At 47.1% G+C, this 71,830-nt stretch overlaps 1 protein-coding gene across 2 annotated transcripts; it reads left to right on the forward strand.

Annotated features, from left to right (window-relative positions):
- Window positions 1-18,316: 18,316 nt before the first annotated feature.
- SYT4 (synaptotagmin 4) lies at window positions 18,317-50,259 on the forward strand. 2 transcript variants are annotated; one of them, XM_060236219.1, is made up of 4 exons: window positions 18,317-18,421; window positions 26,565-27,379; window positions 43,511-43,631; window positions 49,851-50,259. In XM_060236219.1, the coding sequence occupies exons 1-4, from the start codon at window positions 18,388-18,390 to the stop codon at window positions 50,156-50,158; spliced, it is 1,278 nt and encodes a 425-aa protein (XP_060092202.1). In that variant the 5' UTR covers window positions 18,317-18,387; the 3' UTR covers window positions 50,159-50,259. The 2 variants fall into 2 exon arrangements, with proteins under 2 accessions (XP_060092202.1, XP_060092204.1); XM_060236221.1 differs by having other exon boundaries at window positions 43,514-43,631.
- The last annotated feature ends 21,571 nt before the right edge of the window (window positions 50,260-71,830 follow it).

The following is a 71,830-nucleotide window of genomic DNA, read 5'->3' on the forward strand; positions in this document are numbered from 1 at the left end:
AGAGGCCACTGGGTTAGCTGTGCATTCCCTGCATTGTGCTTGGGATCCCTTCCAGTTCTGGGTTTCTACATTTCAAATACTATCTGTGTTCTGCTAACATCCTGCTTTTTACCTATTTCTTTATGAAAGCCAGTTTGGTGTAGTGGTTAAGCCCGCAGGCTCTAATCTGGAGAGCCGGGTTTGATTCCTCTCATCCTCCACATTGCAACTGCTCGTGTAACCTCGGGCCAGTTGCAGGTTCTCTCAGAGCTCTCAAGAGCAGTTCTGTCAGAGCTCTCTCAGCCCCAACTACCTCACAGGGTGTCTGTTGTGGGGAGAGAAAGAGAAGGAGATTGTCAGCTGCTCTGAGGCTCCGAGTGAAGGTTGGTGTATAAATTCTATTTCTTTCTCTTCCTCCTCCTTCTCATCTTCCTCTTCCTCCTCTTTCTCCTCCTCCTCCTCTTCTTCCCTCCTTCTTCTTTTTCTCCTCCTTCTCTTCCCCACCCCAAAGATCTCAGGACAGCATGCATGTGCCTCCCCCCCCTCCCTTTTGTCTTCACGATAACCCTATGAAATAGGTTCAGCTGAGAGAATTTATGCACCGAGATCAGCCAGGGAGTATCCATAGGGGCAGGAGATTTGACTCAAACATCCCTAGTCTGCAACATACTTCTTCACTCTTGTGTGGGCAGAAACAGGAGTTTGCAAGGTTTCGACATGCAGTGAAAGCTTATTAAGTGCAATTGAATGGTTTATTGTTATTTTTTCATATTCCTGCATATGTCCTATTCAAGATGTTATTCTCAGTTGTGGGAAAGAGAGAGAGAGAGAGAGAAAGAAAGAGAGAAAACAGAGACAGACAGAGACAGAAACAGAGTGAGAGATAGACAGAGAGGGAGAGAAACAGAAAGAGACAGACTGAGATAGACAGAGAGAGAAAGAGAAACAGAGAAACAGAGAGAGAGCAGAGAGAGAGAAAGAGAGACAGACAGACAGAGACAGAGACAGAAACAGAGAGAGAGACAGAGAGAGAGAGAAACAGAGACAGACAGAAAGACAGACAGAGAGAGACAGAGACAGAAAGAGAGAGATAGACAGAGAGGGAGAGAGAGAGAAACAGAGAAAGAGACAGAAAGAGACAGAGACAGAAACAGAGAGAGATAGAGAGACAGAGAGGGAGAGAGACAGAGAGAGAAACAGAGAGAGACAGACGGAGACAGAGACAGAAACAGAGAGGGAGACAGAGAGGAGAGAGACAGAGAGAGCGAAACAGAGACAGACAGAGAGAGACAGAGACAGAAAGAGAAACAGAGAAACAGAGAGAGAAAGAGAGACAGACAGGCAGAGACAGAGACAGAAACAGAGAGAGAGACAGAGAGGGAGAGAGAGAGAGAGAGAAACAGAGACAGACAGAAAGACAGAGAGAGACAGAGACAGAAAGGAGAGAGAGAGATAGAGAGGGAGAGAGAGAGAAACAGAGAAAGACACAGAGAGAAAGAGAAACAGAGAAGAGACAGAGAGACAGAGACAGAAACAGAGAGAGAAACAGAGAGAGACAGACGGAGATAGACAGCGAGAGAAAGAGAAACAGAGACAGAGAAACAGAGAGAGAGAGAGAGAGAGAATACTAAATAAATGCAATTTTCATGTCACATTTTTCTCATGGCTAAACTCTAGGCATCAAGACAGATACTTTAAGCTACACCTTGGCAATTCTTCACAGCTTCATACAGCAGACTCTCCTCTATGCGTCCACGCGTCTGCTTCTGTGTATCATTCATGGACCACTGGCGCATCAAAAATGTACGCTAGATGGAGCCCTGTATGACGTATCTGTCCAGGGCTTTCCACTGCATCTGAATCCATCCGGCTTTGTACTCGCACAGCATGGCAGTCAGAGGCCAAGGGAGAGGAGAGAAACAGCAGACCCTAAGGCAAGGATGCGCTTCCTATGAGGAAATGAACGGCACTGGTTTTTTTTTATTTATATTAGAGTTGTCGCTTTTTGTAATCGGTCAATGATTAGCCCATTCAAACCAGAATGCTGTTTCCTCATTTAAAATGCTTAATAATAATAAAAAAACCCAAAACAATTTAGGCATTATAAATTGAGAGCAAGGGGTTTTTTTTTTGTTTGAGCAGGAACGCAGTTACAGCTAGCCGGGTGTCAGTGGGTGTGGCCTGATATGCAAATGAGTTCCTGCTGGGCTCTTTCTACCAAAAAACCCTGTGTGAATCAATGGTGATGTCAGGGGGTGTGGCCTCATACGCAAATGAGTTCCTGCTGGGCTTTTTCTACCAAAAAAAGAGCCCTGTTGAGAGCCAACGTGACGTAGCAGACGGACGGTTGGATTGGAATAACCCAAGATCATATCCTTCACATATATAAATTAACCGTCAGCGTAGTTGTAACCAACGTTCCCTCTAAACTGCAGAGTCTTGCGAGCAAAATTCTACTTTGTGCGCCACTGCATTAAGTTGTGAGTCCTGGCGTAAAAGTTGTGAGCTACCGCATCAATGAGCGTGCTCTGGGGTCATCCTTCCTGAGCTGAGGCAAAAAATGTGTGAGCTGGAGGCTAAAAATCTGTGAGCTAGCTCACGCTGACTCAGCTTAGGAGTCATCATCATCTCCTCCTCATCTTTCTCTTTCATGATGTCTCCATGATGGAGAGCCAGTTTGGTGTAGTGGTTAAGTGTGAGGACTCTTATCTGGGAGAACCGGGTTTGATTCCCCACTCCTCCACTTGCACCTGCTGAATGGCCTTGGGTCAGGTACAGCTCTCTTATTCCGGGAGAACCTGGTTTGATTCCCCACTCCTCCACTTGCACCTGCTGGCATGGCCTTGGGTCAGCCATAGCTCTGGCAGAGGTTGTCCTTGAAAGGGCAGCTGCTGTGAGAGCCCTCTCCAGCTCCACCCACCTCACAGGTGTCTGTTGTGGGGGAGGAAGGGAAAGGAGATTGTGAGCCGCTCTGAGACTCTTCGGAGTGGAGGGCGGGATATAAATCCAATATCTTCATCTACCTCACAGGGTGTCTGTTGTGGGGGAGGAAGGGAAAGGAGATTGTGAGCCGCTCTGAGACTCTTTGGAGTGGAGGGCGGGATATAAATCCAATATCTTCATGTACCTCACAGGGTGTCTGTTGTGGGGGAGGAAGGGAAAGGAGATTGTGAGCCACTCTGAGACTCTTCGGAGTGGAGGCGGGATATAAATCCAATATCTTCATGTACCTCACAGGGTGTCTGTTGTGGGGGAGGAAGGGAAAGGAGATTGTGAGCCGCTCTGAGACTCTTTGGAGTGGGAGGGCGGGATATAAATCCAATATCTTCATGTACCTCACAGGGTGTCTGTTGTGGGGGAGGAAGGGAAAGGAGATTGTGAGCCACTCTGAGACTCTTCGGAGTGGAGGGCGGGATATAAATCCAATATCTTCATGTACCTCACAGGGTGTCTGTTGTGGGGGAGGAAGGAAAGGAGATTGTGAGCCGCTCTGAGACTCTTTGGAGTGGAGGGCGGGATATAAATCCAATATCTTCATGTACCTCACAGGGTGTCTGTTGTGGGGAGGAAGGGAAAGGAGATTGTGAGCCACTCTGAGACTCTTCGGAGTGGAGGGCGGGATATAAAGCCAATATCTTCATTCAAGATCTTTCATATCACCTGCTTCCTGATGCTTTATTTCTAACTGGAAACTCCAGGGACTGAACCGGGGACCCTTCTGCACTTAAAGCAGGTGTCCTACCCACTGAGCCATTCTGAAGCCACCTTCATTCCAAAGCCTCAGCAGTATGACTAAGTCACTTTTCCTCTACCTCCATGGAAAAAAAAATTAGGACGTAGTTCAGGCCTGTTCCCAGTCGTGAGATGAATTCCGCATTGTGCCTTGCATATTAATGGTGCTATATAAATGATTAATACGGTGATTATCATTATAGACTTCATGGGAGAGTGAATAAAGAGGATGGATTCATGTTTCCAAGAAGGGGGGGGGGATATGCCCAGTGATTTCACAATTGTTCTGCAAAATTGAATTGCGGCAACAGTTCGAGATGCACCGATGGAAGCCGTCGAATGCACGAGGCAGCTCAACGGAACGTAAGACAAGCCATGCTGAAACGAAGGCTGCCAAGACCCCTGTCCGAAAAACCCAAATTGCACGGCGGTGATATGGACAGGTGACCAGACTTTTTTTTTTAATACTTTTTAATAATTTTTAAAAATACGTCTGCATGCCTTTTTAATATAAAACCCGCTTCAGACTTAATCAATGGCTTTGACCCAAACGTTCACAGTGGCGACCGGGGAAATGCATTTGAATCCTAATAAACAGAGCCCATAGTGATAAGAACATAAGAACATAAGAGAAGCCATGTTAGATCAGGCCAAGGCCCATCCAGTCCAACATTCTGTGTCACACAGCGGCCAAATATATATATATATATATATATATATATATACACACACACATACACACTGTGGCTAATAGCCACTGATGGACCTCTGCTCCATATTTTTATCTAACCCCCTCTTGAAGGTGGCCGTGCTTGTGGCCGCCACCACCTCCTGTGGCAGTGAATTCCACATGTTAATCACCCTTTGGGTGAAGAAGTACTTCCTTTTATCCGTTTTAACCTGTCTGCTCAGCAATTTCATCGAATGCCCACGAGTTCTTGTATTGTGAGAAAGGGAGAAAAGTACTTCTTTCTCTACTTTCTCCATCCCATGCATTATCTTGTAAACCTCTATCATGTCACCCCTCAGTCGAACGTTTCTCCAAGCTAAAGAGCCCCAAGCGTTTCAACCTTTCTTCATAGGGAAGGTGTTCCAGCCCTTTAATCATTCTAGTTGCCCTTTTCTGAATTTTCTCAGTGATTAACTGATACAGCACACGCAAAACTAGTTAATAATATAATAGACGCGTTCCGTGTTCCCACTTCGTCGGCGTTACGATATCTTCCCCTTGCGCCGTATGTTACGAGGCAGTAAGCTGGTTCCTTTTATTAGAAGCATAGCAAAGCCTTCCGCTCCATCGCTGGCCGCAATACTCTTCGTACAAATGGGATACGAGCACTAAGGCTTCATCAAGGAACCACCTTGAAAACATAAATAACAATACTAATACAGGTTGTTTATGAACTCATTGTCAAGCATGCGGGTTCAATGACGAGTCGAAGTTGATACAAAGACTACGCTTATTCATAGACCAATACTTTCTGCGTAACAGGCTCTTGAGAGTAATGCTGCAAATACATCGACGCAATACTTTTAAGGCTTGCTTCAAAAGGGTTCCAAAGGGTGGGGGCGCGGGGTAGCTCTCACACATAAACTATCGTAAATGTCTACATTCTCTTAGTGTTATCGGGACTCCGTCCTTGCTTTCCCCAGATGTGTCGCACTCCCTACCAGGAATGTATGGGGAGGTGCTGATTACTTCTTCTCAAGTTAGTTTCAGTTCTCACTACTTCTACTTTTCAGGCAATAAAGCAAGAAGGGGGAAATAACAAAGCTAGCAAAGCTTGGTCCTCCATGATACTTCACAGACCAGTGTTAGGCGGGACCCTATAACAATCAATCATCCATGGAATTTCACCATGCTTGACACTAATATGACGTATTTCAAGGAACCAGGGTTGAAACCAAAGCTTTCTCTCCAAACCATTTAGCTATTGCAGGGAGCAAACACTCTTAAAAACTCACCCATTGTTGCAATACATATTTTTCTTTATACATGGAACAAGCCACTTATATATCTGGTTCCAAACCTTCACTTCTGCATATGGCATAATGCTTTCCTGCCCGGGTGGTTTGCAACCCACTGGCCCACAGTGGGCCAGCGAGGGGAACCTCCCCCAATGTCATCAACATGATGATGTCCCCCACAAGTGACGTCATCACACTGGCAACGTCTCACACCAGCCGCTCTAGGCATCTCCAAGAAAACTATGGTTTTTCCCAGACGCTCTAGCAATTTGGGAATGCTAGAGCATCCGGGAAACCATAGAGTTTTCCTGGAAAGGCCTAGAGTGGCCGGCGCACAACGTCGCTGGCACGATGACATCACTCACAGGTGACATCATCGCGCGTTGGGTGCAAAGCATGCATGAAACAAATCCCCCACCAGAGGCTGGGGGAGACTTGGCAACCCTAGCTGGAACAGGCCAGTGGCCCATCCAGTCCAACACTCTGTGCCACACAGTAGCCAGAACCAAGGCGTCATCTGGAGGTCCACCAGCAAAGCCAAAATACCGGAAGCCCTCCCACTTTGCCTCCCAATCACCAATGGTCATCTTGTCCAACACTGGCACACAGTGGCAAAAAAAAACCCCAGGTGCCATCAGGAGGTCCACCAGTGGGGCCAGGACACTAGAAGCCCTCTCTCTCTTCCCTCCTCCCCAAACACCAAAAATACAGAGCATCACTGCCCCAGACAGAGTTCCACCTATTTGTTGTTGTTCAGTCACACAGTCGAGTCCGACTCTTTGCGACCCCATGGACAAAGTCATGCCAGGTCCTCCTGTCTTCCACCATCCTCCGAAGTCTGCTCAAATTCGTGTTTGTTACATCAGTAACACTGTCCAGCCATCTCTTCTTTTGCCGTCCCCTTCTTCTTTTGCCTTCTATCTTTCCTAGCATCAGGATCCTCTCCAGGGAGTGCTCCCTTCTCATTTCTGTTCTGATAGTTGCTCCTTGACCCTTATACAGGTTTCTCAGGAGACATGTGAGGTGGTCTGGTATTCCCATCTCTTTAAGGACTTGCCACAGTTTGTTATGATCCACACAATCAAAGGCTTTAGCATAGTCAATGAAGCAGAAATCGACGTTTTTCTGATACTCCCGTGCTTCCTCCATAATCCATCGAATGCTGGCAATTTGATCTCTAGTTCCTCTACCTCTCTGAAACCCAGCTTGAACTTCTGGTAGTTCCCGAATGACATACTGCTGAAGCCTAGCTTTTAGGATCTTTAACATGACCTTGCTGGCTTGTGAAATGAGTGCAATGGTGTGATAGTTTGAACATTCCTTGGCATTACCCTCCTTTGGGATTGGAATATAAACTGATCTTTTCCAATCCTGTGGCCACTGTTGTGTTTTCCAAATTTGTTGACATAATGTGTGCATCACTTTTAGGACTTTGAATAGCTCAACTGGGATACCATCATCTCCACTCGCTTTGTTGTTAGTAATGCTTTCTAAAGCCCATTTGACTTCACTCTCCAGGATGTCTGGCTCAAGGTCATCGATTTCACTGTCATGGTTGTCAAGGACACTGAGATCCTTCTTGTATAATTCTTCTGTGTATTCTTGCTACCTCTTCCTGATCTCTTCTGCTTCTGTTAGGTCCCTACCATTTTTGTCTTTTATCTTGGCCAGATTTGCACAAAATGTTTCCTTGATTTCTCCAATTTTCTTGAAGAGATCTCTTGTCCTTCCATTCTATTATTTTCCTCTATTGCTTTGCATTGTTCCTTCAGGAAGGCCTCCTTATCTCTCCTTACTGTTCTCTGGAAATCTGCATTCAGTTGGGTGAATCTTTCCTTTTCACCTTTGCCTTTCGCTTTCCTTCTTTCCTCAGCTATTTGTAAAGCCTCATCAGACAGCCACTTTGCTTTCTTGCATTTCTTTTTCTTTGAGATAGTGCTGATTGCTGCCTTCTGTACAATATCACGAACCTCCATCCATAGTGCTTCAGGCACTCTGTCTATCAACTCTAGTTCCTTAAACCTATTCTTCATCTCCACTGTATATTCATAAGGGATGTGATCAAGGTCAAACCTGAATGGCCTAATGACTCCCCCAGTTTAAGCCTGAATTTTGCGATGAGTAGCTCATGATCTGAGCCGCGGTCAGCTCCAGGTCTTGTTTTTGCTGACTGTAAGGAGCTTCTCCATCTTTGACTGCAGAGTATATAATCAATCTGATTTCTGTGTTGCCCATCAGGTGATGTCCACATGTAGAGTCGCCTTTTAGATTGTTAGAAGAGAGTGTTCGCTATGACCAGCTTGTTCTCTTGACAAAACTCAACCTTTGCCCGGCTTCATTTTGTTCTCCAAGACCAAACTTGTCAGTTGTTCCGGTCACCTTTTGACTTCCTACTTTGGCATTCCAGTCCCCTATGATGAGGAGGACATCTTTTTTTGGTGTTAATTCTAGAAGGTGTTGTAGATCTTCATAGAACTGGTCCACCAGACTTTTCTGCATCAGTGGTTGGGGCATAGACTTGGATTACTGTGATATTGAATGGTTTGCCTTGGATACGGACTGAGATCATTCTGTCATTGTTGAGATTGTATCCCATTACTGCCTTCCTCACTCTCTTGTTAACTATAAAGGCCACACCATTTCTTCTACGGGATCCAAGGACACCCAGCAGCTGCATGTGGAGGAGTGGGGAATCAAACCTGGTTCTCCAGAGTAGAGGTCCCCACTCTTAACCACTGCACCAAACTGGCTGTCAACTTCCCCGTCCACTTTCCTGAGCAGCTGGCTGCTCAAAGTCAAGACCTAATGCTTAATTTTGGCCTGTTCCACTCAGCTCATTTGTAGGGTTGCCAATCCCCAGGTGGGGGCAGGGGATCCTCCGGTTTGGAGGCCCTCCCCCCACTTCAGGGTCATCAGAAAGCAGTCGGGTGGGAGGGAAATGTCTGCTGGGCACTCCATTAATTCCTGTGGAGATCAATTCCCATAGGGTATAATGGAGAATTGATCCATGGGTATCTGGGGCTATGGGGGGGGGGCTGTTTTTTTTAGGTAGAGGCATTAGATTTGCAGCATAGCATCCAGTGCCTCTCCTCAAAAGAATTTCCAAGTTTCAAAAAGTTTGGACCAGGGGGTCCAATTCTATGAGCCCCAAAAGAAAGTCCCTCTATAGTTCATTATTTCTAATGGAGGAAAGGCATGAAAAAGAAGAAGAAGAAGAAGAAGAAGACAACTGCAGATTTATATCCTGCCCTTTTCTCTGAATCAGAGACTCAGAGCAGCTTACAGTCTCCTATATCTTCTCCCCCCGCAACAGACACCCTGTGAGGTGGGTGGGGCTGAGAGGGCTCCCCCATCAGCTGCCCTTTCAAGGACAACTCTGAGAGAGCTAGGGCTGACCCAAGGCCATTCCAGCAGGTGCAAGTGGAGGAGTGGGGAATCAAACCCGATTCTCCCAGATAAGAGTCCATGCATTTAACCACTGCACCAAAATGGCTCCTTTAAATGTGAAGGCAAGAACTTCCTTTGAAGTTCAATTGTGCTTGTCACCATTCTCCCGGCTCCACCCCCAAAGTCTACTGGCTCCACCCCCAATGCCTCCTGGCTCCACCCCCAAAATCTCCTGACTCCACCCCCAAAATCCCCAGATATTTCTTGAATTAGACTTGGCCACCCTACTCCTTCGTCTTAATCACAACACACTTTGCCTCCCTTTTCTTCGGAGCCAACAGCAACAATCTGCCTCTCCTCTTCCCCATGCATGTTTGAATTCACCCTTTCCAATTCTCACACGAGCGATCCTTTGAAAACTACGCAGGAGCACGCTTGGCTGCGAAATGCCAGCCGTTGTCTTGCCTCTTCCCCCGAGAAACCACACGGGGAGAAGAACACCTTCAAGAGTCGCTAATTGACAGTGCCCTCCTGCTCCATAACTCTAATAGGCACCAGCTGATCTCCTCCACTGCAAACGACTAAAAATGCATCAACCAGCCTGGGAGAGCATCTATATTATCCCTCGTGCCGGGTGCCAGCAACATAAAGCTGATGTTCTTTGGATGGGTGGATCAATACGGCTCGATGCAATAGCAGAACATATTGCTCATTGATGCACCGGTTTTTTTTGTTGCGTTAACATTTGGCTACAGTTGTAGCTTAATAATCCTTCACGAGCCTCCATTTGTTTAACCTTTTTTTGTTTTTGTTTCGCTTTATGGGGTTTTTTCCCCCCTCCTTTGCTTTTTTTGCTTCTGAACCGTCGTTTTGATCATGGAGAGCTAACTGTGTTTTGTCTGGCTCGGAGCCCAAAACTAAATGTAATTACGTCCCATGAGCTCACTGATATGGAGAAGTCTGACTTTCAGATGTCAGTGTGTGTGTGTGTGGGGGGGGGGGATGGGATGGGATGGAAACCAGACAGATGGAATGAAGAAAAACAAAATGAAAAAAAGGGAAAGAGAGAAAATGGGATCAATTCAGGTCCCTCCTTTTGGTCTCATTTCTAGTTTATTTAGTGGCTTAGCGGAGTGAGAAAACCAAATGAACTGTGATCCAGGATATCCTTGCTTCAAATCTTGCCTCTCCACAGGTTAACTAGCTTAACTTGAGGGAAGACATGCTCTCCCAGCATCTACCCTTTCCCCATCTATAGTTTTTTGTTGTTGTTCAGTTGCACAGTCGAGCCCGACTCTTTGCGACCCCATGGACCAAGTCACACCAGCCCCTCCTGTCTTCCACATAAGAACATAAGAGAAGCCATGTTGGATCAGGCCAGTGGCCCATCCAGTCCAACACTCTGTGTCACATAAGAACATAAGAGAAGCCCTGTTGGATCAGGCCAGTGGCCCATCCAGTCCAACGCTCTGTGTCACATAAGAACATAAGAGAAGCCCTGTTGGATCAGGCCAGAGGCCCATCCAGTCCAACACTCTGTGTCACATAAGAACATAAGAGAAGCCATGTTGGATCAGGCCAATGGCCCATCCAGTCCAACACTCTGTGTCACATAAGAACATAAGAGAAGCCCTGTTGGATCAGGCCAGTGGCCCATCCAGTCCAACACTCTGAGTCACATAAGAACATAAGAGAAGCCCTGTTGGATCAGGCCAGTGGCCCATCCAGTCCAACACTCTGTGTCACATAAGAACATAAGAGAAGCCATGTTGGATCAGGCCAGTGGCCCATCCAGTCCAACACTCTGTGTCACATAAGAACATAAGAGAAGCCATGTTGGGTCAGGCCAATGGCCCATCCAGTCCAACACTCTGTGTCACATAAGAACATAAGAGAAGCCATGTTGGATCAAGCCAATGGCCCATCCAGTCCAACACTCTGTGTCACATAAGAACATAAGAGAAGCCATGTTGGATCAAGCCAATGGCCCATCCAGTCCAACACTCTGTGTCACATAAGAACATAAGAGAAGCCATGTTGGATCAAGCCAATGGCCCATCCAGTCCAATACTCTGTGTCACATAAGAACATAAGAGAAGCCATGTTGGATCAGGCCAGTGGCCCATCCAGTCCAACACTCTGTGTCACATAAGAACATAAGAGAAGCCATGTTGGATCAGGCCAATGGCCCATCCAGTCCAACACTCTGTGTCACACAGTGGCCCCCCAAAATTATATATATATATACACACACACACACTGTGGCTATTAGCCACTGATGGACCTCTGCTCCATATTTTTATCTAAACCTCTCTTGAAGGTGGCTATGCTTGTGGCCGCCACCACCTTCTGTGGCAGTGAATTCCACATTTTAATCACACTTTGGGTAAAGAAGGACTTCCTTTTATTCGTTGTAACCCAACTGCTCAGCAATTTCATCGAATGCCCACGAGTTCTTGTATTGTGAGAAAGGGAGAAAAGGACTTCTTTCTCTACCTTCTCCATCCCATGAATAATCTTGTAAACCTCTATCATGTCACCCCGCAGTCGACGTTTCTCCAAGCTAAAGAGCCCCAAGCATTTTAACCTTTCTTCATAGGGAAAGTGTTCCAAACCTTGAATCATTCTAGTTGCCCTTTTCTGCACTTTTTCCAATGCTATAATATCCTTTTTGAGGTGCGGCGGCCAGAACTGCACACAGTACTCCAAATGAGACCGCATCATCGATTTATACAGGGGCATTATGATACTGGCTGATTTGTTTTCAATTCCCTTCCTAATAATTCCCAGCATGGCGTTGGCCTTTTTTATTGCAATCGCACACTGTCTTGACATTTTCAGTGAATTATCTACCACAACCCCAAGATCTCTCTCTTGGTCAGTCTCTGCCACTATCCATCCTTGTGCCCAAAACCGAACACAATACTCCAGGTGAGGTCTTACCAGAGCAGAATAAAGTGATACCATCACTTCACGTGATCTGGATCAGACCAAAGGCCCAACAATTCCAGCCGGCTGTTCAGTGGCCAACCAGCTGCTTCAGGAAAGCTCTCTCAGCCTCACCCAGCTCACAGGGGGCCTGTTGTGGGGTGAGGGAAGGTAGAGGAGATAGTGACCACTCTGAGACTGAGATTCAGAGTGTAGGGCGGGATATAAATCCATATTATCATTTCCTTCCTCCTCCTCTTCCTCTTCTTCTGTGGATGACTCTGGGTTCTAGTATTATGGGAGAAGGAGAAAAGCTTTCCTTTATCTGCTCTCTCCATATCACAGAGAAGGCATTGCATATGCTTTTCTGGTAAAATGTATAAACTGAGCTTTTCTTTTGATGGCCCCATATAGATCTATGGTGAGGCATCGCTTAGAATCCTTAGAATCCCTTAGAATCCTGTGTCCAGTTCTGGTCACCATATCCCCAAAAGGACATCACAGAACTGGGGAAAGTGCACAGAAGGGAAACCAAGATGATTAGGAAGTTGGAGCACCTTCCCTGTGAGGAAAGGTTGAAGACACTGGAATGTCCCCAAAAGGACATCGCAGAACTGTGGAAAGTGCACAGAAGGGAAACCAAGATGATTAGGAAGCTGGAGCACCTTCCCTGTGAGGAAAGGTTGAAGACACTGGAATGTCCCCAAAAGGACATCGCAGAACTGGGGAAAGTGCACAGAAGGGAAACCAAGATGATTAGGAAGTTGGAGCACCTTCCCTGTGAGGAAAGGTTGAAGACACTGGAATGTTTCACTTTGCAACTAAGGGGATATGATAGAGGTTTATGTAATGATGCACAGGATGGAGAGAGTAGACCAAGAGGACCTTTTCCTCCCTTTCCCCAAGTATTAGAACTTGAGAGCATGCAATGAAGTTGATGGACAGTAGGTTCAGGATGGACAAAAGGAAATGCTACTTTATACAGAGAGTGGTCCAACTGTGGAATTCGTTGGCAGAGGATGTAGTGATGGCCACAGGCGTAGAGAGTTCTAAAAGAGGAATAGACAGATTCACGGAGGATAAGTCTATCGATGGTTAATAGGCCTGGTAATTGGTGACTGAAGGGAACCTCCGCATTCAGAGGCACTGAACCCCAGAGCCAGGAGGCAAAATCAGGGGAAGGTCTCAGCCTCTGTTCCTTGTCGTTGGCTGTCCAGAGGAACTGGCTGGCCACTGTGTGAGACAGGATGTTGGACTAGAAGGACCCCTGGTCTGAGCCAGCCGGGCTCTTCTGATGTTCTTATGAAGGTCTTGACCTCTATGCCCTGCTGTTGACCCTCCAGAGAAACTGATTGGCCATTGTGTGAGACGGGATGCTGGACTAGATGGACCACTGGTCTGATCCAGCAGGGCTCTTCTGATGTTCTTATGAAGGTCTTGACCTCTATGCCCTGTTGTTGACCCTCCAGAGAAACTGATTGGCCATTGTGTGAGACGGGATGCTGGACTAGATGGACCACTGGTCTGATCCAGCAGGGCTCTTCTGATGTTCTTATGAAGGTCTTGACCTCTATGCCCTGTTGTTGACCCTCCAGAGAAACTGATTGGCCATTGTGTGAGACTGGCCATGCTGGACTAGATGGACCACTGGTCTGATCCAGCAGGGCTCTTCAGATGTTCATATGGAGGCTGCGGCCTCTCTGCCCTCTTGTTGCCAGTCCAGAGGAACTGTTTGGTCGTTGTGTGAGGCAGGTTGTTGGACCAGATGGATCATTGATCTGATCCAGCAGGGCTCTTCTTAGGTTCTTAGTAGAGAAAGGCCTTGGCCTCTTTGCCCTGCTGTTGACTTTCCAGAGGAACTAGCTGGCCACTGTGTAAGACAGCATGCAGGACTAGGTGGACTCTTGGTCTGATCCAGTAGGACCCTAATTATGTTCTTATTCTGATCAGGGTATCACTGAGACAGTCAAATGAGCATGTGCAGGCCATTCACTTACCACTGGTAATCCAGTCTCAAAACCAAGGGGCTAGCTTTCAAACAGAAGATGATGATGATGATGATTATATTGGATTAATACCCCACCCTATACTTTGAATCTCAGAGCAGCCACAATCTACCGTATTTTTCGGACCATAAGACGCACTCCCCCCCCCCCAAAAAAAAGTGTGGGGGGGAAGTGTGTGCGTCTTATGGAGCGAAGGTACCTTCCTCGGGGGGTGGGGGGATCCGTTGCCTCCGCCGCTGATCCCAGCGCTTCCCCCGCGCCTGCCTGCCTGGCTCCAGCTTCTTCCAGCAAGTGTTGGGATCGCTCCACGCTGCCCCCACCGCAAACCCAGCACTTCGCGAGCGCCGGCTGCGGAGAGGGCAGCGTGCTTCCTCTGTGCCTGTCTGCCTGGCTCCAGCTCTGATGCTTAAAGCAAGCGCCGGGATCGGAGGGCGGAGGGAGCGATCCTGGCGCTTGCTGTAAGCATCAGAGCTGGAGCCAGGCAGACAGGCACAGAAGAAGCACGCTGCCCTCTCCGCAGCCGGCGTTCGCGAAGCACTGGGTTTGTGGTGGGGGCAGCGTGGAGCGATCCCAGCGCTTGCTGGAAGAAGCTGGAGCCAGGCAGGCAGGAGCGGGGGAAGCGCCGGGATCGAAGGCGGAGGCAGCGGATCGCCCCCCAGGAGGAAGGTGCGTCCTATGGTCCGGAGCGCCTTATGGTCCGAAAAATACGGTACTTTACCTCCCCCCCCACAACAGACACCCTGTAAGGTAGGTGGGGATGAGAGAGCTCTCCCAGAAGCTGCCCTTTCAAGGACAACTCCTACAAGAGCTATGGCTGATGCAAGGCCATTCCAGCAGGTGCAGGTGGAGGAGTGGGGAATCAAACCCAGTTCTCCCGAGAACAAGAGTCCGCACACTTAACCACTACACCAAAAAAGGCAGGACTGTGTGATGCCGCTTTAAATATTCCTTGGCTTTATCCCCAAAGGGGACCCAAAACAGCTTATATTGTTCTCCTGCCCTCCATCTGATGCTCAAAACAGCTTTGGAAAGTTGGGAAAGGAGCCTCTAAGATGCATAATGCAGTAGATAGCAGAGATTGAATGCTTCCATTTATCCATTTTGTATCTGCTAGACCAAGGGTGTCAAATGCATGGGCCGGGGACCAGATCAGGCCGCTGGAGGGCTCCTATCAGGCTCCTGAACAACTGGATGCCATCTGCTTCCTTCTCCCTCTCTTGTTTCCTTCTGGATCACAGCTTGCTTTGCCAGGTTTGCTCAATCACATAAAAGCAACAGAGCAAAGCCTCTATTTTCTCCACTGGCTGACCAGCACGTGATGCAACTTACCTACAAAAGCTCACAATGCTCAGCCATTTCATGTTTTCCTCTGGGTTTTAGGCTCAAAGCATTGACCATGAGATGGTCTATAATGAATGTCAATCAATCAAAAGTAGGTTTTCAACTTACAGATACACACCCAAACAACACCTGAACGGCATACTCGAGATTGCTACAGCACAGACATTGTCTCCAGATTTTGATGCAATGATTCCAAGCAAGAGGTGTCAGTTATCAGAGATGGTTAAATAAAATTTTGCAAGAATGCTAATCTTTTAATTGATTAATGATTCTTTAATTGTGTTTCTCTGTATCCTTTATAAGATTTATGTCTCTGCTATCTGGCATTACATTTTATGACACACTTGGTCCGGCTTGACAGAGCCTCATTTATGTAAGATCTGACCCTCATAACAAATGAGTTTGACACCCCTGTGCTAGACCCAGGGAGCTCAAGATACATCTTTTGTCCTCTTCCATTTTGGCCTGACATCAACATTGTTGAGGCAGGGTTAGTCTGAGGAAGAAGAAGAAGAAGAAGAAGAAGAAGAAGAAGAAGAAGAAGAAGAAGAAGAAGAAGAAGAAGAAGATGATGATGATATTGGATTTATATCCCGCCCTCCACTCCAAATCTCAGAGTCTCTGAGTGGCTCACAATCTCCTTTATCTTTCTCCCCCACAACAGACACCCTGTGAGGTGGGTGTTGCTGAGAGTACTCTCACAGCAGCTGCCCTTTCAAGGATGACTTCTGCAAGAGCTATGATGAACCCAAGGTCATTCCAGCAGCTGCAAGTGGAGGAGTGGGGAATCAAACCCGGTTCTCCCAGATAAGAGTCTGCGTACTGAACCACTATACCTAACTGGCTCTCAAGAGAAAGAGCGTCTGACCCATGGTCTTGCAGCAAACTTCATGGTAGAATCGGAATTTGAATCCGAGTCTTCCAGATCTTAGTCAGACACCTTAACTGCTGCACTGTGCTGATCCTCACTGGGATAGATCTCACAATAAAACATAAGAACATAAGAGAAGCCATGTTGGATCAGGCCAACGGCCCATCCAGTCCAACACTCTGTGTCACATAAGAACATAAGAGAAGCCATGCTGGATCAGGCCAATGGCCCATCCAGTCCAACACTCTGTGTCACATATGAACATAAGAGAAGCCATGTTGGATCAGGCCAATGGCCCATCCAGTCCAACACTCTGTGTCACATATGAACATAAGAGAAGCCATGTTGGATCAGGCCAATGGCCCATCCAGTCCAACACTCTGTGTCACACTGTGGCAAAAAAAAAAGGAGGTTCACAAGTGGGGCTAAAAGTCCTTCCACTTTGCCCCACCCCCAAGCACCAAGAATACAGAGCATCACTGCCTCAGACAGTTCCAATAATATGCTGTGGCTAATAGCCACTGATGGACTTCTGCTCCATATTTTTATCCAAACCCCTCTTGAAGCTGGCTATGCTTGTATCCACCATCGCATCCTATGGCAGTGAATTCCACATGTTATATCACCCTTTGGGTGAAGAAGTACTTCCTTTTATCTGTTCTAACCCTACTGGATGCCTGATGTCCTCTGAATACTTGACCATTTCCATCAGGTTTAAATGCTTCTTGGTGGTTTGGGGTGATCCAGATGTTTACCTGTGCATGCATGTAAGCTAGAGTTGCCATATAGCCACTGGCCACCAGCAGAAGATTGGAGGGTATAGGTTGGGAAACTCCTGGAGATCTGGGGGATGGAGTCTTGAACATATGAACATATGAAGCTGCCTTCTACTGAATCAGACCCTCCTGGGTCCATCAAAGTCAGTATTGTCTTCTCAGACTGGCAGCGGCTCTCCAGGGACTCAAGCTGAGGTTTTTCACACCTATTTGCCTGGACCCTTTTTTGGAGATGCCAGGGATTGAACCTGGGACCTTCTGCTTCCCAAGCAGATGCTCTACCACTGAGCCACCGTCCCTCCCCTTGGGAGTCTTGGGAGAACAAGGACCTTAGTGGGGTGCAGTGCCCTACAGTTCCCCCTCCAAAGCTGCCATTTTCTCCAGGGGGACTGATCTCTGAAGTCTGGAGACTCTGAAGTAATTCCAAGGGATTCCCAGGTTCCGCCTGGAGAGTGGCATCCCTAAACCACATGTCCATACTGCATGCTATTATTTTGAATATTTTCTGTTTACCTCCTGCACCAATTACACTGTGAAATTAAAGATTTTCTCGGGGGGGGGGGGGAAGAGGTAGAAGGAGAGAGACAGAGACCGAGTTAGCTCTACTAGAATCCAGACATATTCTGTTCAAAAAAAAAAAAGGGGGGGGGATACAGATTTTCCAGCCATTCCAAGAAATGCAGCTATTTCTCTTCCCTATGTCCTCAGTGGGGATCCAACCGATTTGGCAACTGAGTCAAAAAAAAAAAGAGACTGAGAAAGAAAAAGAGGGAATAAAGCTCTCCCCCTGCCCTCCTCCCCAGAGCTTCCATCATCTCTCCTTCGAGCATCCTTACAGCCAAGATGAGTCTGACAATAATAACAGCACGCCAGACGGTGTTTTTATAAAACACTGGGAAAATTCCACACACCCCCCACCTGAAATTAGCATTGTTATCTCGGTCCGACCAAGAACGTGAGCTAATCTCTTGCAGCAGAACTGTTACAATAATTGATGGATGTGTGCTAAATTCCCAGGCGTGGGGAGGGGGGGGGGGAAGGGGGGGAGGTGCTGATTTCAGTCCTGTAGCGTCAGGATTGCGTCAATTTGGGTTTCAACCACGTCTTCAGTCTCGGAGCTCTGCTAGTCAGAAGATCCCCAACCACAGGACGAGGGCTCACGAATCGCTGGGCAAGAAGGGAAGGACTAAAGCGACACCCTCCCTCCTCTCTGTCTCCCCCCGCCCCGCTCCTTTCCACTCAACCTCCTCCTCTTTCTAAAAGCCTCCCCGATCTTTCGAGCTTGTGTTTTTATCACGTTGGAAAACAAGATTCCCTTGGCTGGGTTTTCTCTCTCTGTCTCTCTGAGAGATAAGGAAGAGCGTTTTCAGCACCTTGGAGAGCGCCCGAAACAACCAACATGGCTCCGATCACAGCAAGCAGAGAAGAATTTGGTAAGCATCTCCTTAAATTCCTAATGTGGAAGGCTTAGCTAATGTCACTCAGGTCTCCCAGAAAGGCATTAACTGTCTCTGTGCCATTCTGTATCTCCGGGGGGTGGAATCCGGCACTGGAATCATGCAGATACTCTGTTCTGACTAGCAGCCCCTTTCAAGCTTCCTTCCTAGCCTGCGTGGGTTTTTACAGAAGTTAAGTTTTAGGATTTTGAGATGTGTTCCTGTCACCCTTGAGACGGCCCCAGCAGAAGAGAAGGGGTGTTATCTGGCAGTCAGGAGGGAGATGTTGTTTGCTGTGGTTTCAGTTTCTGGAAGCTGCGTCGAAGGGGTTGGATGAGTCATCCCGAACTCGTATTCGAAATACTTTCCCGAATATTATTTGTCATGACTGATTCCTCCAAGAGAGAGACGGAGAGGTAGATAGCTATTTACTCAAACAGATTAGTCATTCAGCTGCCCACTCGTCTCTCCAAGGGTCGTCTCGCTACCTATCCACCCGTGTGTCCATCTCTCGCCTGCTGTCAGTGATGCTAGGAACTGTGTGCATGCAAAGTATTTTCCCAGTGTCCCCCCTTCCCCCACTTAGTATCATATTCCTGCAGGAAATCTAAGAATGCTATCCGGCTTTCAAAGGCCATGGATGGATTTTGACCTCCAAGGCAGGCAATTTAAAAAGTTTTCGGGATGAGTATTTTTTCCATCTGTTTAAACCCCAGAAAGGGCGGTCGCCTTTTTAGAGTTGGAGAGTCACCTCCATGGGTGCGATGCTGTTCTTTTCGAGCTCTTCGCAGGGTGGGTCAGTGCCCGGCTTTCATTGGGCTCCTTATGCAACGGGGAGCCGCACTCCTTTGCAGTCAGAGGAGTTTGATTTCAGCAGCTCCGGGTTCCCATCGACGGCAGCGGGGGCCAAACGGACTTTCATTCAAGTCACGGGATGAAGGCGATGGCAGTTCAGAGGGCGCTGGCCCAACGGACTGATTGGACTGGATCCCAGACTGCACCTTTCTGAACTGAGGCTACTGCCCTGTTCTTTTTTTTCAAAAAGAGCCGGTTCTCAACTCAAGCCTGAGTCTGACAGCAATGTCGATTCTGTGAACTCAGGCAGTTCATGAGAAGGAGGGCAGGAAGGGTTCGTTCTAACACACCCAGGGAAATGCTGATCATCACATCGGGGAAAGGATGCAATTTTTCTCCAGGCTAGATCCTGGAGTTGTTGTTGTTGTTGTTGTTTTCTTTTTGCCATCTCCTGAGCATGGAGCAGGGGGCACTGGGTGTGTGTGTACTTGCGAATGTTGTGTATTGTGCAGGGGGTTGGACTAGATGACCCCGGAGGCCCCTTCCATTTGTATGATTCTACCAGCTTTCAACATAGCTTCCGTAACACCTAGCCAATCCATTTAGGCAACAAAGGCAGATTGCAATCCCACTCACAGATACTGCACGGCACATTCTGTTCCAAGTTCTTCCTGTGCCACCCCCCTCGGGTGTTTCCAGTTTCATGTGCGACAGCTTGCTCACCTGATAAAAGGGTCATTGATATCTAGTGGTTGCCTTCTTACCGTCAGCGCCTGCAACCGTAGCTTGTAGCTCCGTTCCTGCTGCCGGAGACCCACACGCATCTGAAAGGAGCACTTGGGGGAAAAAAAACGTGTCAATTGACCGTTAAAATCTGTTCAGCCGAGTTAATGATCCGACCTGGCCTCTTTCCCGAGGCATCTTATGCAACTGCCATTACCTCACTGCCGACAGGGTTTTGTCTCAACTCGCGGCCACATGTTATGCTCGAGAAAACACAGGCAGACACAGTGAGGGACCACAGACACAGAGCGGGCGTGAGATGACTCACTGACCCTGGAGATTCCAGCATCTGATCCTATCAGGATTAGTGAAAGATACTACACACCCAGGTTGTGTGGTAATTGTGAGTGGCTGTGGATGGATGATGGATGGATGGATGGATGGATGGATGGATGGATGGATGGATAGGTAGGTAGGTAGGGAAGATAGATAGACAGACAAGAACCTGCCTTATGCTGAACCAGACCACTGGTCCATTGTCTGCTCAGACTGGCAGCAGCTCTCCAGAGTCTCAGGCAGAAGTCTTCCACATCACCTCCTGCCTGGTCCCTTTAACTGGAGATGCTGGGGATTGTACCTGGGACTTTCTGCATCCCAAGCAGATGCTCTAGTGATGAGCCACTGAGGTCTTTCCCATCATCTCCTGCCTGGTCCTTTTAACTGGAGATGCTGGGGTTTGAACCTGGGACTTTCTGCATCCCAAGCAGATGCTCTAGTGATGAGCCACTGAGGTCTTTCCCATCACCTCCTGCCTGGTCCTTTTAACTGGAGGTGCTGGGGTTTGAACCTGGGAACTTCTGCATGCCAAGCAGATGCTCTAGTGATGAGCCACTGAGGTCTTTTCCATCACCTATTGCCTGGTCCATTTAAACTGGAAATGCCGGGGACTGAACTTGGGATCTTCTGCATGCTAAGCAGATGCCTTAGTGATGAGCCACTGAGGTCTTTCCCATCACCCATTGCCTGGTCCTTTTAACCGGAGATGCTGGGAATGGAACCTGGGACCTTCTGCATGCCAAGCAGATGCTCTAGTGATGAGCCACGGAGGTCTTTCCCATCACCTACCATCTGGTCCTTTTAACTGGAGATGCTGGGGACTGATCCTGGGACCTTCATGCTAAGCAGATGCTCTAGTGATTGATGGCTCTAGCCATTGAGGTCTTTCCCATCACCTTCTGCCTGGTCCCATTAACTGGAGATGCCAGGGATTGAACCTGGGACCTTCTGCATGCCAAGCAGAGCCACAGCCCCTCCTGTGTATAGACAGACAGACAGACAGACATAGCCTTCCAACTCAAAAGCACAGAGGTGGAGCAAAGAAGCCCATCTCATGCCAGACACAGATTACTACAGTAGCGGTGTAGCTACTAGGGAGAGGGTAACGAGATGGGGTTTAACCCTTCAACTGCTTACTTGTGTTTGCTTAGATTTCCCCATCGATTAAACTCCATTTCAATGATAAGGTTTCCGGCTGTGTAACGTGCACAGAAATGGATTTCTCTTCCCTTCTTTGACCTGGAAAGATCTGACGAGTCCAAGAGAACCAGCCTGCATCTCCACTGCACTCCCCCCCTCCAAAAGCCGTTGTTCTTCCTTTCCAGAGAGCTGGGTCCCCCCCCCCCCCCCCCCCAATCTCACCCAGACAGAAGACAGTAATCATTTGTTAGAATGCTGGCTGCAGTTATGTAAAAGACACGATTACTTTCCTGCGCAACCCATGCCATCGCATTAATATTTCATGAGTCTTCCCCCCCCCCCCTCCACGGCACACGCACATTTTGCTCAGAGAATGTAGACTCAAGGCTCGGCTGCTCCAACCCTCAGCTCTGCACTCCGACTCACTTAGCAATGTTACTTATGGGCAGAATCGGATTTCCAATTAGCGGTGCTCGCTTGGCCCCCACCCTGCTCTTGCTCATGAAATGCTAATGACAGCCTCCCTTGTCCCTCTTCCGGCCAGATGTCTTCGCCGCAGTATCTCCGCGCCCTTTGGCTGGTAGGGATGGGGGCCGGTTCCTCTGGGTGGTGGGAAAGAAGGTTGCGGGAAAGAGATTGGGGTTTTGTGCCGCTCTACTGAACAGTTAGGTTCTTCAGCCCAGTGCTGTGTACGTTTGTTGGCTTAGGAGCAAGTCCTACCAACTTCGGAAAGACTGGAGCGCGGGAGAGCGAGTGAGGGATTGCAGTCTGCGATACCTACTGCTTCAGAGAGACTGGAGCAAAATCTTCTTGGCTCCGGTAGTGAGGCAGAGCAAGCAAAAAGCAAAAGAAAAAAAGATGGCTATACTCAGGGCTTTTTTTTTTGTAGCAGGAACTCCTTTGCATATTAGGTCACACACCCTGATGTAGCCCATCCTACTGGAGCTTACAGTAACAGGAATTCCTTTGCATATTAGGCCACACCCCTGATGCAGCCCATCCTCCTGGAGCTTACAGTAGCAGGAACACCTTTGCCTATTAGGCCACACACCCAGATGTAGCCTGTCCTCCTGGAGCTTACAGTAGCAGGAACTCCTTTGCAAATTAGGCCACACTCCCTGATGTAGCCCATCCTCCTGGAGCTTACAGTAGCAGGAACTCCTTTGCATATTAGGCCACAACCCCTGATGTAGCCTATCCTCATGGAGCTTACAGTAACTGGAACTCCTTTGTATATTAGGCCACACCCCCGTATGTAGACCATCCTCCTGGATCTTACAGTAGCAGGAACTCCTTTGTATATTAGCCCACACCCCCTGATGTAGCCCATCCTCCTGGCGCTTAAAGTAACTGGAACTCCTTTGTATATTATGCCACACCCCCGGATGTAGCCCATCCTCCTGGAACTTACAGTAGCAGGAACTCTTTTGAATATTAGGCCACACCCCCTGATGTAGCCCATCCTCCTGGAGCTTACAGTAACTGGAACTCCTTTGTATATTAGGCCACACCCCCGGATGTAGCCCATCTTCCTGGATCTTACAGTAGCAGGAACTCCTTTGAATATTAGGCCACACCCCCTGATGTAGCCCATCCTCCTGGAGCTTACAGTAACTGGAACTCCTTTGTATATTAGGCTACACCCCCAGATGTAGCCCATCCTCCGTGATCTTACAGTAGGAGGAGCTCCTTTGCATATTAGGCCACACCCCCTGATGTAGCCCATCCTCCTGGCACTTACAGTAACTGGAACTCCTTTGTATATTAGGCCACACCCCCGGATGTAGCCCATCCTCCTGGATCTTACAGTAGCAGGAACTCCTTTGCATATTAAGCCACACCCCCTGATGTAGCCCATCCTCCTGGAGCTTACAGTAGCAGGAACTCCTTTGCATATTAGGCCACACACCCTGATGTAACCAATCCTCTAAGAGTTTACAGGGCTGTTAGTACAGGGCCTACTGTAAGTTCCGGTAGGATTGGCTACATCAGAAATGTGTGGCCTAATATGCAAAGGAGTTCCTGCTACAAAAAAAGCCCTGAATATACTTAATTTTCCTTGGTCTGATCTAGGGTTATTTTGTAGAAAAAGAGGTGCTGGAGCTCATTAGCACAACTTGTTTGCTTAGGTCACACACTCCTGACATCACCAGAAGGTGCACTAAATTAGATCAGCTCAGCATCTACCTCAGAATGCTTCTTGAATTATAATTGCCTTAATAAAACTTTATTGCCATCATACTTCTTAAATTCAGTGGTATGATGAAGATTTCCACCTGTCTGCTTTATAGGTTTTTGGTTATTCTCCCATTTTCTCAGTGTGTGGGGGGGAAATATTAGAAAGTTTGTCAAATATCTTAGAGTTCAGCAAAATTCTCACTGCGGGTGGGAACAATGGAGCTGAGAAGCAAGTATTTTTCTGGGAGGGTGGGTAAGAAAGAAAGAAACTTGCCCCATGGTGCAGAGTGGCAAGCTGCAGTACTGTAGTCCAAGTTCTGCTCACCTGAGTTCGATTCTGGCGGAAGCTGATTCAGGTAGCCAGCTCAAGATTGACTCAGCCTTCCATCCTTCTGAGGTCAGAAAAATGAGTCCCCGGCTTGCTGGGGGTAAAGTGAGATGATTGGGGAAGGCAATGGCAAACCACCCCGTAAAAAGTCTACCATGAAAACGTTGTGATGCCATGTCACCCTGGAGTCAGCAACAACTGGTGCTTGCACTGGGGACTACCTTTACCTTTAAGAAAGAAAGACCACAATAAAATTTAGAGGTTCCGGAGCTCCGCTTCTGTGAGCTCCTGCCCAAAATTAGCCTGGGGGCACCAAGGAACCCAGCATTTCTCAAGGAGCTATTGTTTGTTATGAAAGTTAGTAGTCTTATGTCATGGCACAGCTAGGGTTCCCAGATCCAGGTTGGGAAACTTTTGGAGAATTGAGGATCAAGCTTAAGAACATAACATAAGAACATAAGAGAAGCCATGTTGGATCAGGCCAATGGCTGATCCAGTCCAACACTCTTGAGATAAGAACATAAGAGAAGCCATGTTGGATCAGGCCAACGGCCCATCCAGTCCAACACTCTTGAGATAAGAACATAAGAGAAGACATGTTGGATCAGGCCAATGGCCCATCCAGTCCACCACTCTGTGTCACATAAGAACATAAGAGAAGCCATGTTGGATCAGGCCAATGGCCCATCCAGTCCAACACTCTTGAGATAAGAACATAAGAGAAGCCGTGTTGGATCAGGCCAACGGCCCATCCAGTCCAACACTGTTGAGATAAGAACATAAGAGAAGCCATGTTGGATCAGGCCAACGGCTCATCCAGTCCAGCACTCTTGAGATAAGAACATAAGAGAAGTCATGTTAGATCAGGCCAATGGCCCATCCAGTCCACCACTCTGTGTCACATAAGAACATAAGAGAAGCCATGTTGGATCAGGCCAATGGCCCATCCAGTCCAACACTCTTGAGATAAGAACATAAGAGAAGCCATGTTGGATCAGGCCAACGGCCCATCCAGTCCAACACTGTTGAGATAAGAACATAAGAGAAGCCATGTTGGATCAGGCCAACGGCTCATCCAGTCCAGCACTCTTGAGATAAGAACATAAGAGAAGTCATGTTAGATCAGGCCAATGGCCCATCCAGTCCATCACTCTGTGTCACATAAGAACATAAGAGAAGCCATGTTGGATCAGGCCAATGGCCCATCCAGTCCAACACTCTTGAGATAAGAACATAAGAGAAGCCATGTTGGATCAGGCCAACGGCCCATCCAGTCCAACACTGTTGAGATAAGAACATAAGAGAAGCCATGTTGGATCAGGCCAACGGCTCATCCAGTCCAGCACTCTTGAGATAAGAACATAAGAGAAGTCATGTTAGATCAGGCCAATGGCCCATCCAGTCCAACACTCTTGAGATAAGAACATAAGAGAAGCCATGTTGGATCAGGCCAACGGCCTATCCAGTCCAACACTGTTGAGATAAGAACATAAGAGAAGCCATGTTGGATCAGGCCAACAGCTCATCCAGTCCAACACTCTTGAGATAAGAACATAAGAGAAGTCATGTTAGATCAGGCCAATGACCCATCCAGTCCAACACTCTTGAGATAAGAACATAAGAGAAGCCATGTTGGATCAGGCCAATGGCCCATCCAGTCCAACACTCTTGAGATAAGAACATAAGGGAAGCCATGTTGGATCAGGCCAATGGCCCATCCAGTCCAACACTCTTGAGATAAGAACATAAGAGAAGCCATGTTGGATCAGGCCAATGGCCCATCCAGTCCAATGCTTTGTGGCACACAATGCCCCCCCCCCCAAAAGCAAACCCAAGTGCCATCAGGAGGTCCACAAATGGGACTAGAAGCCCTTCCACTGTGCCCCACCCCAAGCACCAAGAATACAGAGCATCACTGCCCCAAACAGAGAGTTCCAACAATATGCTGTGGCTGATAGCCACTGATGGACCTCTGCTCCATAGGTTTATCCAATCACCTCTTGAAGCTGTCTATGCTTGTAGCCACCACCACCTCCTGTGCTTTAGAAAGCTTTAGAAAGTGCAAGACCTTGGTGGGATATCATGCCATGAAGTCCACACTACAAAGCAGCTGTATTCTCCAGGAGAACTGAACTCTGTAGTCTGGAGATGAGCTGTAATTCTGGGGGATCCCCAGGCCGCTCCCAGGGATCATAATGGTATTTCGTTCATTGAAGATAAAGGCAAATCTGTTGACGGATATAAAAGTGGATGGCGTGCATATGAGCAGTTCACATTTTCAATTCCCTTTTATCTACAGACTAAAAAGACAAGTACGAAGGCGGGAAGATGAGCTTGAAGTGTTTTGTGCCGAGCGAATGCATGCATTTTTTATCTACAGCAGTAGAGAATTTGACAAGAACAGTGTCTTTTATTGCAATTACTATACTGCAACTGTGCTCGCCTCAGCCATTAAGCAACAATAAACTATGTTTTTTTAACATTTGTGTTCATACCTGCAGGGGGCACAGGATGTATGTGCATATGGTTGGATAGTGTTTGGGGCGGTTCTTTCTCGTTCACTCTCGCACGTCTCTCGTTAGGCTACTTTGACTTTGATCCGGCATTCATGCGTTTGTTGCCCTTTGCTTTGACTTCCAGATGAAATTCCAACGGTGGTTGGGATCTTCAGTGCCTTTGGGCTGGTCTTCACCGTCTCTCTTTTTGCTTGGATCTGCTGCCAACGCAAATCGTCCAAGTCCAATAAGACCCCTCCGTACAAATTTGTCCATGTGCTGAAGGGGGTTGACATTTATCCTGAGAACCTCAACAGCAAGAAGAAGTTTGGTGCAGATGACAAAAACGAAGTCAAAGGCAAGTTGGTGATGCCAAAGAGCTCTCTTCACCTTGACCTGGAGAAACGTGACCTGAATGGAAACTTCCCCAAAACAATCCCTAAAATCCCAAGTTCCTCTGATCTTGAGAACTTTACTCCAAAGCTCTTTCCAGAAAGGGAGAAAGATTCAGTATCCCCTGATAGCCTGAAGTCCATAACTTCAGTATCTTCTGAGGAGAAACAAGATAAATTAGGGACTCTGTTCTTCTCCATTGAGTACAACTTTGAGAAGAAAGCGTTCATGGTGAACATCAAAGAAGCGTGCGGCTTGCCAGCCATGGACGAGCAGTCAATGACTTCTGATCCGTACATCAAAATGACAATACTCCCTGAGAAGAAACACAAGGTGAAAACGCGTGTGCTGAGGAAAACCTTAGATCCTGCTTTTGATGAAACCTTTACATTCTATGGGATCCCGTATACCCAAGTTCAAGATCTAAGCCTTCACTTTATGATCCTGAGTTTTGACAGGTTTTCCCGAGATGACATCATTGGAGAAGTCCTCTTTCCTCTCTCGGGGATCGAACTATCTGAAGGAAGAATGCTGATGAACAAGGAAATCATCAAAAAGAATGTTAGGGTAACTGATCTCAAATCTTATTTACTGATCTCTGTGTGTGTTTCACCAGCCCAGTATCAAAGAGAAGGCTCAAACTTTTTAAAATATAGTATCTAGCCCCGCAATACATAAATGTTGAAGATATAAGCTATACAATTTCATAGGAACATAAGAGAAGCCATGTTGGATCAGCCCAATGGTCCACCAGTGGGGCTAGAAGCCCTCCCACTGTGCCCCCAAGCACCAAGAATGCAGAGCATCACTGCCCCAGACAGAGTTCCAACAATACACTGTGGCTAATAGCCACTGATGGACCTCTGCTCCATATGCTTATCCAGTCACCTCATTGAAGCTGTCTATGCTTGTAGCCACCATAAGAACATAAGAGAAGCCATGTTGGATCAGGCCAATGGCCCATCCAGTCCAACACTCTGTGTCACACAGTGGCAAGAAGTTTTATACATACACACACACACTGTGGCTAACCACAAATTTTATACATACACACACACTGTGGCTAACCACACACCACCACCTCCTGTCGTAGTGAATGTCATGTGTTAATCACCCTTTGGGTGAAGAAGTGCTTCCTTTGATCAGTTCTAACCCAACTGCTCAGCAATTTCATTGAATGCCGAGGAGCTCTGGTATTGTGAGAAAGGGAGAAAAGTACTTATTTCTCTATCTTCTCTCTCCCACGCATTATCTTGTAAACCTGTAATGTCACCCCTCAGTCAACATTTCTCCAAGCTAAAGAGCCCCAAGTATTTTGATCTTTCTTCATAGGGAAAGTGTTCCAACCCTTTAACAAGGTACTGGACAGTATGCATTATTCATCTATATCAGATTGGGCAGAAAGGTAGTAAAAAAAACATTTTTGGGTTGTCCCAGACTTCATGGGGCAGGACTTCTGGGGAATGGGAGTTTCTTAGTTATGAAGCAAGCACTGCATCTAGGAATACTTTCCCCCCAGTTGCACATAACTAAGGCACTCACAAAAATATCCTCAATCCATTTGAAGATGCCTGATATCAGGTCAATCCACTGACCCATCGAGATAAGTGGCAGCATCACTCCAAGAAAGGCTATTGAAGATACTTTTCACTGGAGATGTCAGGGGTCAAACCTGGGACATCCCATGTGGAAAGCATGTGGTCAGACTCTAAGGCACTTCTTAGATCTCTCTTAATAGGTACAAGCCTGAACCATGTTTGACCCTGGTTTTAACACTGAGTTTCACCCCCCCCCCCCAAATCGTAATTCTTTGGATGGGTATCTTGCAATTTCTTCAAGAAATTCAGTGGAGTCATCCTGTATGTGCCCTTTGAGGAAAGTTAGACAATGAGATAGTGCTTGATCCATGGTCACCTAGAGAGCTTTGTGGCTGAATGAAGATAGGACTCCAGATATGAGCGGTCCAACCCATGCTATTGAATTACTCACCAGTGTTTTTTCAGGAGGTATGGAAACAGGGTGGGTTTTTTTGGGGGGGAGGCAGTGACCCCATTTGCTGCTTTTCCATCTAACAGTCCACAAGGAGATTAGACAGATTCATGGAGGAGAGGTCTATCAGTGACTACGAGCCCTGTTGGTGACTAAAGGAAACTTCAGAGGCAATAAATCTCAAAATACCAGTGCCAGGAGGCAACATCAGGGAAATGCTTCAGCATGTATGCCCTGTTGTTGGACCTCCAGAGGAACTGGTTGGCCAGTATGTGAGATGGGATGCTGGACTAGATGGATCACTGGTCTAATCCAGTAAGGCTCTTCTTATGTTCCGTGAAGGCCTTGGTCTCTCTACCCTGTTGTTGGACCTCCAGAGGAACTGATTGGCCAGTATGTGAAACAGGATGCTGGACTAGTGCAGCCAAGTGCAAAGTAATGCACATTGGGGCCAAGAATCCCAGCTACAAATACAAGTTGATGGGGTGTGAACTGGCAGAGACGGACCAAGAGAGAGATCTTGGGGTCGTGGTAGATAACTCACTGAAAATGTCAAGACAGTGTGCGTTTGCAATAAAAAAGGCCAACGCCATGCTGGGAATTATTAGGAAGGGAATTGAAAACAAATCAGCCAGTATCATAATGCCCCTGTATAAATCGATGGTGCGGTCTCATTTGGAGTACTGTGTGCAGTTCTGGTCGCCGCACCTCAAAAAGGATATTATAGCATTGGAGAAAGTCCAGAGAAGGGCAACTAGAATGATTAAAGGGCTGGAGCACTTTCCCTATGAAGAAAGGTTGAAACGCTTGGGACTCTACTTGGAGAAACGTCGACTGCGGGGTGACATGATAGAGGTTTACAAGATAATGCATGGGATGGAGAAAGTAGAGAAAGAAGTACTTTTCTCCCTTTCTCACAATACAAGAACTCGTGGGCATTCGATGAAATTGCTAAGCAGACAGGTTAAAACGGATAAAAGGAAGTACTTCTTCACCCAAAGAGTGATTAACATGTGGAATTCACTGCCACAGGAGGTGGTGGCGGCCACAAGTATAGCCACCTTCAAGAGGGGTTTAGATAAAAATATGGAGCAGAGGTCCATCAATGGCTATTAGCCACAGTGTATGTGCGTATATAAAATTTTTGGCCACTGTGTGACACATAGTGTTGGACTGGATGGGCCGTTGGCCTGATCCAACATGGCTTCTCTTATGTTCTTATGACTAAATGTACCAGTGGTCTGATCCACCGGGGCTCTTCTGGTTTTCTTATGAAGGCCTCAGCCTCTATGCCCTGCTGTTGGACCTCCAGAGGAACTGGTTGGCCAGTATGTGAGACAGGTTGCTAGACTAGATGAACCACTGTTCTCCTGGACCACTGTTCTGAATCAGCAGGACTCTTCTTATGTTCTCATTGACCAATACAAGTCTTGTGTGGGGTGCTGCAACAGCTGCCTCTCCACAATGACATAGCAAGCCATACATAGTGTTGGCACCTTAGACCAACTAAGCATGGCACATTATGTGCAAGGGCACATAACTGAGCAGGCAGCTTTATGCTGACAATGATGACCATACATTGCCCACTGTGCATACGGTAGCCAAGTCCAATTTAAGAAATATCTGGGGACTTTGGGGGTGGGGCCAGGAGACATTGGGGGTGGAACCATGAGCAAGGTTGGGACAAGCATGATTGAACTCCAAAGGGAGTTGTGGCCATCACATTTAAAGGGACCGCACACCTTTTAAATGCCTTCCTTCCACTAGAAATAATGGATAGGGGCACCTTCTTTTGGGGCTGATAGAATTGGACCCCCTGGTCGAATCTTTTGGAAATTTGGAGGGTGTTTTGAGGAGAGGCATCAGATGCTATGCTATAAATTTGGTGCCTCTGCCTCAAAAACCAGCCCTCCCAAGCTTCAGATACCCGTGGGTCAATTCTCCATTATACCCTAAGAGAATCGGTCTGCATAGGAAATAATGGAGTGTCCAGCAGACATCTCCCCTCCACTGCTTTCTGATGACCCTGAAGTGGGGGAGGGCCTCCAAACCGGGAGGTCCCCTGCCCCCACCTGGGGATTGGCAACCCTAATTGTGCAGCGGCTAGAATGGCGGCAGTACAAGGTGGACCAGGAAATCACTTATTTATGGTGCACTGCAAAAGCATCTAGGTGTATTCTGGGCTTCTTTTTGTAGCAGGAACTCCTTCATTTATTTTTTTTATTTGTTTTAGATCATTTATATTCTGCCCTGTCCAGATAGGATTGCCAATCCCCAGGTGGGGGCAGGGGATCACCTGGTTTGGAGACCCTCCCCCCGCTTCAGGGTCGTCAGAAAGCGGGGGGAGGGGAGGGAAATGTCTGCTGGGGACTCTGTTATTCCCTAGGGAGATTTATTCCCATAGAAAATCATGGAGAATTGATCTGTGGGTATCTGTGGGGCTGTTTTTTGGGATAGAGGCACCGAATTTTCAGTATAGCATCTAGTGCCTCTCCCCAAAATACCCCCCAAGTTTCAAAAAGATTGGATCAAAGGGTCCAATTCTGTGAGCCCCAAAAGAAGGTGCCCCTATCCTTCCTTATTTCCTATGGAAGGAAGGAATTGAAAAGGTGTGCTGTCCCTTTAAATGTGATGGCCCAAACTCCCTTTGGAGTTCAATGATGCTTGTCACAGCTTTGATCTTGGCTCCACCCCTAATGTCTCCTGGCTCCACCCCCAAAGTCCCCAGATATTTCTTGAATTGGACTTGGCAACCCTACCTTTCCCAGAAGTGCTCAGGGCAGATAACAACGTTTTAAAAACAGTAAAACAACAATTAAAACCAATAAAAGTAAACAAATACAGTTTTGCGGCTCCGTTGGGCGCATTGTAATATACTGACAGATTCAAACATCAGATTATATAAATCAGTATCTCAGCAGAGGCAGTTTTGCAGCATAGGACCAGCCAATGGAATAAGACTCCCACTGCCTCAACCAAACGCCCGGTGGAGTAGCTCCGTCTTACAGGCCCTACGGAAAGGTAACAATTCAGTAAGGGCCTGGATCTTTACATATTAGGCCACACACCCCTGATGTAGCCAATCCGCCTGGAGCTTACAGTAGGCCCTGTACGAAGAGCCCTGTAAGGAATTCTAGCAGGACCTCCTTTGCCTATTAGGCCACACACCCCTGATGTAGCCAGTCTTCCTGGAGCTTACAGCAGGCCCTGTTAGAAGAGCCCTGTAAGGAATTCTAGCAGGACCTCCTTTGCCTATTAGGCCACACACCCCTGATGTAGCCAGTCCTCCTGGAGCTTACAGTAGGCCCTGTGAGAAGAGCCCTGTAAGGAATTCTAGCAGGACCTCCTTTGCATATTAGGCCACACCCTTCTGATGTAGCCAATCCTCCTAGAGCTTATAGTAGGCCCTGTACGAAGAGCCCTGTAAGGAATTCTAGCAGGACCTTCTTTGCATGTTAGGCCACACCCCCCTGATGTAGCCAATCCTCCTGGAGCTTCCAGTAGGCCCTGTGAGAAGAGCCCTGTAAGGAATTCTAGCAGGACCTCCTTTGCCCATTAGGCCACACACCCCTGATGTAGCCAGTCCTCCTGGAGCTTACAGCAGGCCCTGTGAGAAGAGCCCTGTAAGGAATTCTAGCAGGACCTCCTTTGCCTATTAGGCCACACCCCCTTGATGTAGCCAATCCTCCTGGAGTTTACAGCAGGCCCTGTACGAAGAGCCCTGTAAGGAATTCTAGCAGGACCTCCTTTGCCCATTAGGCCACACACCCCTGATGTAGCCAGTCCTCCTGGAGCTTACAGCAGGCCCTGTGGGAAGAGCCCTGTAAGGAATTCTAGCAGGACCTCCTTTGCATATTAGGCCACACACCCCTGATGCAGCCAATCCTCCTGGAGCTCGCAGCAGGCCCTGTGAGAAGAGCCCTGTAAGGAATTCTAACAGGACCTCCTTTGCCTATTAGGCCACACCCCCCTGATGTAGCCAGTCCTCCTGGAGCTTCCAGTAGGCCCTGTGAGAAGAGCCCTGTAAGGAATTCTAGCAGGACCTCCTTTGCATATTAGGCCACACACCCCTGATGTAGCCAGTCCTCCTGGAGCTGGCAGCAGGCCCTGTGAGAAGAGCCCTGTAAGGAATTCTAACAGGACCTCCTTTGCCTATTAGGCCACACCCCCCTGATGTAGCCAGTCCTCCTGGAGCTTACCGTAGGCCCTGTGCGAAGAGCCCTGTAAGGAATTCTAGCAGGACCTCCTTTGCATATTAGGCCACACACCCCTGATGTAGCCAATCCTCCTGGAGCTTACAGGAGGCCCTGTACAAAGAGCCCTGTAAACTCTTGGAGGATTTGCTATATTAGGGGGTGTGGCCTAAAGTGCAGAGGAGCTCCTGATAGAAAAAGAGCCCTGGGCCACACACCCCTGATGTAGCCAATCCTCCTGGAGCTGACAGCAGGCCCTGTGAGAAGAGCCCTGTAAGGAATTCTAGCAGGACCTCCTTTGCATATCAGGCCACTCCCTTCTGATGTAGCCAATCCTCCTGGAGCTTCCAGTAGGCCCTTAGAGCCCTGAAAGCTCTTGGGGGATTGTGCGACCTGATATGCAAAGGAGTTCCTGCTACAAAAAAAGCCCTAGGAGCAGCGGTAGAATTCTAGCAGGAGTCCTTTTGCATATTAGGCCACACACCACTGATGTAGCCAATCCTCCAAGAGCTTAGAAGGCTCTTTTTTGTAAGCTTTTGGAGGATTGGCTACATCAGGGGTGTGTGGCCTAATGTACAAAGGAGCTCCTGCTAGAATTCCACCCCAGCCTAGGGGTATCTGTAAGATGTTGAATAGAACACATAGGGTTGCCAAGTCCAATTCAAGAAATATCTGGGGACTTTGGGGTGGAGCCAGGAGACATTAGGGGTGGAGCCAAGATCAAGGCTGTGACAAGCATAATTGAACTCCAAAGGGAGTTCTGGCCATCACATTTAAAGGGACAACACACCTTTTCAATTCCTTCCTTCCATGGGAAATAATGAAGGATAGGGGCACCTTCTTTTGGGGCTCATAGAATTGGACCCCCTGGTCCAATCTTTTTGAAACTTGGGGAGTATTTTGGGGAGAGGTACTAGATGCTATACTGAAAATTTGGTGCCCCTACCCCAAAAAACAGCCCCCCCCAGAGCCCAAGATACTCGCAGATCAATTCTCCATGATTTTCTACGGGAATAAATCTCCATATGGAATAATAGAGTTCCCAGCAGGCATTTCCCTCCCCTCCCCTCGCTTTTGGATGACTCTGAAGCAGGGGGAGGGTGTCCAAACCGGGGTATCCCCTGCCCCCCACCTGGGAATTGGCAACCCTAAGAACACACTAGTCCTACTTGGCCATGCCTGGTATACTAACACAGAAAAAAGCCAGCCTATGTGCTTTTGGAGGTTGGAAACGCCGCTCTGTGGTCAATCTAGAGGATTGTTCTTCCGTTCCACTGTCCACAGTGACCTGGATCCAAGTCCAGTGACACTTTGTAAACCAACAAGATTTAGGTGCTATCAACTTTCGAGAGTCAAACCTCTCTTTGTCGAATACAAGCAGGAATAATTATCCCTGCCTTTACAGAAAACATAAATCTATGAACAGCCTCAACTTTGAGGAAAGCAGCTTCCCTTGTCAACCCAACCCACAAAACTAATTTCTTATTTCTTAGAGAGCCAGTTGGGTGTAGTGGCGAAGTGTGCGGACTCTTATCTGGGAGAACCGGGTGTGAGTCCCCACTCCTCCACTTGCAGCTGCTGGAATGGCCTCGGGTCAGCCGTAGCTCTCTCAAAGAGCTGTTCTTGAAAGGGCAGCTTCTGGAGAGCTCTCTCAGCCATCTCTCCTCCTCTTCTTCATCTTCTTCTTCCTCAAGAAGATGATGGTAATAGGGTTTCTTTCTCCACTAGGGTTTGATCCCCCACTTCTCCACTTGCAGCTGGTGGGATGGCCTCGGGTCAGCCATAGCTCTCTCACATAGCTGTTCTTGAAAGGGCAGCTTCTGGAGAGCTCTCTCAGCCATCTCTCCTCCTCCTCTTCTTCTTTTTCAAGAAGATGATGGTAATAGGGTTTCTTTCCCTCACTAGGGTTTGATTCCCCACTTTTCCACTTGCAGCTGCTGGGATGGCCTTGGGTCAGCCATAGCTCTCATAGGAGTTGTCCTTGAAAGGACAGCTGCTGGGAGAGCCCTCTCAGCCCCACCCACCTCACATGATGTTTGTTGTGTGGGGAAGGAGATAAAGGAGATAGTGATCTGCTCTGACTCCCTGATTCAGAGAGAAGGTGGGGCATAAATCTGCAGTCTTCTTTTTCTTCTTCTTCATCAACGTTACTTCATCAACATCAACTCTTCTAATCATCAACATTACTTTGGGAGAGATGATTTCATATCTGTACCCAAACACATTTTGCCTGGTGGCAGCAGGGGGAAGCAAAGAGACAAGTGAGATAATTATACATTTGAAAAGCTATTACATATCATTCCATGGCAGAGATCGACCGTGGGCTAGAATGGGCATGGCTTATCTGTGGATCTAGGAACCAAATTAGGTGCATCTAGAAACTAAATTAGGTGTGACCTGTGTAACATTACCCAAGTTTTTAAAAAAAATATAAACCTGAGAACAGCTTTGGGAGAGGTTAATTAGGACTAGAAGAAGAAGAGTTGCTATACCCTGCTCTTCTCCCTGAATCAGAGACTCAGAGCGGCTTACAATCTCTTATATCTTCTCCCCCCACAACAGACAACCTGTGAGGTCGGTGGGGCTGAGAGGTCTCTCACAGCAGCTGCCCTTTCAAGGACAGAGACGCAGAGCAGCTTACAATCGCCTATATCTTCTCCCCTCACAACAGACACCCTGTGAGGTGGGTGGGGCTGAGAGGTCTCTCACAGCAGCTGCCCTTTCAAGGACAGAGACTGAGAGCAGCTTACAATCTCCTATACCTTCTCCCCCCACAACAGACACCCTGTGAGGTGGGTGGGGCTGAGAGGGCTCTCACAGCAGCTGCCCTTTCAAGGACAGAGACTCAGAGCGGCTTACAATCTCCTATCTCTTCTCCCCCCCCCCACAACAGACATCCTGTGAGGTTGGGGGGGCTGAGAGGGCTCTCACAGCAGCTGCCCTTTCAAGGACAGAGACTCAGAGCGGCTTACAATCTCCTATCTCTTCTTCCCCCACAACAGACACCCTGTGAGGTGGGTGCGGCTAAGGGGGCTCTCAGAACAGCTGCCCTTTCAAGGACAACTTCTGCCAGAGCGATGGCTGACCCAAGGCCATTCCAGCAGGTGCAAGTGGAGGAGTGGGGAATCAAACGTGGTTCCCCCAGATAAGCGTCCACGCACTTAACCACTACACCAAACTGGCTCTAGAGGTGTGGCAAATATAAGAGGAGTCCAACCTTATATTGCTTCTCAGTTTCCCTTGTCCAGCACATCTGGTTATGTCCTCCTCTGCAGAGTTTCAAGCATATGTTCATTCCAGGGTTTTGTTTTTTTTGTTGTTGCAGGAGCTCCTTTGCATATTAGGCCACACCCTCCTGATGCAGTCAATCCTCCTGGAGCTTACAGCTGGCCCTGTAAGAAGAACCCTGTAAGGCCTTGGAGGATTGGCTGCATCAGGAGGGTGTGGCCTAATATGCAAAGGAGTTCCGGCTGCAAAAAAGCCCTAGTTCATTCCATTCTACAAAAAAACATTCCTTTTTCTAGAACACTTTAATGCTCCCCCTTATATATGTGCATGCACAAAGTAGCCTATAAGGTATAGAAATCTAAAGTCACAGAGACTATCTGCGAATTCTACCTCCTCACTCCCCATATTTGAACTCCTTTGCATATGAGGCCACACATCATCCGGAAGTGACATCATCGTGCCGGCGATGCTGTGCGCTGGCCACTCTAGCCATTTCCAGGAAAACTCTATGGTTTTTCCAGACGCTCTAGCAATTTGAGAGGGAAAAACTATATGGTACCAGTCAGTTTGGTGTAGTGGTTAAGTGTGCCGACTCTTGTCTGGGAGAACCGGGTTTGATTCCCCACTCCTCCGCTTGCACCTGCTGGAATGGCCTTGGGTCAGCCATAGCTCTGGCAGAGGTTGTCCTTGAAAGGGCAGCTGCTGTGAGAGCCCTCTCAGCCCCATCCACCTCACAGGGTATCTGTTATGGGGGGGGGAAGGTAAAGGAGATTGTGAGCCTCTCTGAGACTCTTTGGAGTGGAGGGCGGGATATAAATCCGATATCTTCATCTTCTTCATCTTCTTCTATTGTAAAACTCTATGGTACCTATTGTACCATAGAGTTTTCCCTCCCAAATTGCTAGAGCATACATGAAAACCATAGAGTTTCCCCAGAAACTCCTAGAGCGACCAGATCTGTGAGTGAACTCACAGACTTCCAGATCTGTGAGTTAACTCTTCTTTTCGAGCCTGAGTGAAGGTGGGATGAGAAGGACGTGCAATTGGAGTTGGTATTTATGCGAGAGCTTATTAGCACCTGCCGATTATCACTGCAGGGCCTGAACGCAGATACCGGAATCAGCTCCGGAACAGCATACAAAAACAAACCTCTTTCAGTTCACAGAACATGTCGCCACCTAGGGCTGGCCTTAGACTGGCACCTTAGGGAAGGCTAACTTTTGGCGCGCTTCCCCCCGCACTGATAACATCACCGAGTCACATGGGGTGCCTGATTTGGTGCCCCCAAAAGGTCAGCACTCTAGGCAATCACCTAGCCCTGGTAGCCCCCCAGGCATAGCTACACAGACGGTTAGTGATCGTTTTTAAGCAAAACTCTTTTGAACTCTGCAATACTGGATCGTCAATGGCGTTGGACGTAGCCGATCTGAAGGCAAAAAGGGAGGCTAGATTTCACCGTGCGTTCCTTCAACAATTCACTGGGGTGTTTTAGACCACAACGGAAGCGAATTTGCTCCGGGTGGGAAGGTAGAGCAAAATCTGAGTCCAGTAGCACCATACAAAACAGCATGAAAGTTTATACTTAGGGATAAAAGCGCTATCGGGTTGCCACTGGCTTATGGCAGTGCTAGCAAGGGGCCCTCAAGACAAGAAGCAGAGGTGGTTTGTTGTTGCTTGGCCTGAGAAATATTCCTTGTATTGACCCTGCTTAATTCCAGAGACGAGCCAAGACTGGGCTATAGCCAGGCCTTGAATTCAACAGGAGCTCACAGGAACGCAGCTCCTGAACTTTCTGAGGGTTCCCCCTCCTCTTCCCCACCTACCTACCTTGTCCTTTGAATAGTAGGTGCAGCTGCATAACAATCCCTGGACTAGGAGAGCGGGCAGCCAGCCAGCCACCAGGGGCTTTGCCACACCCCCAGCAGCCCTCATTAACCCTTGGAGAAGCCCACGCCACCTTATCTCCACATCTTATGTGATTTTGGGTGGCTTGCTGGCCTTTTGACTGGGAGTGAGGGGGGTGGCCCAGGAGAGCCCCAGGTGAGCGAGGCTTCTTGTGAGGTTTGATAAGCCAGGCCTCAGATTCAGCAGGAGTTCACAGGAGCCCAGCTCCTGAACTTTCTGAGGGTTCCTCCTCCCCACCTACCTACCTTATCCATTGAATAGCAGGTGCAGATGCATAACAATCCCTGGATTAGGAGAGTGGGCAGCCAGCCAGCCAGTCACCAAGGACTTTGCCACACCCTTTCTCCACTTATGCGATTTTGGGCAGCAGGTGACTTGCTGGCCTTTTGACTGGGGGAGGGGGCACCGGCCAAGGAGAGCCCCAGGCGAGTGAGGCCTGCTTGGGCTGGTTGAATCTCGAGCCAGCCCAAGCAGACCTTGCTCGCCCGGGGCTCTCCTTTCTTGTGTTGGCTTGCTTTTGGCTGATGGGGGGGCAGCATATGCTAATGTTATGCTAATGAGCTCCACCACCTATTTTCCCTACAAAATGTCCCCTGGGTATAGCATGCTGCCGTCCCTCCCTGGGTCCACCCTGAATAAAAATGGTTGGTCTTTCAGCTGCTACTGCCATGACCTAGACAGCCCAGGCTAGCCTAGTCTCATCAGATCTTGGAAGATAAGCCGGGTCAGCCCTGGTCAGTACTTGGAAGGGAGACCACCAAGGAATAACAGGGTCATGACCTGGAGGCGGGAAATGAAAAACCACCTCTGAACGTCTCTTGCCTTGAAAACCCCATGGGGTCACCATCAAAAAATCAAAACAAGACAAAGAGAAACTCCTACAACGAGACCGATTTTGCACTCAGCTTACCCCGCAGTCACGTTCCTCTTCTCTGCGCAGCGTCCGTCGGATTTCCCACTATCTACGTCTGTCGGATTTCCCACTGTTGCGGCTTTCACGCAGCAAATGGGAACTGGTTTTTCGCGGTTTCCATTTGCTGCGCGAAAGCCACGACGCTTCCCGTAACTCCGGCGCAGATAGTGGGAAATCCGACGGGCGCTGCGCAGAGAAGAGGAACGTGACCGCGGGGTACGCTGAGTGCGAAATCGGTCCTAGACTCAGATCTTGTTCAAGTTAATCTAAAATGCTTGGGGACGTGCCAGTTTAGTTACCTTGCCTTCAGCAGGGATCATATGGCTGAAATCCAAGAACTCCATAATGAACCAAGTACCCAGTTGTAAGCACGCAATCTATACGCCATTGAAGTTAGTGGCAAACCTCCATTGATTTTCATGGCGACGAGCATTGCCGTACATCACCGGGGCTGTGATCCACAAGTAATTAACCCACAAGTAATTGACCATGTTTGCAATCCTCAGACCTATTTAATTTCAAGTGGTTCATTAAACCTCAACAGGACTTCTGGAGGAAGAAGCTTCCGGACTCCAGTCCTATTAACATCACAGGTTCTGGCACCGATCCTGAGCGTTCTACCTGGCAACAAGCCCTGCCGTTATCAACAGACCTTACTTCTCAGTCAATGCCTTGATCATCCAGGTTGCAAATCAGCTTCAGAAGTAACTTTGGCTTAACTGGCGGCCAAACTCCCTAATTTAATAGATCAGGGGTGTCAAACATGTGGTCCGGGGGCCGAATCAGGCCCCCAGAAGGCTTCCATCAGGCCCCCGAGCAACTGGCTCTTGTCTGCTTCCTTCTTCCTCTCTCTTGCTTCCTTCCGCATCTTTGCAAGGCATGCTCAATCGCACAGGAGTTACAGAGCAAAGCCTCGGTTTTCTACATTGATTGAGGCTCCTCACCCTCCCGGTCCCCTGGAGACAGAGGGAAAGAGCCAGAGCTTCCTTTGCCCAGTTCCCTGGATCCCACATGAGAGATACAAAGAAAGCACCTTTAAGACCAACGAGTGCTAATGTTTTAAGGGTTTTGTTTTTTAAGAAAAATCTTTAGTTGCGTTTGTCCGTGTCCTTTAAAAGGTTTATATCTCTGCTACCTATCTTAAATAGATACACACAAGGCCTGGCTCGACATGATCCGGCCTGGCCCGACATGGCCCGGCCTGGCCTGGCCCAACAAGGTCTCATTTATATCAGATCCAGCCCTCATAACAAATGAGTTCGACACCCTTGTAACAGATGTTTCAAAGCCCACTCTGCCAATAGCCTTTCCCGGGGACCTGCCTGCGTATTGACTTGGTGGTAATTGCTTTCACGAGATCAAGCATCAAATCAAATTGTTTCAACCGTGCACCGAAGCAATATTGCCATTTGCAGCGATTTATGATTTTTTAACTCAACGAGCTCCATCTGTGACCTGAAAGGGACCACGCTCGTTTGCTTTTCTATTTCCTTTCCGGCCAGGGAGGTCATCTAATTGGTTGTTGCAAAATCTGATTTTGTGCCTGATCTTTCCCTTCAGTCAATTGAAATGTTAATGCTCCAGAGTTTATTGGGCCACACCCCCTGATGTAGCCAATCCTCCAAGAGCTTACAGGGCTCTTAGTACAGGGCCTGCTGTAAACTCCAGGAGGATTGGCTACATCAGGGGTGTGTGGCCTAATATGCAAAGGAGCAGGGGTGGAATTCTAGCAGGAGCTCCTTTGAATATTAGGCCACACCCTTCTGATGTAGCCAATCCTCCAAGAGCTTACAGGGCTCTTAGTACAGGGCCTCCTGTAAACTCCAGGAGGATTGGCTATATCAGGGGAGTGTGGCCAAATATGCAAAGACGTTCTTGACACAAAAAAAGGTCTGGACAAACCATATGACCGGGGATTTTTTTGTAGCAGGAACTATTTTGTATGTTAGGCCACACCCTTGATGTAGCCATCTTCCTGGAGCTTATAATAGGCCCTGTACGAAGAGCCCTGTAAGCTCTTGGAGGACTGTCTACATCAGGGGTGTGTGGCCTAATATGCAAAGGAGTTCCTGCTACAAAAAAGGCCCTGAACCAAATATAAGAAATGTTAACTCTATGAGAAGGCATGAGGGAAATTTTGGTGGGCCTCATCTAACAGAAGTCCGGAATGTTTAAGAAGAAGAAGATATTGGATTTATATCCCACCCTCCACTCTGAAGAGTCTCAGAACGGCTCACAATCTGCTTTCCCTTCCTCCCCCAGAACAGAATCCTGTGAGGTGGGTGGGGCTGAGAGGGCTCTCACAGCAGCTGCCCTTTCAAGGACAACCTCTGTGAGAGCTATGGCTGACCCAAGGCCATGTTGGCAGGTGCAAGTGGAGGAGTGGGGAATCAAACCCGGTTCTCCCAAATAAGAGTCTGCACACTTAACCACTACACCAAACTGGCTCTCCAGTTAAGGTTCAGATGTCATGGTTGGTCAGGTTTCCAACTCTGGCTTGGGAAACACCTGGACATTGTTTTGGAGGATGACAGGGGAGGGTTGTGGAAGGGAGACTTATGGAGGGGAGAGTCTTCATTAGGATATAATGCCATACAGTCCACTCTCCAAAGCTGCCATTTTCTTTATGGAAACTAATCTCTGTCTCCTGACAAACATATGGATAAGTGCATGGAGCAGAGGTCTATCAGTGGCTATTAATCACAGGGTATTGATGGAACTCTATGGCTAGGGTAAGTGATTCTCTGCATTCTTGGTGCCTGGTAGACCTCCTGATGGCACCGGAGTGGGTTTTGGCCATTGTGTGACAGTGTTGGATTGGCTGGGTCATTGGCCTGATCCAACATGGCTTCTCTTATGGTCTTATGTTTACCCACTTTCTAAAAATACAATTGCCATGTTGGGGACTCCTAACATAAATATTTGCATTTTTCTTGATCATTGTAATCCAGTATGACAATTTTAGCATGTTGAAAGTGCAAGTAGAAAGTCATCATTCATATTTTAAGCAGCACATTTCAGACCTCCATCCACTGGCCAATTGTAAGCTCTAGATAGAACTATCATTCAAATTTATAATATTCAAAGGAGTTCCTGCTATTAAAAAAAAAAAGCCCAGGGCTTGTCTCTTCTGGAAATGTGGGTGGACTCTTCTGGTGTCATCATGGTGGGCGAAGTGGGTGGACCATCGCTTGGTACCGTGGAAGAAGCTGTAGCTCCATAGCAGACTACGTGGCCTGAACACAGAAGTCCCTGTTTTCTCCACTTATAATGATTTCAGATGATAGTGTTGGAGAAAACCTCCCTCTGGGCCTTTACTGAGCTGCTGGCAGCCATAGCAGATAGACCAAAGAAGTGACTCCGGTTGATTCACCTGGTGCTGAAAATGGATGGGACACCAAAGTCATTTGGCGTTGTTTGATTCAAAGTTCACAATAGGTCCGAGAAACTGATCCTCTGCAGCTTCTATTATTTGTGTTAGAAAATCCTCCAAATCTGCTACGATGGATCTTTGTCCCTAGGTTAGAAATCTATGGAAACTGTCATGTCCAAAACCCATTGACAGCAATGGAGCACATTGGTCACATATAACAATAGTCCATTGGTTTCCAATGAAATATATGTATTATCAGGGCGCTTTTTTGTAGCAGGACCTCCTTTGCCTATTAGGCCACACACCCCTGATGTAGGTAATCCTCCAAGAGCTTACAATAGGCTTTGCACTAAGACCCCTCTAAGCTCTTGGAGGATTGGCTACATCAGAGGGGTGTGTCCTAAAATGTAGGGTTCCCAAGTCCGGCAGGGGACTTTTTTCACGTGCATAATGCATGCGCAACATGGTGAACATCGCCCAAAAGTGATGTCGTTGTGCTGACGACATCGCTTGCTGGGTGCTCTAGGCATTTGCAGGAGTTCCTGTATTAAAAAAAATCCAGTGTACTATGATCAAGACTTTTCTGGTAGAAAAAGCCTAGCAGGAACTCATTTGCCTATTAGGCCACACCCCCTGACACCCCTTGAATTCCTGTGCGTTCCTGCTCAAAAAAGGCCCTGACTATGATGATTGCTAATAACAAGTAATCTTGCATATAAGTATTAATGCCAGTATGAGTAACTGTCTGCAGAGTAACTGTGACTCAGGTTGATTCACCTGGTGCTGAAAATGGATGGAAGGCCCAGAGGGAGGTTTTCTCCAACACTATCATCTGAAATCCTTATAAGTGGAGACTGGGACCTTGTGTGTTGAACAGGTAGGAAAGGATTGTTCAGATGCCGGTATCTCCAGCAGTCTTAACATAATGGCAAAGTCCTATGGTTTTTAAACAACCGTAGAATTTTTTGCACCAGTTAGGACGTTTGGATCGGAATGTATCAGCAGAGTCAAGGTTGACCAAAATGCGTTAGAACTGCATAAAATGTTATCATCGATCCCAAAATGCTGCATAAATGATTATCCTTCTCGTTCTTCAGAAGTCTTCCGGGCGCGGCGAGTTGCTGATTTCTCTCTGCTACCAGTCTACAACGAATACTCTCACGGTGGTTGTTCTAAAAGCCAGGCACCTACCCAAAGCTGATGTTTCAGGATTATCAGGTAATTTTTAAAATGCCACACCATTACTGCCATTTATTTATTTATATTTATATCCCGCCCTCCCCTAACGGGCTCAGGGGTGGCTTGCAGCAGTCAAAATATATAAAGTTTAAAATAGAAATAGAATAAAAGCATTAAAAATCATTTCAAACACTTACAATCCCCAAAATCCAAGATGGCGTCAGAATTCCTGAGTCGTATTAGAATATGAATCAAGAATTCTGACGCCATCTTGGATTCTAATAAAACTTTGAAACAGGAAAAAAAAAGAATTCTTGATTCATATCTAGCGCTACATGCATTAGTGATGTTAAATATTATTCGGCGCGCTATACTTATAACTGGAATGGGTTCAGATATCAGTGCTGAGGGATGATGGTGTAGTGGTCGTTTCCCGTTAGGTATTGAAAGTCGATTTGAACAGTTCTGTTTTACAGGCCCTGCGGAATCATGGCAAGTCCTGCAGGGTGCTGATGTTTTCGGGGAGAGCGTTTCACAGGGCAGGGGCTGCTACTGGAAAAGCTCTAGCTCTGGGTGTTAGGCAGCCAAGCGTCTTTTGGCCCGGGGATCCCAAAGAGATTTTGTGCACTTGATCGCAGTGCTCTCTGGGGCTCATATTTATAGTTTACTCTGTCAAAAACTTGTGACTTCATGTATTAGACTGGTATCTTCAGGATGAGAGATTTAGCCCAGTATAATTCCTGAGACTTTCTATGCACAAGCCTTAGAGCTCTCTTCAGGGACAGAAGAGATTAGGAGTAGGTACATAGTGAACATCAACGCAAATACAATCATTGTGAGTATTTAGCTTGAATTACTGGGAGCTTGTCACCTCTTTGTGCTTATGCAGTGGGGTCCAATTCTAAATGCCTGGTATTGGGCCCGTTGTGTCACCTGCTTTTTGCATTGTGCGATCAACAGAATATGTTGAAGAAATGGCTGAAAGACGTCACTGCCAGATTAGCTGGGTGGTCATGGAAAGCACACAGAGATACATAAGTAGTTAATCTCTACTAACAATTTATATTTCTTTCATTTTAAGAATGTATTTTTTTAAAAAAAATTGGAAACAGCAGTGATAGATGATGCAGGTGGTTGGATCCCGGACGTCCCTTCCAGCTCTAAGGTTCTATGATTCTATAAGTGGTTGGTGGCTGCAAGGAAAAAGGTCATAAATCTGGGCTTCTAGTGCAACAGAACAGCATTTTCTACCTGCTGTTCTTCAGGGTACAGATTCCATCCTGAACATATGAACATATGAAGCTGCCTTATACTGAATCAGACCCTCGGTCCATCAAAGTCAGTATTGTCTTCTCAGACGGGCAGCGGCTCTCCAGGGTCTCAAGCTGAGGTTTTTCACACCTATTTGCCTGGACCCTTTTTTTTTTTGGGAGATGCCAGGGATTGAACCTGGGACCTTCTGCTTCCCAAGCAGATGCTCTACCACTGAGCCACCCAAAGCTCCAATTCCAATGGATGACCTCAAGCCATGGTTCCATTTAACAAATTTTACAGGGGTGACAAATAGCACTTTGCTTGAAACAACCCAGTAACGCTATGTCTGACATGGCTTTTGAATGCAAATCTCAAATGTCCGTTCTTTGGATTATGTTTCTTTCTATTGTTAGCTTTGCATTCTTCCCTATGATGGGAATCTGCGTTTTGCTTTGTCATTGGGTCTACATTAGGGCGATTAGGAAAAGAGTCAGTGTGATATCACATCTCTGTGGCTCCATCACAATCGAGAGCCAGTTCAGTGTAGTGGTTAAGCGTGCGGACTCTTATCTGGGAGAACTGGGTTTGATTCCCCACTCCTCCACTTGCACCTGCTGGGATGGTCTTGGGTCAGCCATAGCTCTGGCAGAGGTTGTCCTTGAAAGGGCAGCTGCTGTGAGAGCCCTCTCAGCCCCATCCACCTCACAGAGTGTCTGTTGTGGGGAGAGAAGGTATAGGAGATTGTAAGCCGCTCTGAGTCTGTGATTCAGAGAGAAGGGTGGGGTATAAATCTGTAGTTTTCTTCTTCTTCATATGTACATAGATGTACATATGAACATAGATGCTATCAAGCTGCAACCAAGTTATGGTGACCACAGCAAGGGGCTTTCAAAGTCAATGAGAAGCAGAGGTGGTTTGTCATTGCCTCCCTTGGCTAAGTCTTCTCTGGTGATCTTCTGCCAGCCCTGCTTAGCTTCTGAGATCTGGCAGCCTTGGACTATACCATGTCACCTTCTCTCCCCCCATCTTACACTACTAAATAATATTAGAATGGGAGAAGGTCACACGTGGTACTGTCTATGCAATGTGTCTGTTTCAAGAACAGATAGGGTTGCCCAGGGGTGGAATTCTAGCAGGAGCTCCTTTGCCTATTAGGCCACACAACCCTGATGTAGCCAATCCTCCTGGAGCTTACAGCAGGCCCTGTGAGAAGAGCCCTGTAAGGAATTCCAGCAGGACCTCCTTTGCATATTAGGCCACACACCCCTGATGTAGCCAGTCCTCCTGGAGCTTACAGCAGGCCCTGTGAGAAGAGCCCTGTAAGGAATTCTAGCAGGACCTTTTTGCCTATTAGGCCACACACCCCTGATGTAGCCAATCCTCCAAGAGCTTACAAGGTTTGGCTACATCAAGGTGGTGTGGCCTTATGTACAAATGAGCTCCTGCTAGAATTCCACCCCTGGGGTTGCCAAGTTCAACACAAGAAATATCTGGCTACTTTGAGGATGGAACCAGGAGACTTTGGGGGGTGGAGCAAAGAGCAAGGGTGTGACAAGTACAATTGAATTCTGAAGGGAGTTCTGCCCATCACATTTAAAGGGATCATGTTCCTTTTAAATGCCTTCCTTCCATAGGAAATAAGGGAGGATAGGGGCGCCATCTTTGGGGGCCCACAGAATAGGAGCCCTGGTCCAATCTTTTTGAAACTTGGGGAGTATTTTGAGGAGAGACATCGGATGATATGCTGAAATTTTGGTGCCTCTAACTCAAAAAACAGCCCCTCTGGAGCCTCAGATACCCATGGAGCAATTCTCCATTATATCCTGTGGGAATCAGTCTCCATAGGATAAAGTCCAGTGCCCAGCAGACATTTCCCTCCCACCCCTGCTTCAGTTGGCAGAGGTATTAATGGCATGGGGCTTGCTCTCTGAACTTTCCTCTTATCAGTTTTGTCTTGGAGCACATCCTCATGCTCCTCAGGAGTAAAAGCCAGAGAAGAATCCAGGGTATGTAACTAGGACCGATTCCTCACTAGCGGTTGCTCCGCCCCTCCAGGTGTCTGCTTTCCCCGGCTCAGGTGATCAGTTCCCAACTAGTTGCTGCGAGGGTACCTTTTGATCTATGACTCCCTCCAATTTCCCGACAGACTGAACCACAAACCGAACCACAAAAGAAACCAGGAGGGTCGTTCGCCAACTGAACCCGTTTGTGTTTTGTAGCGCTGCAAACGCAGCTGAAAGGAACTGCAGTCCAATAACCTTGTTGTAGGCTTTCAAAGAGCTCCAGTTTTCTGGGTTATACCTCTGAGGATGCCAGTCACAGTTGCTGGCGAAATGTCAGGTCTCACAATGCCAGTTTGGCGTAGAGGATAACAGTGTTCCCTCTAAGCTGAGTTAGCGTGAGCTAGCTCACAGATTTTTAGCCTCTAGCTCACACATTTTTGTCTTCGCTCAGGAAGGATGACCCCAGAGCACACTCATTTATGCAGCAGCTCACGTTAATGCCAGCAGCTCACAATGTTAGGGCCAGTAGCTCACAAAGTAAAATTTTTGCTCACAAGACTGCAGCTTAGAGGGAACATTGGTGGTTAAGTATGTGGACTCTTATCTGGGAGAACCAGGTTTGATTCCCCACTCCTTCACTTGCAACTGCTGGAATGGTCTTGGGTCAGTTATAGCTCTGGCAGAGCTGTCCTTGAAAGGGCAACTTCTGAGAAAGCCCACAAACTGCCATGTGGTTTGGTTCATACTCACCCCTAGCCATAAGTCAGCTGGCAATCTGAGAGAGCCCTCTCACCTACCTCACAGGGTGGAGGAGATATAGGAGACTGTAAGCCGCTTTGAGTCTCTGATTCAGAGAGAAGGGTGGGGTATAAAACTACAGTCTTCTTCTTCTTCTTCTTCTTCTTCTTCTTCTTCTTTACCACAGCCACATAGCCCAGAAAATCTACAACTGCAAATGAACTGGAGTTCCTTTAAATGGTGTTTGCAGAAGGTCCCCAAAAAACAGCTGGGTGAGGGGAAGCAGCCTGCTCCCCACCGCTCAACTGCTTCAGACTCCCAATGCACGTCCCCCCAGTAGATTTTTTGTGTGCACACTTCATGCATGGGCAACATGATGTCATCATCCAGAGGTGATGTCATCAAGCCAGGCGCTCAGCGTGTCCCCTCCACGGCACTTGCCACATTTGACAGGAGCTGTGGACGGGAAGCTCTTCCCCTCCGCAGCGCCCTCCGAATTAATTCAGAGGGTGCTGCAGACGGGAAGTGAGCCCGAGGCTCAAGGACAGCGTGAGTGGGGAGGGCGGGCCTGCCCCCACCCCTGCTGGGAGCTGGAACCTTAGGCATTTGCCTAGTTTGCCTACTCCCGTGTGCCGGCCTTGGTTGCTCAGTCCCTTTAAACTTTAAAAGGGACGGCAAAAGACAGCTTAAAGAACAGCTGAGTGGTAGGGTGATGCTCCCCACTGCTCAGCTGTTTGAGGGGCTTCTGCTTTCTGCTTTCTCCATGCACTGCCACAAACTGCCATGTGGTTTGGTTCATACTCACCCCCAGCCGTAAGTCAGCTGGCAATCTTTACAGTGTGCGTTTGCAATAAAAAAGGCCAACGCCATGCTGGGAATTATTAGGAAGGGAATTGAAAACAAATCAGCCAGTATCATAATGCCTCTGTATAAATCGATGGTGCGGTCTCATTTGGAGTACTGTGTGCAGTTCTGGTCGCCGCACCTCAAAAAGGATATTATAGCATTGGAGAAAGTTCAGAAAAGGGCAACTAAAATGATTAAAGGGCTGGAACACCTTCCCTATGAAGAAAGGTTGAAACGCTTAGGGCTCTTTAGCTTGGAGAAACGTCGACTGAGGGGTGACATGATAGAAGTTTACAAGATAATGCATGGGATGGAGAAAGTAGAGAAAGAAGTACTTTTCTCCCTTTCTCACAATACAAGAACTCGTGGGCATTCGATGAAATTGCTGAGCAGACAGGTTAAAACGGATAAAAGGAAGTACTTCTTCACCCAAAGGGTGATTAACATGTGGAATTCACTGCCACAGGAGGTGGTGGCGTCCACAAGCATAGCCACCTTCAAGAAGGGGTTAGATAAAAATATGGAGCAGAGGTCCATCAGTGGCTATTAGCCACAGTGTGTGTGTGTGTGTATATATATATATATATATATATATATATATATATATATATATATATATATATATATATATATATATATTTGGCCGCTGTGTGACACAGAATGTTGGACTGGATGGGCCATTGGCCTGATCTAACATGGCTTCTCTTATGTTCTTATGTTCTACAGCTGCACTTTATTTTATTAGATTTATATATCCCACCCTTTCCGCAAGCAGGGAAGGGGAGGCCTGTTATCAGGGCTGGAATTTTAGCAGGAGCTCCTTTGCATATTAGGCCACACACCCCTGACGTAGCCAATCCTTGGAGGATTGGCTGCATCAGGGGTGTGTGGCCTAATATGCAAAGGAGCTCCTGCTAGTATTCCACCCCTGCCTGTTATATTCCTAGTTCAAATGGGGAACAGAAGGAAAATGGCTTGCCTAAAGATTATCCTGTTGAGTTGATGGCAGAGGTAAGACTTGAAGTGGTGACATGGCAATGTTTTGCTTTGCATCTCTGTTTACCAGTCCCCCAAAAGACACCTTCTTGGATTGCTTGTTAAGCAAAGACTCCACTTGTATAAAGCCAGTTTGGAAGCCAGTTCGGTGTAATGGTTAAGTGTGTGGACTCTTATCTGGGAGAACTGTGCTTTATTCCCCAACTCCTCCACTTGCACGTGCTGGAATGCCCTTGGGTTATCCATAGCTCTGTCAGAGGTTGTCTCAGCCCCACCCACTTTACAGGGTGTCTGTTGTGGGGGGAGAAGATATGGGAGATTGTAAGCCACTCTTTGTCTCTGATTCAGGGAGAAGGGCAGGGTATAAATCTGCAATTCTTCTTCTTCTAAAATATCGGTTGGATGTTACTTCTCTTTGCAGACCCCTATGTCAAAGTGAACCTCTATCACGCCAAGAAAAGGATCTCCAAGAAGAAAACCCATGTCAAGAAGTGTACCCCTAATGCGGTGTTCAATGAACTTTTTGTCTTTGACATTCCTTGCGAAGGTCTTGAGGAGATCAGCATCGAGTTCTTGGTTTTGGATTCAGATAGGGGCTCCCGGAACGAAATCGTTGGCCGCTTAACCTTGTGTGCCTCGGCAGAGGGAACGGCTGGAGAACACTGGAAGGAAATCTGCGAGTACCCTAGGAGACAGATTGCCAAATGGCACGCGCTGTGTGACGGCTAACGGCCCCACACGAGGTTGGACCGAACTTCCAGACGAAAATCTTATAGGCAAGGATCCGTTTTCTTTCTTTGCAATGTGTAATCACAGGCTTGTAACGAAAACACCACTTTTCTGTTGTTGTTGTTGAGACTGAATTGAATGATCGGAACAGAAGGTAACTACGTTTTTTCTCATTCGGTTAAGGCTTTTTCTTGTTTTGCGAGCAATGAGAACTTGACATCATTTCATCAGAGGTTCGTATCCCGCCGGAGTTGACGCAGCGATAGAGACACAAAAGGCTGTAAACCTAATTAAGAAATATTTTTTTCCTTATGAAAGTTACCAGGAAATCTAGATTACTGCCGTCACCCATGTCAATAACCTCGTTAATATATGTTGCTAGAGCTAAAAAAAAAAAAAAAAAAAAATCTGTGTTTTGTAAAGCCTAAATGAGTTTGAATGAATGAATGAGTTTGATGGTGGGGATGTTTCAACTTGTGAAAAACTTCCTCCCATGAAAATGCAACTACTTTTTTCTTTTTTCTTTTTCAGAAAGTTGGGTATCTGAAGAGTCACACCATTTTTTTTTAGTACGTTGCCTCATGTATCACTCCCTAGGGGCAATCTGTTGTGTAACCTCTGGAGTAAATACTTTTGTTTTGAAAAAAGTAAAGAATTGTCTTTAAAAGTAAAGAAAAGTACAGAAGCGTTGGGGAGGGGGGGGGAGGGACTCTACGGGCATCTCCAAAAGAATTCATTTTGTTTCTCAAAGGGCTTTGATGATGCTATAGGCAAGTATAAATTTTACAAGAAAGTTAAGGTTTGTGCTTTTAGTATAGTCTATAATTCTTTTTTTAAAATGTGTATGTATCTATATCTATTGGGGGTAAGGCCCAGACACAATTACACATCCAACATTTCTAACCAAGGTTAAACCAAGTAGAATCCTTGCTACATTTTTAAATAGCTTCCTTATGCTGAAAGGGAAGTTGTTTACTGTACATTTTTATTTGTTTTATTACACTAAGAGAACAAAATCTTTAAAAAAAATGATATAAATACCAAGTACTGATCCTGCAAGAACTTACTGCTATCACCGAACCAAGTTTTAGCAGAATCAGATGTATGGATAGCTTTATACCTCATGCTAATGCAACATGTAGATTAGCTGTTTCACTATAGGAATTCACGTAGCTTCATGTCATTGGCCAATTGTGTTGAAGGTGGGAGGGATGGTGGGTGGGGCAATCGCACATGTATTCTTCATTTGGGTGTCAAACATGCATGAGTCATATGAGTAGAACTTTTTGCCGGATTAGGGGAACAGTTGTGAAATATAAAGCCCATTCTTCCTAATTTGGGATTGGTCAAATCTAATCCAGAACCCGCCAACTGAGTCATCACGTTTTGGCCTTCTACGGCAGACAACACACAGTTTGTGGGTTGTGCTCAACTTGGCCGGTCATGAGTTGTGTGGGCCTACATAAAGCCAATAAATGCACAAAACAATACCCTGCCATCGGAAACCTGTGAAACGTATTCAGATGTTTACATTTTGAAAGCATTTTTGAAGCTGTCAAATTAGCACAATCGCAGATGGGAAGTTTCTAACCGATCTGTCATAGGTGGATACTTGACATTGGTGGAATTCTTCATTCCAGTATCGGCTGGGATATCCTCCAAAATAGCATTCACTTCTACATGAGTGTTTTCAGGCAAGTCTATGGGGAGAATGCAAGTTTGGAAAAAATGTGGGTTTTCTTGGAGGATCCTGCAGACATGAGCTAGCAGAGATCCAGTAGCCAGATCACAAGATCCTTCCTACCGATGCTATGTCTGGTGTGATACTTCCCAGACATGTCTCTAAGGAAGTCATCCTTAGAGGGATGGTGGCTCAGTGGTAGAGCATCTGCTACGTAAGCAGAAGGTCCCAGGTTCGATCTCCGGCATCTCCAACTAAAAAGGGTCCAGGCAAATAGGTATGAAAAACCTTAGCTTGAGACCTTGGAGAGCCGCTGCCAGTCCAAGTAGACAATACTGACTTCAATGGATCGAGAGTTTGATTCAGAATAATGCAGCTTCGTATGTTCATATATATGAACTCTGGTAGAGCCAAGGCTCACATGGGAAGATTAAGATCAGAGTTTCACTTTGTAAAATTGTCCTGGGTTCACCTTTTTCCTTTGTGAATATGCCTGAAATTTTTGCTCAGAGGGCAGAATGACAATGTCTGTTATAAGAACATAAGAACATAAGAGAAGCCATGTTGGATCAGGCCAACGGCCCATCAAGTCCAACACTCTGTGTCACACAGTGGCAAAAAATTTTATATACACACATACACTGTGGCTAATAGCCACTGATGGACCTGTGCTCCATATTTTTGTCTAAACCCTTCTTGAAGGTGGCTATACTTGTGGCCGCCACCACCTCCTGTGGCAGTGAGGTGGTGGCGGCCACAAGTATAGCCACCTTCAACAGACAATGTCTGTTATAGGGTTGGGAAGGAGGAGTTACAGGTTTCCCGCTGCTTTCACTAGTATGCTGCAGCATCGTACTGCTCCCGTTGTCCTGGTGATGCGTCTGAGAAGTGGATGCGCTGATTCCGCTGCCCTGTAAAGCTCAAGTGTTTGGGGCTTTGTGCCAAAGAATGGCTGCATAAAGAATGACTGTATCAATGTCTTTGTGACACCACCTTCAATCAATCAATCAAAGGTTGATTGATTGATTGATTGATTGATTGACACCACCTTCTCGGGCAGGTTATTTCAAGCCCTGCAAAAAAACGTACAATGTTATAGTATTGGGGATCAGAGGATCACCCCCATTGATTTTGCCTGGATTCACCAGGCTGAAAGCCAAGTCTTTTAGCATAACTGAGTCATGGATCAGAGCCGATGGAAAGAGCCAGGGAACTCCAAAGCATAGGCAACGGTGGAGAAAGGACAGACCCGCTGAGCATTAGGCAATGAAATTAGGAATCTAGCAAAGACTGCTGGCGGTTGGCGTAGGGGTTTTTACCAGAGCCATAACTTGGCCTGAACACAATGAGTGAAGATTTGAAATGTGAAATATGCAAGAAATATCGCTGGAAGAATTCCATTGGGAGTCTTCCAGGTTTTTGGTGTGGGTAATTTATCCAGGTTTTTGAACTCTGTGTTTGATATCATGGTGTTTCTATAAGCTCTAAGGCATTTTCATGACATGCTTTTTTAAAAATGAAAATGCACAATGTAAAAAAAAAAAGAAAAGAAATGCAACTTGTGTGTGTATAAAGGATTTGAACCTCTTTTGTTTTGTTTGAAACATGTTGTAGCCATTATCTGCCCTGGCTTCAGATCCTCAGATTGCTTAATTCCAGGGTCATCCCATTGAAATGAATATAATTATAGCCCTAAAGGCACATCAAAGCGCAATGAAATCAAGAGCGAGACTCTCGATGGCTTTGGTGCTCCTTGGAGGAAAGCCATTAGTTCATTCATGAGAATTCCATGGAGTGAGATCATTGAGGTAACCGAGTAATACCCAGTGTGCAGGAATACTAAATTCCAACAGGAAAATGCATCCAACGCCATCTTAATTTGGGGTGGGGGGGGTGGGGGTGGGATCAAAATAGCCTTACTCATGTTGAACTGAAATTTGTCTTCAGAGTCAAAATTCTGAATGGTCTATGGGCTTAATTCTTCATTGGGATTGCTTTCCGATAATCACAGCATCACATTTGCTAAGCCCAGTGGTTTCAAACTATGTCCCAGGGTTCCACATGTGGACAAACCAGGCCTGTAGCTACAGGGGGCCTGTGGGGGGCCTGCCCCCTGACTTCATGTCGTAGCCCCAGCCCTTCCCTTCCCCTCCCACTGCCATGGGGGCAAAAACTGAGAGGCTGGGGGCCACCTCTCCCTCCCCCCACAATTTAAATTGCATGGGAGGAGGTACCCACAAGCAGCCACTGCCCTTTCCGTGGCATTTGAAGGGCCTGTCGATTAATCAGGCACTCTGAGTTGGCCACCTTGTGTCATGGCGATGGCCAGGGGACGGGAACTGCTAAGTGCCCCCTGACTTTTTCTCAATCCCCCCTTTTAAAATCCTGGCCAAAAATAAATAAATAAACTAAAATCCTGGCTACGGGCTTGGGACAAACCTGACCATCAAGCGGATTGCCCTCGCCAATGTTCTCGCACGATGTGTGGAGTGCGTTCCAAGTTCTCGCTGAGCAATGGCAAAATCTCGCCAGCCCAGCATCCGATGTAGATTAACAGAGAGATGTAAAAGGATTCCTACATCTCTCAGCAATTCATAGGGAACCTGTGTTGGACGAGTCTGGGCAGTATGTATTCCCAGAAGGCAGAAAGTTTGAATGATCTCTGGCCCATACCTAGCACAGCATCCCGTTATTTAGTTTGATGACTGGCTTCAGCCGACAGTTCTTTAGGAGGCGCGCAACCCTTGCATCAGAAGTACGCCTTGCTTTTCTTTGCGTGTGTTCTTTCTTTTTTTTAAAAAAAATGAAATGTAGGGTTGAGACAATCTGCCATTTTGCCACCTTGGGGGTAACTTCTCCGCAACTACCAGGGCATTTTTTTGTAGCAGGAACTCCTTTGCATATTAGGCCACACCCCTCTTACGTAGCCAATCCTCCAAGAGCTTACAGGGCTCTTATCAAAGGGCCTACCGTAAGCTTGTGGCGGATTGGCTACATCAGGGATGTGTGGCCTAATATGCAAAGGAGTTCCTGCTACCAAAAAAAAAACCCCTGGCAACTACTATTAGTAGCCTGGGAGAGAGTTTTCCTGTTGATGAAATGACAGCAAAAGGGGAGGGAAGAGGGCAACAGTTCTTTTTTACACTGGGCAACTTGTAAATAGGATCCTTTGAAAAAAATATCTCTCTGAAAAGTTTGTCTTGCCAAGTCCAATTGTGAACCCATCCAGGAACCAGATGGGAGAGAAATCCACGGGATCATTCTTTATGAAACGAATCGGGGGGGGGGGGGGGGGTTTGAAAAAAATGGCTGTTTTATAAAGTATTTGGTTCTCCATGTGAATCTCTTGAAACCTGTTAAGAATATACTGTACTGTATGAAACCTGTAAAATAAATAATGTTTGTCAACATCGCGAACAGCGACAGCATTGCCCCGAAAGAGGGGGCTAATTCATGTTTGGCAACCTGTTGTAACTCAGTAATCAATTTGTGAATGATGTCGTACATGCAATAGAAGTTTTTTGGAGGAAGCATGGTGTCGGAGGATTTGTATGTCTTTTGTGCTGGTTTTGTATGTTGTGCCATGTATGTGAGACAAGAATAAAACGCTAAGTTCATCCATTCCATCCCAACACGATATCTTACAAATAACACGTCCGTCTTTTTTTTTTTTTTTGTAACTTGAGTTTGGCAAAATGCAGTATTTTTCATAAATTTTTAAACAGGAACCTTCTTTCTAACGCATGCCCATGCATTAAAGCCGGGGTTCCCAAGGAAGTGCATGCAGGCGCATGGCACTCGCTCACAACAACTTTCCTGGTGCCCCCTAATTTTTTTTAAGAAAGTGGGAGGACCCAGGTGGGTAAGGTTGCCAATCCCCTGTTGGGGACCATGGATTCCCGACTTTGGAGGCCCTCCCCCTGCATTCCTATTGTTGGAATTCTCATAGGGTATAATTCCCATAAGGTATAATGGAGAACAGATGCACAGGTATCTAGGTCTTGGGGGAGGGGTCTGGTTTTTTTAGGTAGAGGCAATAAATTTTCAGCATAGTATCTTGTGCCTCTCCTCAAAACACTGCACACATTTCAAAAAGATTGCACCAGGGCAGGGCTTTTTCTCGTAGAAAAAAACTCAACAGGAGCTCGTTTGCGTATCAGGCCACACTTCTGATGAAACAATTGTTTCACACGGGGATTTTTTGTAGGAAAAGCCTGGCAGGAACTCATTTACATATTCGGTCACACCCCCAGACACCAAGCAAGCCGGAACTGTGTTCCTATGTGTTCCTGCTCAAAAAAAGCCCTGGCCCAGGGGATCCAATTCTCTAAGCCCCTCCATTTCCAAATGGAGGGAAGGCATTTAAAAGGTGTGTGGTCCCTTTAAATGTGATGGCCAGAACTCCCTTCAGAGTTCAATTCTGCTTGTCACAACTTTGCTCCTGGCTCCATCTCCAAAGTCCCCAGATATTTCTTGAATTGGACTTGGCAACCCTACCTGCTGTGCAGATTTCTAAAAATGATGGTTTGGTGGCACCTGACTCCCTAGCAGAAGGATCTTCACTGTGTGGCTGAAGGTAAGTCACAGCTTGCGTTAGGAACAGGGGAATCTCCACTTCCACAGGTTTTTGGCAGCCATTGTAGACATAGTACAAGAGTTTCCCCCTCCCAAATTGCTAGAGCATCTGGGAAAACTATAGAATTTTCTCAGAAAAGCAAACGCGCATCATCACCAGCACGATGACATCACTTGGCAACCCTATGCTTGCCCGGTCCTCTCCTTTCTTGCATCGGGTTGATTTTGGCTGGGGGCGGGGAACGGAATATGCTAGTGAGTTACGCTGATGAGCTCCACCACCTATTTTTCTACAAAATGATCCCTGGTGGCAGCCATTTTGTGGCTGCACTCCTCCCTCTGTGTCAGAATTCCAAAGGTGCCCACAGCCTTGAAACGGTTTGGATCCCCTGCATTATGCAATACAGGCAATCCTTAACAACCCTGGGCATGACATAATCAAGTAGAGTGTAGGAAATAAATGGAACCGAAACTGATTTGTCCCGATAGAGGTGCTCTAAATCTTAAGCATCAGAAGGTATGGAATGCAGGCATTGAGAATGGGATAGATTTACCACCTCTCAATGGAGAGATATCTGGAGATTTTGGGGTGGAGTCTGCAGAGGGTGAGGTTTAGGAAGGGGAGGAACCTCATCAGCAATAGATCCCACCCTCTACAGTAGCCATTTTCTCCAGGGGAACTGGCCTCTGTTGTCTGGAGAACAACTGTAATAGCAGGAGATCTCCAGGTCCTGCCTGGAGCTTGGCAACCCTAGAACAGGATGACTCAGTTTCTCACACCTCCAGGGAAGGCTTGTTACTCCCCAGGCAGGTGTGGAGGATCCCTACATGACATCGGTGGCATGCTGATGTCACTTCTGGAAGTGACATCACTGCATCAGTGATGCTGGGGGCGATCCTCTTCTTTTGGAGCAAACCTATATAGTGTGTAGCCGTTTTACCATAGAGTTTTGCCCAAAAGGTGGAGTGTCACCCTGATATCACTGACACAATGATGTCACTTCCAGAAGTGACATCAGCATGTCACCGACATCCCTGCCCATACCTGGAATGCCCCCTACTGGCAGGAGGAAGCCAGCTGGCGACCCTATGCCAGAGCACTGCTAAGATTGACAATTCTGAGTAATGGAATTCCTAGAGATTTGGGGGTGGAGTCTGGGGAGGGACTTCAGCAGTGTATAATGCTATACAGTCCACACTCCGAAGCAGCCATTTTTTCCAGGATCATAGATCCAGAGTAGTTAGCCATGTTCAGGGGTGGAATTCTAGCAGGAGCTCTTTTGCATATTAGGCCACACACCCCTGATGTAGCCAATCCTCCTGGAGCTTACAAAAAAGAGCTCTGGGTCAGGAAATGGAGGATTGGCTACATCAAGGTTGTTGTTGTTGTTCAGTCACACTGTCGAGTCTGACTCTTTGTGACCCCATGGACCAAATCACGCCAGGCCCTCCTGTCTTCCACCATCCTCCGAAGTCTATTCAAATTCGTGTTAGTTACATCAGCAACTCTGTCCAGCCATCTCATCTTTTGCCATCCCCTTCTTCTTTTACCTTTAGTCTTTCCCAGCATCAGGATCTTCTCCAGGGAGTGCTCCCTTTTCATTTGGTGGCCAAAGTATTTGAGCTTCAGCTTCAGCATCTGACCTTCCAGGGAACAGTTTGGGTTGATTTCCCTAAGGACTGACTGATTGGATCTTCTTGCAGTCCAAGGGATTCTTCTCCAGCACCACAGCTCAAAAGCATCTATTCTTCTGCGCTTGTCCTTCCTTATGGTCCAACCCTCAAAACCATACGTTACTAGTAGGAATACCATCACTTTGACTATACAGACTTTTGTTGGCAGGGTGATGTCTCTACTACATCAAGGGTGCGTGGCCTAATATGCAAAGGAGTGCCTGCTACCAAAAAAGCCCTGGTCATAACTCTCTCAGAAGGAAATTGTAAGCCACTCTCCAAAGCTGTCATTATCTCCAGAGGAACTGATCCCTGCAGTCTGGAGACCAGCTGGAATTTGGGAAGGCCGTCGGAGACCAGAGTCTCAGAGCGGTTCACAATCTCCTTTATCTTCCCCCCCCCACAACAGACGCCCTGTGAGGTAGGTGGGATTGAGAGAGCGTTTTAGAACAGCTGCCCTTTCAAGAACAACTCCTGTGATAGCTATGGCTGACCCAAGGCCATTCTAGCAGCTGAAAGTGGAAGAATGGGGAATCACATCCGGTTCTCCCAGATAAGAGTCCACGCACTTAACCTCTGCACCAAACTGGCCCTCCTTTCTCACAAGAGACTTTCTAGTTAATACAATTCAGACTACCTCTGAAGTTTCCAAGAGTAGCTGTGCTGGTCCATAGTAGAACAACGAGATTCAAACCCAGGAGCACCTTAGAGATCAACAAGATTTTGGGGGAGGGGGAGGGGCACAATCTTTCCAGCATTAGAGCTCCCTCGATTAGATAAAAGGAGCTTTGACTCTCAAAAATCTTGTTCTCTAAGGTGTTGCTGGACTCAGATTTAGCCATATAAATCAGTTAGGGTTGCCAATCCCCAGGTGAGGGCAGGGGATCCCCCGGTTTGGAGGCCCTCCCCCCGCTTCAGGGTTGTCAGAAAGCGGGGGGAGTGGAGGGGAATGTCTGCTGGGAACTCTGTTATTCCCTATGGAGATTTATTCCCATAGAAAATCATGGAGAATTGATCCGCGGGTATCCAGGGCTCTGAGGGGGCCTGTTTTTGGGGGTAGAGGCACCAAATTCTTAGTATAGCATCCAGTGCCTCTCTCCAAAATACCCCCCAAGTTTCAAAAGGATTGGACCAGGGGGTCCAATTCTATGAGCCCCAAAAGAAGGTGCCCCTATCCTTCATTATTTCCTATGGAAGGAAGGCATTGAAAAGGTGTGCCGTCCCTTTAAATGTGATGGCCAGAACTCCCTTTGGAGTTCAGTTATGCTTGTCGCAGCCTTGATCTTGGCTCCACCACTAATGTCTCCTGGCTCCACACCAAAAGTCTTCTGGCTCCACCCCCAAAGTCCCCAGATATTTCTTAAATTGGACTCGGCAACCCTAAAATCAGTGGACTCCTTTCATCGACTTAATTTATTAACTGACATCATGTATGCCCTGCCTTCCTCCCCAAAAGGACACTGAAGTGGGTTTGACACCCTTCTCTTTTATCCTCACAATGAACCTATGAGGCAGGTTAACTCAGAGTATATTACTGGTCCAAGGTTTCCCAGCAAGCTGCCAGGGCAGAGTGGGCATATGAATATGAAGCTCCCAGATCTGATTTGGACACCCTAACCTCCAGCTCCTGCTAAACACATTATATTTTAATGTATTCTTTTTCCCTAATGGCAAACGAGAATGATGTTGATAATACATGTTACATGTTCAAAAGTGAATGAGGTGGACAGGAACACCTCTGGGAAAGGCATGTTCTCAGTTTAACCCAGACTTGCAAGCAACAGAGCAAGGATCAGCCTCCATTCATTGCCGTATGACACTCTCACCATCGTTCTCCCATTCTGACATGTTACTATTTGGTTGGTTTCCTAAGCAAATAAAGAAGAAGAAGAAGATATTGGATTTATATCCCGCCCTCCACTCTGAAGAGTCTCAGAGCGGCTCACAATCTCCTTTCCCTTCCTCCCCCACAGCAGTCACCCTGTGAGGTGGGTGGGGCTGGAGAGGGCTCTCCCAGCAGCTGCCCTTTCAAGGACAACCTCTGCCAGAGCTATGGCTGACCCAAGGCCATGCCAGCAGGTGCAAGCGGAGGAGTGGGGAATCAAACCTGGTTCTCCCAGATAAGAGTCCACACACTTAACCACTACACCAAACCGGCTCTCCAGACCAAATGCTATCCAGACCAAATGTTCTTTCAGTTTGTTAATTTCACTATGAGTTGTTGTTGTTTTTTTCTAAACGAAAACCTCAGCATTCAGGTTAAATTGCCGTGTTGGCACTTTGCGATAAAGAAGTGGGGTTTGGGTTGCCGTTTGGGCACTCGGTCTCTAAAAGGTTCGCCATCACTGGGCCGGCCCTGGATGGCCCCGTCTTTGGAGATATTTGGCAGATGTTAGAATCATAGAGTTGGAAGGGACCTCCAGGGTCGTCTAGTCCAACCTCATGCACAATGCAGGAAACAAAAGCCTAATTGTTTGCCAGGGCTTTTGAGCTGGTTTGAACGGCAGCATCTTTTTGCGGGCTGGGTGGGTTTGAGGGTTGCTGTTTTGGTTTCAACTGAAGATGTCTTTAACTATTATCGTAAGCTGCCTAGAGCCACAAGGAAAGGTGTGGTAAGAATGCTTTCACAAAGTGTGTTTTGCTAAGAGATGCTTCCCAAAATTGCCTTTCTCTCTAGTCTTCTCTCTACCGGAGACCACACCCAGGAAGAAACCCCCCCGCCCCCGCTCCTTATCCTGTAATTCAGGGGTGGAATTCTAGCAGGAGCTTTTTTGTGTACTAGGCCACGCACCTCTGATGTAGCCAATTCTCCAAGAGCTTACAAGGCTCTTTTTTGTAAGAGCCTTGTAAGTTCTTGGAGAATTGGCTACATCAGGGACGTGTGGCCTAATATGCAAAGGAGCCCCTGCTAGAATTCCACCCCTGCTATAATTTATTTGACAGACCTAAAGGTAAAGGTAGTCCCCTGTGCAAGCACCAGTCATTTTCGACTCTGGGGTAACGTTGCTTTCACAATGTTTTCACGGCAGACTTTTTATGGGGTGGTTTGCCATTGCCTTCCCCAGTCATCTACACTTTCCGCCAGCAAGCTGGGGACTCATTTTACTGACCTCAGAAGGATGGAAGGCTGAGTCAACCTGGAACCGTCTACCTGAACCAGCTTCTGCTGGGATTGAACTCAGGTTGTGAGCAGAGGGCTCCGACTGCAGTACTGCAGCTTTAATACTCTGCGCCACGGGGCTCTGCTAACCTAGAGGGGTATTAAAAACATGAGAAGTCATATAATATCAGGCCAGTGCACCCATCCAGTTCAACACTTTGTGTCACATAAAAGGGCTCCCAAAATTCCCACCGAGAGTGGGGGTCCCCTGGTTTGGCGGGCCCCAACCTGCCAGAAGGGAGGAGGCCACCAGGGGGATTCCCCACCCCCCAAAGAGCCTGTCACTGCGTGGCGCAATGATGTCACCTGGAAGTGATGTATCATGCTGGGCACGTGGCGTGGGAGGTTCTAGGAATTCACTGGAAAGTCTACGGTTTTGTGTGGGGATGCTCTAGCAATTTGGAGGGAAAACTCTACGGTACCATAGAGTTCTCTCCCAAATTGCTAGAGCATCCCCGTGCGAAATCATAGTGTTTCCAGTGAATTTCTGGAGCATTCCTCGCGACGTGCCTAGCTCAATACATCACTTCCATGTGATGTCATTGTGCTCCACACACTGTGTGTGTGTACGAGAAAAGGTCACCTGCTGGCAGCCACAGGTGACTTGGCAAAAGAACAGTGGCAGCACAATATATGAAATCCAAAAATACAGCAATGCAAACTATTGTGCACAAACAAACACTCTTAACTGGTGTATATAAAGTTCTATTATAATGAAATGAACAGCCTACAACAGTGGGCATACATTCATACAGTATAAATAGAAAACAACAGTCTCAAAACAATATACCAAGGAGGACTCCTGAGGAACATTATTTTTGAGTCTGTGTACTCATTTTGGAAAACTCAGTGACTGTGTGGGGTCCTCCTTGGTATATTGTTTTGAGACTGTTGTTTTCTATTTATACTGTATGAATGTATGCCCACTGTTGTAGGCTGTTCATTTCATTATAATAGAACTTTATATACACCAGTTAAGAGTGTTTGTTTGTGCACAATAGTTTGTATTGCTGTATTTTTGGACAGGTGACTTGGCAGCTTTTTCACCCAGCTGCCATCAGGAGGTCCACCACCCCAGACAGAGTGTTCCATCTATGCTCTGTGGTTATTATTGGGTTGCCAGGTCTGTGTTGGAAAACAGCAGTAGGACAGGGGTGGCCAACGGTAGCTCCCCAGGTGTTTTTTTGCCTACAACTCCCATCAGCCCCAGCCAGCATGGCCAATGGCTGGGCCTGATGGGAGTTGTAGGCAAAAAAACATCTGGAGAGCTACCGTTGGCCACCCCTGCTGTAGGTCTTTGGGGGTGGATCTGGAAGAGAGCAGGGTTTGGGAAGGAGAGGGACCACCAGCAAGGTACAGCACCATAGAGTCCCCCCCTTCCAAGCAGCCATTTTCTCCAGGGAAGCTGATCTCTGCCAGCTGTAGACCAGTTGTAAAAGCAGGAGATCTCCAGGTGGGGCAAACCTAAGCTGTTGGCCACTGATGGGCCCCTGCTCCATATGTTTATCCAGTCCCCTCTAGGAGCTGTCTATGCTTGTAGCTGACCCTACTTCCTGCAGCAGTGAATTCCAGATATTAAATAGGCTGAATTCCATGACGTTTCCGATTTTCTTAGTCAAGATATAGAACCTTTCTCTCACAGAAACTAGATTTTTTTTTTTCAGCATTGCAAAACCGTTGTTTAAACTTGCTTGCATGCAGGACTGACGCGTGGGAGGGAGTAAGCCATGTAGACAGCCCCTTCTCCTCACCCTCCATGCCTGCTAACTTCCCAGCCTCACTGAGGTCTCTGAGCGCGCTCGCTGCCACACCCTCAACTGTGATGTTGGGGGGACTTGGCAGCAAGTGTGCTCAGAGCCTGGGTCTGACCGCGCCTGCTGTCTTTCTGTCGTGCCCAGTGTCCGGCTCTCTTCCACTTCAGAGGGAGCTGGGAAGAGGTCTTTCCAGCTCTCTTTGAAGCAGGAGAGGGCCAAGCACAGCGGTGGGCCAAGCGCTTGTACTTTGCACCCCAATGATGTCACTTCTGGGGGCACCATGGGGCAGGCGAGGGTGCAGGTTTCAGCCTGGGGTGCTAGAACCCCTAGTGCCGGACCTCCTTGCATGAACACATGAAGCTGCCTTATACTGGATCAGACTCTCGGTCCATCAAAGTCAGTATTGTCTACTCAGACTGGCAGCGGCTCTCCAGGGTCACAAGCTGAGGTTTTTCACAACTACTTGCCTGGACCCTTTTTAGAGATGCCGGGGATTGAACCTGGGACCTTCTGCTTACCAAGCAGATGCTCTACCACTGAGCCACCGTCCCTCCCCATGTGGCTTTCAACCATGCAAGTGGTTTATAAGGCCAGGACAGGTCTGTGTAGCCCCAGTCCTACCATCCCTCAAGATATGATGAATTCTCATCCATAATTGTATTCTGAAAACACCATGGCTTGTTTCGCAAATGTAGTGTGAATATTTGATATCCTGCCATAGCTCTGCAAATTCAATTTTGTGGCTTTGAGGAAGCAATTTCTTTCTTTCTTTTTTTTAAAGAATAATCAATATTATTGATCAGTGTTTGATAATGCCCTAAAAAGGAGATAATCTTTATAACAATGTGAATAAATATTTTCTTTTGACAGCCACAGAACTAAAACTAGGGATGGGCATGAACCGGCTCAGGAACTAAAGTTTGTGATGAATTTGGTTCGGTTCGTGGTTTGTGAACTGAACTTCATGGCAAGTCAACCGGCACGAACTTTCCACAAACTTTCAAGCAGTTTGCAGAGACTCGTTGTGGCTTGTGAATGGATACATTTCCAGACAAACTATCTTTACTCAATCTAAATGTTTATTAATCTTCAAACAATGGGGGGGGAAGGGTGGAACTTGAAAGGCATATAGAGAAGCATCCAGGAGGGTCCCTTGTGATTTTGATCTCTCTAGCTTGCACAGGATCCATTCTATGAGCCAGTTTGGTGTTCTGGTTAAGTGCTCAGACTCTAATCTGGGAGAACCCCAGATTAGAGTCTGATCCCCACTCCTCATTCACATGGAGCCAGCTGAGTGAACTTGAGTCAGTCACAGTTCTCTCCGAGCTGTTCTTGTGAGAGCAGTTCTTACAGAGCTCTCTCAGCCCCACCTACTTCAGAGGGCATCTGTTGTAGGGAGGGAAAGAGAAAGAAGACTGTAAACCACTCTGAGACTCTGAGTGAAAGATGGGGTATAAATCCAATCCCTTCTTCTCTTCTCTTCCATACATTCCTGAGCATGCACCTTCTTGGGGGGGAAGGAGAGGGGTTGTAACTTGGACCCCATAAATCCAATTCTCACCAAGCATGGAGAGCAGGTAGAGGAGAGTCAGTTGGAGATTTTCCAGTGAGTTTGGTGTCTCTAGCATACTGTGGAGGGGATTCTACCACCTCACGATCCTCACTTAACTGGTTAATGAGGCAGCTAAAACTTTGTGATGGTGTCTGGTTCCCCAACAAGGCATGCCATGAACAAAGCTGAATTTTTACAGTTTGTGCCCATCCCTACCTGTGAAATACAAGGACAGCCAGGGAATACAAGATATCCAGAGAAACTGAGGCAAAATTATTTACATAAAGCCATTATTCTTTTGTCTCAAATTGTTTTAATTTATCCTCTTTCCCACTATCCTCTTAGGAAAGGGAGATGCCCAAACTGTTTTAAAGCATGAAGGATTCTATTATCTGCCGCAGCGCTCTCACTTTCTCTTTTTATCCCTCGCAATAAATTTAAATGAAAGACGCATTATCTGAATTGGTAGTTGCGATCAGACCTGAAAACAAACACATTCACCTTTAATCTTCATGCTATATTACCCTTTTGAAGTTCATGCCATCATCTGCGTGTTTCCTTGGCAATTGAGACATTTGAGAAATGATGCCTTTCACGGGGGTTCTTTCCCACCAAGAACCACAATGAACAGCATGAATCTCAGCGCTAGGAAAATACTAGAATTTATAGCAAGTCTCCTACCACATGCCTGGGATGTGTACAGAAATGCTGCATTAAAAATGCGGCTGAACCCGAGTAAAAGTGTGCAATTCTTAAAACAAAACTGAGCATTTCAAAAGCTGCATTCTTTTTCATTATCTTCATTATTATTCTGAGATCTCTCTCTATCTCTCTCTATCTATGGAGGCCCAGGTAGCAGTCACTGCCAGAACCGCCTTTTTCTACCTTCAGCGAACACGGCAGCTGGTCCCCTACCTTGAGTGCGAGGACTTAGCAATGGTGATCCACTCCTCAGTCACCTCGAGAATCGATTACTGTAATGCTCTCTATATGGGGCTGCCCATGACTCAGATTCAGAAGCTGCAGCTGGTGCAGAATGTTGCAGCCAGGCTACTAATGGGGCTTCCCTGGCAGGAGTGCTGCACTGGCTGCCTGTTGCGTACTGAATCCATTTCAAGGTCCTGGTATTAACCTTCAAAGCCCTATATGACCTAGGACCTACCTACCACCGTGCCCCACATTTTTCCCAGAGAGCACTTTGATCAAGCTCTCAAAATCTTTTGGCTGTCCCTGGGCTAAAAGAGGCTAGGCTTAATTCCGCTAGAGCAAGAGCCTTCTAGATTGTGGTCCCTATACTCTGGAACACTCTCCCAGAAGCCATCAGGGCTCTGCAGGACTTATCACAGTTCTGCAGGGCCTGGATTGTTTCGGATAGCATATGACATCTAATGAGAGAGGGCTGCCATCACATCTGATAGATAGATAGATAGATAGATAGATAGATAGATAGATAGATAGATAGATAGATAGATAAATTTATTGTCATTGTTCTCAACAAAAAGAGAGCAACGAAATGAGGTGCTCTTCCACAGAACATACCAACACATCAAACACACACATATTCATATTCATACCATTTAAATACATCTAAAACCATTAAAACCATTAAAACCATTTAAATACATCTAAAACAGATACATCTGGATCTATCGCACTTTAAAACTAACTGCCTAGGATCTGTATGCATTGAGAAAGGAAAACGTTATATGCCTGAAGTAATGCCATTGCAATTTATCTGATTGTTTTATTGTTTTAATATTGCTTATTGTTTATTGTGTATTGTATGCTGTTAGCTGCCTTGAGTCTTCATAGAATAGGTGGGATATAAATATAACGTAAATTAAAAAAATATCTCTCCCTCCCTCCTCCCTCCCTCTCTCTCTCCCTCTCCCTCCCTCTCCATCTCTCTCTCCCTCTCTCCTCCCCTCTCTCCATTTCTCTCTCCCTCTCTCCCCCCCCATCCCGGGTCAATTCTATTTTCCCATTTCATTTGGGTTCATTTATTTATTTTATTGGATTTATATCCCGCCCTCCCCGCCGAAGCAGGCTCAGGGTGGCTCACAACACATAGCTTACAATAAAAAAAAACATTTACATTAAAAGCATTAAACAGTTTAAAATAATTTGGTGCTAATTTCAATACAGATTTAAGATGGCATTCAATAATCTGAAGCATCCATTGGATCTAGCGTCTTGGTAGTGGTCAGCATTTCAGTTAAATGCTAACTGAAACAGTGTCATCTTGCAAAACTGGGCAAGGTTGCACAAGGCTCTGACCTCCTCAGGCAGTTGGATCCACCAATGGGGGCGGGGGGGGGCAACAATTGAGAAGGCTCTTTCTTGCATTGTTTTCAGGAAAACACAATGTCAAGCATCGGTATATCGAATAACCAAGCAATTGTTTGATTCAAAGACTCGTTTTATTGATAATCCGGTACTTGCTCCAAGGTGTGATACCTTGGAAGTGATACAAAATTTCACACGGTATAGATTCTTAAAGGCTACTTCAAAGGCAATAGCAAAGATAGCTTCAAACCATAACATGCAGACGTAAATTGCTACAAAGGTTCATAGGATACTATCAACTACCATTGTGTTACTACAACTTCTCCCGGTTCCCAGACATTCCTGTCTTTCTGATAAGATGTATGGATGGGAACTGGTCGGGGGAGGTGCCTTGCTTCTAGCATCAAGGTTACTTGTATATTCAAAATCTTCTATTAAGAGGTGAGAAAGGAATGAGAGGAAAGGAGGGGGGGGAGAAGCAAGCTTTGAAATGCAACTATGAGAAAGAAGAATTTTAAGGCAGAGAGGAAATGGCTTCCAATTCATACGTTGATTCAATACACAGAAATAGCATGCTTGACACACAAGATACCAGCTTTGAGTCTGCTGCTGAACTTGGTTGTCTCCCCCCTCCCTCTGAGCTCCATTTGAACTTGTTCTGTTGCAAAATCTGTCTGACTGATGGTTGGAAAGCATAGCAATCAGTTTCACATCTGCTGCTCATTCTCTCCATTCCTTACGCTCTTTTTCCGAACAGCTCATGTTGTGAGATCTATTTGACTCTGCTGATTGGAAAGCTGACAGTTTCATAATCCCTGCTCTTTCCTGACACTGTTCCTTTCTCTCTCATCTTGGTTTTTTTTTTTTTTTTTTGGCTGAACTGGTAGAAATTTAGCCCCTTCTGACACATCCAGGGGAATCCTATTTTGCCACTTTGTCAGGCAGCATTTTTTTTCTCCAGGCTAGTTTGGCCAGGGATCCTGGAGGGGTTTTTTTGGTCATCTTCTGGACATGGAGCAGGGGTCACTGAGTGTGTATGAGGGGGAGTATCTGTGAATTTCCTGCATTGAACAGGGGATTGGACTAAATACCCTAAAGATCCCTTCCAACTCGTATTGTATGTTTCTATGATCTGGAGGGTCTTTGTGGGTAGCGCCCTTTGCTGGCAGATGAGATGACGAAGATGGTAAGGGGTCTGAAGACCAAGTCCTATGAAGAAAGGCTGAAAAAGCTGGTCATGTTTAACCTGGAGAGGAGGCAGCTGAGAGATGATATGATCACCATCTTTGAGTACTTGAAGCCCCAGAAAGTTGGACCAGAACCAATGGGTTGAAATTAAATCGGAAGAGTTTCTGGGTCAACATTAGGAAGAACTTCCTGACTGTTAGAGCGGTTCTTCCGTGGAACAGGCTTCCTTGGGAAAGGGTGGGCTCTCCTTCCTTGGAGGTTTTTAAACAGAGGCTAGATAGCCATCTAACAGCAATGAAGATCCTGTGAATTTAGGGGGAGGTATTTGTGAGTCAAAGCGATGGTATTCCCAGTAGTAATGTATGATCCAACAGGGCTTCTCTTATGTGACTCAGAGTGTTGGACTGGATGGGCCATTGGCCTGATCCAACATGGCTTCTCTTATGTTCTAATCATGTGACAACATGCTAGGTTGCGAGAGACTGTGCACAGGTTTACAAACATCAAGCACTACAGGTGGTCATTTGAGCAGGGTCTATTTTTTTAGGTAGACAATTTAGGATTTTATATTTTATTATATTACTATATATATATTGTTCAGATTTTAATATTGAAGCTAAGATGTTAAATCTTATGGGATTTCCTAATATGACTCATCCTGTTTGTTTGGACTGTACTGGTCGTTGACTGTGATAATAAAGTATGTATGTATGTATGTATGTATGTAAGAACATAAGAGAAGCTAGGTTAGATCAGGCAAGTGGCCCATCCAGTCCAGCACACTGTGGCCAATATATGTGTGTGTATACACACACAGACATATATATATATATATATATACACACACACACATATACACACTGCGGCTAATAGCCACTGATGGACCTCTGCTCCATATTTTCATCCAATCCCCTGATAAAGCTGGCTATGCTTGTAGCCACCACCACCTCCTGTGGCAGTGAGTTCCACATGTTAATCACCCTTTGGGTGAAGAAGGACTTCCTTTTATCCGTTTTCACCTGACTGCTCAGCAATTTCATTGAATGCCCACGAGTTCTTGTATTGTGAGAAAGGGAGAAAAGGAATTCTTTCTCTACTTTCTCCATCCTCTATCATGTCACCCCACAGTTGATGTTTCTCCAAGCTAAAGAGCCCCAAGCGTTTTAACCTTTCTTCATAGGGAAAGTGTTCCAAACCTTTAATCGTTCTGGTTGCCCTTTTCTGCACTTTTTCCAATGCTATAATATCCTTTTTGAGGTGCGGTGACCAGAATTGTACCCAGTACTCCAAATGAGACCGCACCATCGATTTATACAGGGGCATTATGATGCTAGCTGATTTGTTTTCAATTCCCTTCCTAATATTTCCCAGCATGGCGTTGGCCTTTTTTATTGCAATCGCACACTGTCTTGACATTTTCAGTGAGTTATCTACCACGCCCCCAAGATCTCTCTCTTGGTCAGTCTCTGCCAGTTCACACCCCCATCAACTTGTATTTGTAGCTGGGATTCTTGGCCCCGATGTGCATTACTTTGTATGTATGTATGTATCTCTGGACTCTTCTAAATCTTTGCCTGGTCTATATGCTGGGCGGTATTATTCAAGCGACCTTTTCTTACAGCTGCTGGAATTGCCTTGGGTCAGCCATAGCTCTTGCAGGAGTTGTCCTTGAAAGGGCAGCTGCTGTGAGAGCCCTCTCCAGTCCTACCCACCTCACAGGGTTTCTGTTGTGGGGAGAGAAGATATAGGAGATTGTAAGCCACCCTGAGTCTCTGTTTCAGAGAGAAGGGTGGGGTATAACTCTGCAGTCATCTCCTGCTGATTCTTGGTTGCCCTATCCTCTCACGTGCCATAAATGCATCATCAACAAGCAAAACATTGCTTTTATTGTCACTTTTGGCAATGCTGCAAAGTCTCAAACGGCCGCAGCGACGCCTCCTCAAAGGGTTAGCGATGGACGAAGGTGTATCACCCAGCTCCCGCTGATTAAAGGAGAGACATTTACCAACCCTTGATTGCCTTGCCCAGGAATTTGACAAAAGGAGCTGGGAGCAGGAAAGAAATGTATTGCAGGAAGAAATAAGGGGACATAAACAATGGAGGTTTGTATTGGCCTCTTCGTCTGCCATAACTTAGAACTTTAATAGCATCCATTTATCTAAAACCGGCAGTTTCCTTAAAGTTTACCACAGATATACAGCCTCTGCTTGGCCTTAAAATTGCCATGACAGATTCTTTAAAAAGAACAATAGATTCCTCTCAGAACTGAAGGTCTGGGGGGAAAGGAAGGAAAGTTCAGCTCTCGCCCATTGCAATATGGTGTGCTGCCTTTGGCCGCAAAAGAAGACGTCAGACTTTGAGGGTTCATCTCTGCGGAGACCTGAACAAGGATCAAGTAGGCCCGTGTGGTGTAGCGGTTAAGAGCATCAGACTGGGCTCTGGGAGACTCAGGTTCGAAGCCCCACTAGTTCCATGGTGCTCACTGTGTGACCTTGGGCCAGTCACGTTCTCTCATTCTAAGACTACATCGCAGGTGGTTGTGAGGAGAAAATAGAAGAGAGGAGAATGATAGAAGAAGAAGAAGAAGAAGAAGAAGAAGAAGAAGAAGAAGAAGAAGAAGAAGAAGAAGAAATTGGATTTGTATTCCACCCTCCACTTTGAATCCCAGGGTCTCAGAGCGGCTCACAATCTCCTTTACCTTCCTCCTTCACAACAGGCACTCCCTCTCTCTCTCTCTCCCTCCCTCTCTCCCTCCCTTCCTTCCTTCCTTCCTTCCTTCCTTCCTTCCTTCCTTCCTTCCTTCCTTCCTTCCTTCCTTCCTTCCTTCCTTCCTTCCTTCCTTCCTTCCTTCCTTCCTGTTATGTACCAGTCTGAGAGACGCACGTAGGGCAACATAGTTTATTGCATGGTACAAACACGAGGTAAGAGAGAGCACACGCGGGCCGGGTCCCGCATATATACAGATCCGGAACTATTCACCCTGCTGGCCAGTCCAATGCTGGCCAGCCGTATTTCCCGCCACTCGCTGTGATTGGCGGATGACCAGCGCTCTTCGCGGAGGCATCGGGTCGTCGCCTTTGCCTCCGCAGCTTTAGCGGACTAACGCTTTAACGATGGTACGTTATAACAAAATGGTTGCGCTGTCTGGAATGAAGGCGTTCTATGAACGCCATACACTACACCCCTCCCCCCTCAGTTAGTAACATAGTCCTGTAAGTAGGTGGGAGGCCGGCGCTCTCGAGTCGAACGTCGTGGGGTGGCTTGCGGAGTCGCGATGACTTCGGGCCCCGGCGTCTCCTCGGGAGCCTGAGCATCCGAGGGTTGCGGGGCGAGTTCGGGGGCTTGGTTGGCTTCCGTAGGAGGCGGCAGTGACATGGATGGCGGCAGGGTTGTGGTAGGCTCCTCGGGTTGGGCTGCCCCTCTAGTTTCTGTGGGTGCTTCGGGTAGGGTCCTGCGCCGCATCTGGTCGATGTGCCGGCATAGGATCTGGCCCCCCTCCGTGGATACTTCATAGTGACGGGAGCCCACGACCCGTAGCACCCGCCCAGCCACCCATTCGGGCCCCGCGGCGTAGTTGCGGGCGAACACTGGATCCCCGGCAAAGAACCCCCTGGCTGCCTCTCGGACCTCGGGGGACCCTCGTGTGTCAGCGGCCCGGTCGGGGTGCAGCCTGTCCAGCCTTGTGGTGAGCTTGCGCCCCATGAGGAGCTCAGCGGGACTGAACCCTGTGGCTGGGTTTGGGAAGACCCTGTTGTCAAAAAGGAATGCGGCCAGCCTGTGATCCCAGTCGCCCTGCACGATC

Source organism: Heteronotia binoei, chromosome 4, assembly GCF_032191835.1.
Source record: "Heteronotia binoei isolate CCM8104 ecotype False Entrance Well chromosome 4, APGP_CSIRO_Hbin_v1, whole genome shotgun sequence".
NCBI lineage: Eukaryota > Metazoa > Chordata > Lepidosauria > Squamata > Gekkonidae > Heteronotia > Heteronotia binoei.

Excerpts from the sequence above, each read along its gene's own strand:
- SYT4 (XM_060236219.1), top strand. The coding sequence starts at position 18,388 with ATGGCTCCGATCACAGCAAGCAGAGAAGAATTTG. Across the intron at positions 27,380-43,510 it reads TCATCAAAAAGAATGTTAGG|AAGTCTTCCGGGCGCGGCGA; the intron begins GTAACTGATCTC and ends CTCGTTCTTCAG. Across the intron at positions 43,632-49,850 it reads TGATGTTTCAGGATTATCAG|ACCCCTATGTCAAAGTGAAC; the intron begins GTAATTTTTAAA and ends TTCTCTTTGCAG.